This window comes from Phytophthora cinnamomi (assembly GCF_018691715.1).
Source record: "Phytophthora cinnamomi strain GKB4 chromosome Unknown Contig84, whole genome shotgun sequence".
Classification (NCBI taxonomy): domain Eukaryota; phylum Oomycota; class Peronosporomycetes; order Peronosporales; family Peronosporaceae; genus Phytophthora; species Phytophthora cinnamomi.
In genome coordinates, this window is record NW_027151017.1 from 65826 (window position 1) to 126773 (window position 60948).

Genomic DNA, 60948 nt, shown 5'->3' on the forward strand with positions numbered 1-60948 from the left:
GCCTGCGATAGCACATCAAATTCGCAGTTCGAAGAACTGTCGTTTGGGGCATGTCATCAAGTAACATTGGTGCAACATTCTCATACTCCAGGGATGTCATCGATGCAACACCAGCCATCTCCGGAATACAGGACGGTTAAACATCAACAGCGCCTGCAGTCGTCCGGAGATCTACGACTACTTCGGCATTCGACAACTCGTGGTCCATGAGGAACGTGCTGTTCTCGTCGCTGCAGGGAGAGTGCGCCTTCATGATGCCGCCGCCGCACCGGCTGCGCCGCCCGCTCACTACGGTCACCCGGCCGGTTTCTTCATCTGGCTCATCGACGAGCCCGTGAACACCTACGTCTCGCGTCGTTTCTCGTTCGGCGTTATCGATTTTATCTCCCTTTACTCCTAGTGGCCCAAGTGGCTGCTAATTATTATCTGTTACTCTACCACTACCCGCCAGCCCTCGAAAAAAATATTATTGAATTGCAATTACTGTACTTTTTGTACGGAAATATGTATTATTGGACCCCAAGGTCTCTAGTACAATTATTACTGAGACAGTAAAATCAGTCAATTGGATTCTCATACAAAACATAAGTATAATACATTTTGCAATAGAAAAATAATTACAATAAATATGTATTACTGAACATGTAATTATTGAAGTTATTATTATGGAATTTGAAACTTTGCAATTCAATACTATACTGTATTTTCCGAGGTCTGCTACCCGCCTGTTCAGTAGCTGTGGCCCCTACTCACACGTTATTAGTATTGTTCAGCTGTTACCATCGGCACAGCTGTCATTGTGCTCATGGTATGCTTTTCGATAACAGGTTTTCAGGTCAACAGATATGCAGTGCTGATTCTCTGTCTATATGCAACAAATAAATAGTGTTTGCAACAGGCGAGCAGTGACTGTGGAGGCCCAACAGACGAGCAGGGGTAGAACAACAGATAATAATTATTTTCCGGTCCAAGCCTCCAACATCAGGATTGCAAGAAGAAAAACGGTTATGCGCTCTATCCGCTGCCGTTTTGCAATCTTTTAATACCAATTAATCTATTCCTTTTCAGTCTATACGTCGTTTGTTTCAACCTTCGAACTGCGCCTCCCCCCCGGGTCCACCACCCGGGTCCCCGAATTTGGGTTGTCACAACAAAGTGCTGTACCAGCACACTAAAGGATGAACATCATTAAACGAAATTATTCCATCATCTCGTAGATTTAACAAATCCCCTCACTCCGCTGGTCTTGGAGGGCTGATTAGGGCGATTGACTAGCACTATCGAGGTTACAACGATCTATATTAGCCTTTAATAAAAAATCCAAGTGTAAATTGTAGGGCTGAATGGGATGGCCGGGTACTACCGGATCGAGGGTTTTGGCTCATTGGTAGTTTTAAGGACTTGAACGCATGCTACACTACATACTCCACCTTTAGAGCGTGTTGTGTCGACTAGAAAGTTTGTTCAGATCAACCGAAGAGCTTCAATAGAGGGGAGGGGCGAGGTGGAGGACTACGTAAATAATTAAGCAGGGCAGGGTGTGTATGGGGCGACGTGGTTCCTATAATGCGTTCACAGTGATTTCAAATACGCGGTAACGTGTAACAGCAAGTGTTGGTCGTATCGCTGTAGCTATAGTTATAACAACAGCGCTTTTGCAACTACAGATCCAAGGCAAAGTATTTCGTAGCATTTATTACTACGTAGATGATATTTTAGTAAACCTGAGTGAATCGATGCCCACAGTCGCAACTAAATCGTTTGACACTCTAGCTTCTTGTTGCCGTTTGTTGTGTTGATCAGATCCGTTCGTGAATATAACCGTTGTCGATAAAGGGTAGCCGGCGTGCCATCATACTTGGCGCGAAATCCTGAGATCGCTACTGGTCGCGTAAACTGATTATTGCAACACTATTACATGTAATACAGGCGTCCCCGCCTAATTCGCCCCCGCGATCAGTAATGAAAGTACTGCGTTCCCGATTGTATGATAAACTTTTGTCAGGGTTTCATAAACAGTACGCAAAGCGAGCGATCCCCAGCCAATTATTACTATTAAACTATACTACTTCGGCTTCAACGTACCGCATAACAGAACTCATAGTTCGCAGATATATCATAGTTCGCACCTCGGACTGACCAATCACAAATCGGCGCCATTATAAATAATTCCTTAATTTTTACCTTTAACGGAAGGTTATAAATCATATTGCTTCAAAACCAGTTAATTACAGCGGGATCCCCCAATTCGGCTTCATAATTGGATTTCGCGCCAAGCCACCATCTCACTTCACAGCCCCCAGCCACCAAACGTGCCCGCTAGCATGCATTGTACCAGAAGAAAGCGCGCCACGGGCAATAGCTCAAAACCTAAACAAGTGAACCTAATTTTTGAGTGGTCTTTTTCTTGCAGGCGCGATCATACGATTTCGATGCGACTGGAGTGCGAATTATGAGTTCTGTTATACGGTATATCAGAGATGGCGGTGTAGCAGAACAAACGAATGACTACAGTATTGTTGGTTCAATCTGACCTCAGCTCGCCATTGCTTTTGCACTCAGCTACGCACGCAAAACACTCATTGACGCACTCGTTTCTATCTTCCACTTAGCAACTCGACACCGCAATGGAGAATTCCACAATATCGCTGTTTCCGATATTGTGGAAACTTACATCATATTGCCGCCACCAGAAGAGAAGTTTCCTTCCGAACCGAAAGCACTGGCCGCTGTCAATCGCTGGCCATGAGACCATAACTTCAATATGATCAAACGCCGCGCGTTCTACACCGATGAGACGAAGACGACTTATAGAAACGTGATTTGGATTGCGACCGCACTGGTAGGCCAAACCAAAAAGAATCTCTCGATAAAGATGATAGTGTTCGGCCAATGCAAAATGGTGTGCAAAATGGAGCTGGTTGTCAGGGCAGTGTCAATTGAAGACCCAAAAGGCCTGTGAGACATTGTCCACATTCGAAATGGTAGTCAGCCCCACAACCTCGCTGAGTGTATGGACATTCGCGTACATGCGCACGGGTCGTCGCAAGTGAAACGCACGAACGTGCTAGCGTTTCGGTGCAGCCCCTGGTGGAAGCTCAGACTGCTGCCGGTGTAGCACTAGAACAACGCTACTCCAAGCAGATCCCCACTCGTAGGTGGCCCCGAAGGATATCACCAACACCAGAAACACCGTGAGACGTCTGGAGATGGCTACTTAAACCGCGATAGATGCACTGTTGTTGAACTATCTAACAAAGGGTCCATCTATCGCTACGACATCAGGCCCGAGACTCAAGAGCTCCGTTATTTGTTCTGGGCTCACCCAGGTATTGTATCGACACCACAACGATATCCTTTTAGTAGCTAGTACCGGGCTATAGGGCGACCTCCATACTAGCCAGAATACGTTGTTGACGAGTCTTCGTAGCCATACCTATACCCTCCGGTGAGTAATCTTGGTGAGGCTCCTGCTCAGCCCCACCTGGTAAACGAGGAGACTTCCGGGAGCACTGAGGATCCACGCTAGCCTTAGCTGTACGCAGAGAGCGACGCAGCTCGCTAAGAGCCGGTGATGACTCACGCGACATCACTCGAGACTTACGCTACGCTTCTATGCAAAATGTCTTGTTTAAAAACGCGACTATGTCTACGTTATGTGGTTACCGAAGAGCTATCAAGGATCCTTATCGTGTAAAACGCTTGGTGCTTCCGCCAGAGTATGGAAGCCGGAGAAATACTGTTGCCCGCTTCCAGCGACTCTGATTCGGCTTCATTTTCATTGGCTTGCTCGGTGCCGTTGAGCAGCGTTGCCCCCGGGGGGGCGTAAATTGACTGCAATTGTCGCCAACCCCAGGCTTGTGTGCACACGCGTGAATACAAGCTGCGACTATGTGACAGCATGCATCACTTTCTCCAAAGCACAAGCAAGTGCAAGCTTTGCGTTTGGTGTCCACGGCCCGTCCGTTCTCCGGTATGCTCTCAAGCCACTTGCGTTCGCGTTGATGAACTTCGTAACTTGTTTCACCGTCTTCCCTTCTGTAGCCGTTAGTTACAGGATTCTCTGCTTCACACGATACACTTCTGCATCTACAGTTCCGATACAGGACAAGCACTCCACGAAGAGGCAACCTCGCTCGCTCAATAGACGGTAGAGTTGCATCAACCTATCCGATGCGCTCGTAAGGTTGCAAAACCGGGGCTCTCGGTTCAAAAATGCGAGCCGCGCCATGTTTAAACTTTTGATCAATTCATCTGGGGATTGACCACCCGGGTATTCTAGGTTCAGGCGTCGGTGATATCGCTTCAACGGATTGTTGGTTGCTGCGCATCCCCACGGTGTGTGATAGGCCTGCCATTTCGCATAGCGCCGAGATTCTATAACACATGATCTGTGAGCTTCCGCACAGCCAGTTCGGGCGTGAACCCTCTCCGTTTGGTCAGAACGCGATCTTTGAATATAGGGAAGTCCTGCTCTGCTTTCGTAGTATCCCTCAAACACCAAGTCGTTTCCTCGTGAGATACACGATATGTTGCTGCGTATTCCATACATTCTGCGTCACATGAAACCAGCACATAAGAACCACCGAATGTGGTATCTCGCTCGCACAAGCATTGAATTGAGCTTTACCGACATCCATAATGACAAATGCAGGCGTAAACGGAGCTGCGAAGGCTTCCACATATACTCGTTTTATATACCGTAAACACCGATCAATGCCAAGCTTCTGCTTTTGAGACATAGAAAGTACGCAAACGGAACAAAGTGGCTGCTTTGATTAGAGCATCCAATCACCCACACCGAATAATCACGGATAACCATGTTGTGCGTACTATCCAAGTGCATTATTATCGCTGTGCAATCGCTGCGGCTTTGCTCGGCAACGTAAGTACCAACAAGCCGAAGGCATGCTAACTCGGAATGGGAAAGCCTCGGAGCCATCGTCCAAGCGCGAGACGATTCCATATCTTCTGCAAAAACGAGAATCAGGCTGTGTGTCACAAAAATAATCATATTATCGTCATCTAGAGCCTGAATATTTTGCTGTTCATAGACATACCCATCACAAATCCCAATCATAGGGGTCAATGACTTCTTTGGATTGTTGCGACACCAGTACTTCACAAAGTCAATCACTTGCTGATCGAATGGCGCAGATCCTCTGAGTGTATTGTCAACCGCCATAGCAGTGATAACAGCAAAAAGGCGCGCTGCTGTTGTCTCCACACCAGTACTTAGCTGATCAACGATGAAAGCCTTCATCTCGGGAGCCAATATACGCTGAATGTGGCTGGATGATCCGTCAATGCCCCCCCCCCCCCCCCAGTGTGATGTTTACTGGGAAATATCGCATGTTCCTGAAGATGGGCAAGCCTGAACTAATACCGACATGGACAGTCCCCATCGTTGTCGTCGCTGGAGTCGTCATCATCGGAGCGCGTAGGGTGGCAAAAATGCGCGACGCGACCGGCATGTCGTTGACTGCGCTCGCATAAGGTGCACATACATAGTTTCCTTGTAATTTCGGTCAAATAGATGATCTATTGTGCAGGTGGCAGGGTTGCATTTTTTGCGTTGTGGATGGGGGGAGGTCTCGGAAGAAGCCTATCGCTCCTGCTGCAGTTGATCGCCGAATCTGCGTCCATCGTGGTCTGTTACGGGTTTCAACTTCGTCTGCGCTGTCGAAGTCAGACGCAAGCAGTTCGCAGACGTTGACGTTAATGTCATCCGCAGTGTCCTCCATGGCAAACGCAAAACTGCAAATAAACTCTAGTTGTAGTGCTCCGCTGGTCTCGTCCTATTGATAGCACTTCACACATCACTGGTGTTTGTACCATTTTTAAAAGTAGTGCCTTGTTTATTTTCTAGGGTGATTCCTTCACGTATGTCAGAATCTCCTACTCCACCTTTCGCTGCCGGTGCACCTTTTTCGGATGTAACGAACGCTTATCTTGCGTGCAGAATCACTCCACTCTCCCCTGTCGTGGCGACGCATGCGATGACATGTGAGCTGGCGCTTCGGTGGGTACCGCGAACGGTGAGGACCCAAGATGCACCCGACGTGCGTGAGATCAGTAGGCTGCGATCTCAATAAATGAGGGCGCGTCCTTCGTGACGGAGACGTTGAGACAGCGCCTGTACTAGGAGAAGTTTGTTCACTGGCACCAGTGGGCGAGGGCTAGTTTGTGGTCATGGACAACATCTCACAGCTGCGACTACAAATACGGTACGACTGAATTATACCGTGTGAGGCAGCTCCAAACAATAAGATGTTTACGAACCTAAGTCCGAATCGCTATTTAACAGGTGGATTCGATAGATACACGTCTTGTGAATATTTTAAGATAAGAAAACAGCAAAATGTAAAAAAAAGCAAAACCGTGGAGTGACATTGATCTGAAAATAACTGCCTCCATCTCCGGCCCCCGAAACCCTCGATTTTTATTTTGGCCGTATAACCCCAATATTTTTCAATTTTTACGTATTATATAATGTTGGAAAGCCCGTGTTAGAATCAATCGAACACGAGTGTTTTATCACTTTCTACCAGTGGTTTTACCTTTCAGGTGTTTATGGTTATGTACAAATTTTGGTCAATTTCAAACGCGATTATCTCGAAAACACCATATGGTCAGTAAGCATCGTTTTGTATGACGCTGTCATAATTTATTCCCAACACATTCCCGGCGTCGTAACGTACTTACACACAAGTGTGGTGCACCATGTATGGATGAATATCGTGTTTTGACCGACAGTATACTTCCATTGACTATAGGCTCAAATTAGCCAATTATAGCACAGTGATGGATTTTCAACGAATCCGTTGACACGAGTGTTCATTTTTAGCCAATTAAAATTGTTACGGTTAGGGTAAATGGACGGCCGACACGTGGCCGACGCATAATGTCGGCAACAACAGCGAGATATTTTGCCGCAACTATAAAAACCAAGTCATTCGCGTATTTGCAGTATATCAAGCCCCCAGTTGCCACTTGACTTGAGGAAATGAGCCTCCAAGACCTTGCTCCTGAGAATACAAAGCGAGCCCAAGCTACTGCAATCAACACCTTCAATGTATTTCTCGCATCGGAGAATACGAATTTGGACTTCGTACGTACAACGCTACTCGCGGACACGACAGGATCGGTCTTTGTCAAGCTACTGGATCGGTTCGCAACGTACCTCGCGTTTGCCCAAGGGCGAGGTGGCGAAGTGAGAAGTCGAAACACCGTGATGAGCTACTACCGCAACGTGAAGAACTGGCTGCTGGACGAATTCCCTCGGCATCGGCATGCTATCGACCAGAGGCTTCTGAAAATGGGCCGGATTTTGGAGCGTTACTGTCTCAAGCGGCAGCAAGGCGGGATGGCGAGCAAGGCTACGCCCTGTACGAAGAAGGACTTGCGCATCTTAATTTATGGACTATACTACGATGCAAGCTCCGCGCAAGAGTACCAGGACGCCGCGCTTGTAGCGTCATGTGGTATGCGTTTGGGCGGGCGTCAGATCTTGCGTTTGTTCAGAAGTGCAACATGTCGGTGTCGGTGGGAAACGTGCTCTTTATCTGCTTGATTCGTGCCAAAACGTCAGAAGAACAAGGGCTTTCGCTGTACCACGACAAGAATTCCTTCATCACGTGCCCCCTTCACGCGATCGGCATGGCGTTGGCGATGCAGTCGTGTCCTATTCCCTCGCTTCTCGACCTTGAGCATCTATCTGGTGGCGAAGCTGACGACACACCACTAAATTTAGATGACACCCCACTGATGGAAGCACTGATGGCTTGCGAGGATCAAGTCGAGGCGTTAAAGACGTCGTCACAGACATCGACAAAGAAATCAAAGTCAGCCCCGTTGAAAAAGCAAGGTTACGTGAATCGCGTCGTGAAAGCAGCAAGCGAACGTCAACAGAAAGCTGGTATATCAGAAGGACTTTCGTAGCATTCCTTTCATCGAGGTGGTGCTCAATACGCTAACGCCGACTCGACCTTGAGTGCACAGTGGATATTTGACCGCGGTAACTGGAACATGGCAGCGACAAATAAGGCTTTCGCTACGTTTCAACACAACAAGTGAGGACACCAAAGTCTCTAAGGTTCTCAGTGATTGGAAATCAAACGATAAACCCACCATACCTTCTCTCTCTGAATTCGACACGGCGACAACGGCAAGAATTCGCAGACTTGCAAAACTTCTCTTTGCGTTCAGTATGGAGAACGTTCCTTGGATATTGACGTGCGAGTAGCTGACGTTCTTGTGGCGTCATTGATCCAACACTTTCCTGAAGTCAACGACAGATACCCGATGAGTCCATACGCGTCACGGATGCGGTCATGCTTGTTCTCTCTTCACATTGTGATGTCAGAACTGTTAGCTTGGGGCGTGGAGTTGAATCATCAGGTCAGCAAGCCCTGTGATGAGAAAGAAAAACCAGTATCGCGTGAGTATCAGTTGATAAAGCATCAGAATGCTGTGATTGCGCAACTTATAGATGCAAGCAAAGCTCAGACCGCCCGCATCGCTCAGCTGGAGAAGCAAGTCTTGCGCGTAAGTAGGAGTGCTGCTAGCTGTGAAACTGCATCCAACGAAGACATGAACAAAGTTCCCCCATCACCAGTGGATTTCGCCGGAAGTTCTTCTGTCAAGAAACGCTTACCGTCGAAGACAGCATCCGCTATTTGGTTCGAGTGGTATACAAAGACTCCACGACTCTGGGAACGATGCAGTGATCGTCAGTACAAGTCTCAGTCCAAGCAGATTGTTGCGTTCATGAAGCTGTTCTTAACTTACGGCTTTAGTCTCAATCCTGCCGGCGCGAACTATTCAGCGGCTGTGAAGAAATCGGGGGACTTAGCGCAAACAAACATGAACAATTTTCTGCGTGAGCTAGGCATCAAGCGCAAGCTGGGATCAGGTCTACTGAAGCAACTACGTGTACTTCATCGAGATAACAAGCTCACGGATTTTATTGCACAGTACCGGGCACGTTTGAGTGTTGGACAAATCAGAGATCCAGCACCAGAATCTACAAAGGAATATTTTTAGCCAAAATATAACCAACGCTTGAGACTGTGCAAATTCAACATGGTCTCTGTTTAGCACCTCATATTATAAATAGAAAACCTTTGTTCGTTACATCAAGAGCAATGCAGAGCAACAAACGTTTCCTCACTTACCAACAAGATGGCAACCCCGTACAGCAGAACTCGATTTAATGTCGCTGCACAGAGATTCATAAGTCAGCACTTCCCAAGAACTCGGGTGTCCAATGAAGCCTTACGATACCTGCGCGCAGATCTGCGCGCACAGCACAACCCGAATCTGGAGGCCTTCTTGTCGCAAGCCCTGCCAGCCCTGACGTTGACTGCGGGGCGCCGCGTAGAAGGGCGTCACGTCCGAGACTGGCGTCACAACCAGCGGTTAGACGTCGCCGCAGACGCTGTAGCTGACGCTCCTGCCGAAGTCCCTGTGGCTACCGCTTCTGCCGAAGTCCCTGTGGTCACCGCTCCTGCCGAAGCCCCTGTAAATGCCGCTGCTGCTACCGTCGAGGTGGACCCTGCTGCTGCTGGCGCCGAACGTCCTGCTACTGGTGGAGAGACTGCCGCTGTTGGTGCTGAAGACCCTGACAGCGATGACGATGACGTCATCTTGTTGCATCCGCCACACAGGCACCTCGTGACGACAGCGACAGTGAGACGGAGTGGGCTCCGACGACGGCTTTCGCAACACCAGCCGTGACACCCGCTCCAAGGTTCGCAGTACGCGAGATAACCAACTCGTACGTTGGAACGAGCAGCGGGTGTACGTCGCAGACTGGGAGCAAACCGAGGAGCCGGAGAGCAATCTTCCTCCTGCAATGGTCTCGGCCTTCAACCGTCGACGGCTTGAAGAGATCCGCCGTGTCTTCATTGAAGATGAAGCCGATCATGGTCGCGAACGCCCCCGACGTGCACACTCGAGACGCACTCGTCGTCCACTTCGTCGCCTTCGCCGAGCTGCAGACAACTAAGCACACAATACAGCATTTTCCCATTTCAATTTTGTGTATTACCCGTAAGAACCGTCGTTGTACAGCAAGGTTAAGCTGTGTACACAGCACACCAAGCCTACGCAGTGAGAAACGACTTCGCACAGCGAGGTTGAGCTGTGTACACAGCACACCAAGCCTACGCGGTCTTTATCCCGTTCTTCTACAATCTACACATCTGAAAAAAAACAGTGTCAGTAACTCATACATAGCGTAGTGAAATTGAAAAGCAAGCCATACCTTTGTGTCTCGCAATCAACGTCTCCGCATGTCTCCCTTCTGCCTTGCGCTCCCCCGCTCGCGTCGTGTTGTCACCGCTGGTGGCGAGGGGACCCCCCTCCCCTCGCCCGCGGACGCCCAAGCACGCGCGCGCCGCCCCCGCACGTCTGCGGCCTTGCGCTGTTCCGCTCCTTTTGCTTTTTGGCTGGTGCGAAGTCGGATTCACGGGCAACGACCGTCCTCAATTCTTGTCGAGGTTTTGTCTAATAAAAATATTGTATTGTAGCCAATCATGTGCGTGTCGGCCGTGTCGGCCGGTGTCAGCCCGCGCACGCTATGGCAATGCATAATTTACCACTACCATCATTTTGGTAACCCACGTTAACGTAGGATATCATTTATGCCTCCACCCTGCCGAACATTTTGTAATAAACACTGTGTAACAAACTAAACGGTGATGATAATAGAAAACCGCGGATTTATAAGCACCTTGCATTTTAAACTTGTATTGTTTCAGCACATACTTTTTTGTGGACCATGTATTTGGACCTTCGAATTAATCTCCAGTGTTCCTCACGGTTCACAGGTATCCGGCTGGAGGTAAAACTGCCCAATCAGAAGATACTTGTAACATACCTGCACTGCCTCTTTTGGTAGGTTTTACCCTCAGCGTCTAATACCGAAGGTTCCCGACGGTGCTTACAGATATCAGCTGATTGGCCAAATTACTTGTTTCACGAGCCCTTTATTTTGCTGATGGCGGGACGCTGCAGCGTTGCGGTCATTTGCCACTCCCACATTTTGTCCAGCGGGTGAGGCACGTCGGGAGCAGGCTGTGGACGGACTACGAAGTGTTGTACAGCTCGCCTGAGCTGGGCTCGCCAGAGCCGAAGTCCGCGGCATGGTCTGGATGTAGATGCAGATCATAAGATAGCTGAGCTCGCTTGCCAGTCGTTCTAAACTCCGATTGTAATACACGCCAGGAGGGCACAGCTGTCACCGTACAGCAGTTCGACTTTACTAATGCCCGTGTCCTCCTGCCTGGCTTTCTACCCGGGCAATTCCTCTGGGTATGTGTTAACGCAACTCCACTGCTACGACAATTCTCAACAGGTTGTAAGCCCAACGCGGGCACAGGGCACTGGTGACAAAGAACCTTGACAAGCCATGCAAGCAGGCGAGGTGTTGGTCCAAGCTATTACAACCACAATGGCCATTGCGTTTGCAGAATAGCCCGCTCAGGTCGCCGAGAGGAGGAAGCCAGTGACCCTCCGCTGGTTCTGTTCCCTTATATCGCAGGTCACCAAGAAATCTGACGACGGAGCTCGCAGCCTTAACGCCCGTGCATTTGGAACTCCCAGCCTTGGCACCCGCACATTCGGAGCTCGCAGCCTCCGCGCTCGCAGCTTTCGCGCCCACTCACTCTGGGGTGCGGCCTCTGTGCACACAGACGCTGCGATGCCGTACGGCACCAGCCACAACGTGCCGCTGGAGCCCCGCACATCTGTACGCAGTGCCTACGATGGCGGTGCCGCTAAACTCACGGCACGACCTCCCGCCCAAGATATGATGGGGCACTGGCACGTAAGCCAGAGTCACCTCGCCCCCTCCAAGTTTGATGGAAAGGTGGGGGGCTGGATCCGGTGGTAGACGAGATGCAAATCATCTCCCATTGGTAGGGGCTCCTGTAGCTGGTGCAAGGGCGAGAGTCATTGATGACGAGCGCGAATACCAGTTGCCCGAGTATAAAAACTGCTTCAAGACTCGGCAGCGCAAGGCACATGTGGAGATTGTGCCGTCGCTGTATGGCGACCTCTTCAAGAGTGACATCGAGAGCGCTGACCCTGCGCGCGTGTAGGCTGCGCTGTTGCGTACCTACGACAGAACCCAAGGGGCGAACACAGTATACCTAATGCAGAAGATGTACGCTCGCTGCCATCGGCAGGGCGAGGGGGTGACTGAATGTGTTAACGACCTGCAACGAATGCGTAAAAAAATGATCGAATGGACATTTCTCTAGCTGAAGGTGATATGGCAAACACCACTCCGTCTAATGCTGTTGGAGTGTACCCTTCCATCGCTAATGATCACACGTAGCGTGTGTCTCGCATTCGTGGGGATTACGACAACGACCAGCTGGTGCACGACACTGTCAATCCGCTACTTGTTGCTGAGAGGACTTCACGAGGCCAGCAACTTCGTGACACTCGTAAGTACGGCCGTGGATTTCAACTACAGGTTGATCGCATGGCTTGGCAGAGCTCGAGTAGCAGTGGGTCACAGCAGGGCAACTAATCACCAGGATGATGGTAATAGCAAACGATGCCACCATGGTAATTGTGGTGGTGGCCGTGGTAGAAAGAGGCCCTGAACGGATGATGACGCGTGCAAGCGGCGCAAAGAGATTGAAGATAAGAAACGCAACTCCGAGGGCAATGTGTGCCACCAGCATAGTCACTAGCGGAAGGAGTTCCCTGGGCAGGTGTCAACGAGATTCACACGACGACTGGTGATGTGCTCCGTCATATATACGGTGGTAGCCAGCAGCCAGTCAGTCAGGATACGCAGACGGAGCATTCTCGAGTGGTCATCGAAGAGACTGAGTCTGTCCAAGTGAACGTGCAACACCCGCAACGTGACGTGAGAGAATAGCTACTCTACAGTCTACACTCAGCATGAACTTGCTGCATTGGTGGGGTTCAATTCAAAACGATATTCACCGATGGCCGACGGATGATGGAGCTGGTATTTGTGAGCAGAACGGAGTTTTGTTGCGCACTACGAGTAGTTTCGCCACCGTGACACATGGCACGACCAATTAACATGGCATCATGCATGACACTTTTATGGCGCGAGTAACCTACAGTCACACGCCACGGTTGCGTCAGGCGTTGTCACAACCTCCTCGCGAATCGCCATCCTCCACAGCGCTAAACGTCCTCGTTCATCTCCTCAGCCGGGGGCGACGAGCCTACCACTGGGACCACGACCGGATGCTCGCGTTCCCGATCACTCTGCTGAATTACACTAACAATGGCACCATCGGCCGCATGTGGCACGATTGAAGGCGCTAGCGCCTCGGAGCATTAAAAGTGCCATTAACGAGCCGGAATGAGCGCAAATTCCGCCACTTAGCCTCGTCCTCCGTCATTATTATCAACAAGCCTCTGTATCTTCATCGTAAGAAACACAACCTCATCCGTGTTGACTTGGATCGGCATGTCCTCATCGTTACTTGAGCCTACACTCAACACAACGGACTCGCGGTAGCCGCGGAGGTCCCTACCAACAACGCCCAGGAAAAATACGCTATCGTATTTCCTGCATGAAGCTCCCCCGGAGGTAGTTTAACCAGGCTGACGCCCGTCGTGACTGCAGTGCAGCTTCTGGGCGATCCAGTGGACACCGGAGGCCTAGATGAGGGAGGAATGAGCACTTCACGGTACGCTACAAACAACGTTAACATTCTGGACACCTTCAGAAGACCTCAGCGCTCTGGCTGCTGTGCGCGGATGTGCTGCGAATTCTGCATTGTCAATACAGAAAATGCTGTACCGTCAATGTTTTTGTGCGATGCTTCACTGTGTTGTTCAGGTCTGCAGGTGTGATACTACCGCTTTCTTGCCCCTAGCTTCTTGGCATCTTGGATAACGTGTATATGCCAGATAACGCGTCCTGGTGTCCACGATAATGAACTAAACGAGCATGTAGGAACGAATATGGCAATGAACGTTGAAGTTATTAATGTTAAGACAGATGAAGATGGAGAGGCATCCAGTACTACGAGTGTTGCTAAATCGCAGGGAGGCTATGTCCGTGATAATAGTGACGTAGGACAGGAAGGTGGAGAGAGAGAGGAAATACCAGTCAAGCCTCCTACGGACTCGAACTTAGCAGCAATGGACACACATCTCAAATATATTCCTACTCGCTGGGAGCGTGCCAAGATACGCCATCAGCCCAAGAAGCGAGCGGGGTCTTGGCATCTTGCACAGTCTTGCAAGCGATGCAACCAGAGGAAGTGCGGAATTAGGCGGAGCGGCATGCAGATGCATATATACCATGCAGAGTCATTGGTGGCGAAGTAAATGAGGGAAATACTGCGCTGGCCCGGGATTAACGTACGTCACAGCGCTTGCATGTCCGTTGACCGGAAATTGTCGAGACCAGCGTACCTGCTGATCCCGTTGAGGCTGAACTACCCTGGTTAGACACCGTGATCTACAAGGAAAAGTGCGAAGTGCCTGAGAATATTGTGTTCGAAGATATTGGAGATGGAAATCCGTGCAATTGTGTAGGTGACTACTTCGTGGATACATGCCCCAACGCAGCTCTTTCTATTTTCTGCACTCCCGATTGCTGTCCACGAAAGGTCGCTTGCAGCAATGCGCCTCGAACGCATAACACTGTGAAGCTCTACGACACGGATCATGTCGGCGTCGTGTCTTCATCAGTACGTTTTTAGATGCTGGCGATGTCATTGGCGAGTATACCGTACGTTGTGTGCATACTCAGTGCTCATGAAAGGACGACCCACAGAGGCGATGAAGCAGAACAAGGTGGTCACCCTGTCATCCGAACCACCACTCCCACGTTTGCGCTTCTTCGTGCTCACCAAAATCTATTGTCCTTGACGATCCAAGTGGTCACACGACTGGATTGCGAACAGCACATGGATACAAAATCCGAACGCATAGAAGCCATTGTATCTACACCAACTCTGGTACATACCCACTACCCACCCGCCGCATGGTTGTCCTTCCACTTCCATGCGAGCGTAGTTGACTCCCATTTGAGCTGTCACCGCAATGCCACGTTCAGAGCGCTTGGTTAGCGCGACTATGATTCGTTTAGTGAGAAGTGAGTACACCTGCATGCTTCCAGTACCCTGATTATCGATCGGAGTGCCTTCGCTCGCCCCTAAAAGATTATGTCGCACTAGATCGGATACACGTCGAACGAGAGTCGCCGTCGGAACGACGTCGAAGAGGAGCGATTGCGGGTTCGACAACTGATCTCGCAGTAATACAGTAGTTCTTTCAGCAAAGTGCCCAGTTTGAGTCGACATCTCAAAATGTAGTAGCGCGTTGAACGCCTCCGCCTGATTATTAGTGGGTGCAAACCCTCCCGGAGTTAGGTAAAATTTCCATGCGCTGAACGGACCAGTGAGCCACTGCGACCACATATACTACGCAAAAGAATTTAGACCAGGGTAGTCCAACCACTTGGCGACAACGGCGATCTCGCATCCAAAGATACGAGCTTCGCTGCGCGTAAATTGTAAGTCGTACATGTCGTGGAGGATAGAAGCCGCGACACCCGATGGAAATCCTCTAATTGCTTTGTGGGCGTTCTTCATGACTTGGAAGAAGCACATAAGTGCTATGAACCCATTGTTCCCTCCAAATATGGCGTGGAGATCGTTTTCTAGGCCTTATCGGTGTCTCCATCGTCAAGGGAACCTCAGGTTCCTTACCGGAGATTCAAAAGTACAGGCGCTTCCGTGCCATTAACGCACACTGGACAACAGGCTGCGTCTCGTGAGAAATGAAGAATAGAACCACAACATGGAATCCACACGATCGACCTGACACTCCTACTACCAGTACTAGGTACTCGTGATAGTTTAGTTTGTAAGTTGCATCCACATGTAGGATAAAACGCTCTGGAGGAAGTATCAGCCTCACGACGATCGCATTCGACGTCAGTCCGACGATGAAAGGACGTTCATCCGAGCCGTTATCCACCACCGGCTCGTCATAGCAGTCTAAATCCCATGCAAATGTGAAGGGCTGCGTCATTGTTTCCCCGTCAGTGTACGTATGCGCATGAATCCATTCTCTCACGTCCTCCACCCGGTAGTTGTTCACCAGATACGTGCGCGCGTGGTAGTTCACAAAGTTCTAGATGGTACTGAATGTTGGAGGTGAGGTCTTCTAGAGGTGTGCCAAATCTAAGTGACATCGCATGACGAATCCGCATTGGGTGGAAATGGTGTTCCGCTAAATCGCGACATAATGCATTTTTTTGTTGCCGCCGGTTTTCTTCATTTTTCGGGAGGATGCCTCCGTCGTGTGCGTCGTCGGGGGGGGGGGGGGGGACTCTGCTGTGTGCTCCCTACCGTAGATAGGGATTTCGTCGTTATTAAGGTATGTGACTGTCTTCCCTCGCCAAGAGCAAGCGAACTCGCTCACAGACGCACAAGAATGCGAAGCTACACTCCATCAGCCGGTAACGCATTTGATGCGGCTCGATATCCGAGCAGGTCGTATAGGCCATCTTGTTTCACCTGGTTATCTCAAACGACTTCATTCCGTCGACCACCACGCCCATGCGGACTCCGCCGACGCGATAGCAATTACCTTGAGTTAAGTACCCATCCTACAGATAAATGATGTCATGTATAGGGTTTCATCAAATGGGCGGACGCCGGAGGCCTCGGGTTTGGGGGGTACATTAAGACTGAAGATAATTTGAGTAACATCTGGGTAGGTTACACCTAGCCCCTATATGAAAAAGGAAGGAAGTTTTCAAGGACAAGAGGTTTCCAATATACAGCTTCAGGGCCCAGCATACAGCTTGTTGGTTCGTAACATACCCACACAGAAATACTCTACACCAGATGATCCGTGTGTAATAGTGCATAAAGTAGGTGGAACGAAGCAAAGCGTAATTCTGCCGGTCATTGTTTCTCTATGTGCCTTTTGTACGTTGCGTTATGCTACCCGACTAACTTGCATCAGACGATAGATAGAGTCTATCCTATCGAGGCTCTCGCGGAATATTCTTTCTCGAGGTCACCATACATCAAAACAACAGGTTCTCTCTACAGCTTTAGCACGCACTACGCATTTGCACACAGACCCCAAGATCTGCACAGGCGCGAACATGCTCGTCTGGAGAGGCAACTTGCCAGAACCTACTGCTCTATGTCACTGTCAAAATTGCAAGATAACTTATTCGCACAACGGGTATGTTGATTTGGCTTCTGCCGTCGCCTCTAAAGTGCAGAATGAAGAGACACATTGTATGCATGTCGGGTAGCGTGGTGATACCGAGGATGTTGGCCTAGTTTATGTGCGGTTGGACTCATGTATTGGTACAGGGTTCAATGGAGAGATGAGCCTGATGGGTACCGGTGGGCGGACTCATGACTGTCTGGAAAGCGATTACTGGAGGGTGGCTTTGATAAGGCCTGTGCGGTCGTGTGCATGTGGAAAGCCAGTGAGTACGAGTCGTTTTATGACTTTTTGTCGTATCAATGGTCACGTGTACAATATCGGTGCCTCACCACCGGCAAAAAGAAAATGTACTGTTGTTGCGGTGGAAACCGCTGTTGGATTTCTCGTTAATTCATGGCGAGCGCCTCCTGGATGCTTTGAAGCTTTTGCGCAGTACTGCGTTCAGCGAGGTCGGTCTTTATCATCCGAAGGTCTAACCAATGATGCGTTTCGTTTCTACATTAAGTATCTAAATGATCAGTGTGGTGGTACGAGCATGTCAGATCAGCATCCGTGTATTCGATGACAACTTGTTTGGGGGGGGATTATGGGAGTCATCTTTTCGCGGTGCTTCGCGCTATATCTCTCGTAGTATGAACAGTATTTTCTGCCGCTGTCGCCTTCGTCTTAGCTTTCGACTTGGTTATCTTAGCACCAACATGCATTACGGTAAGAATCAGAGGTATTGGGATTTTTTAAACTCGTCTCCTTTCACTTATTACTCAGTCCCGTGGTTCCTATTACCACCCTGTATTGTAGTCAAGGCTGTATACGCTTTCATTCTAAACTTTCGGTGAATCGGCTTAAATTATCCAGTATCACTCACTGTGCAGGCTAACAACGCAGTAACGTTCTTTGCTGCGACGGAGGGAAACGACTACGCACGAGGGTACGAGGGCGAGTGTCATAGCCTATCGGAATCGGAGCGGCGTGCGCGTGCTACAACACTCTTGTGTGGGCGGGGTGAAGCACATATTGGAAGGCTTGGCGCGGCATTGGCACGCATACGCCGAAATGCTTGCCACACCGGATTCCAGCTTCCCCGATGAGACGTTTGGGATCTTGGACGAACGTGGGGTTATCCAGGTCAACGAAAGCAGAAGTCAGGCACGACTGGGGCCAAGGTGAAGCGAGCTTAGGTGTCCTGCCCCACCAAATCAAAACGTGTTCGGTACAGCGACCTGGTGACTGGGTCGGCAATTCCGCCTCAACCTGTACTGCATCCCCTCAGCTGCAAACGCGATCCGCCGATATGGAGTCTGCCCGGAACAGATACTACAAAGTACTAGGTAAATAGCAAGTTCTTCGTAGTCACCCAGCCTCAATAGTGGAAGTATGGTTGGCATCATCGAAGCTGCCGTGGCTGGTGCTCAGAACACCGTCGCCTTAGCCAGGGTCAATGACAATCCCAAGGCCGTGGTGGAGGCATTTTCCGCCGCGGCACTCCGGTTGGACGGCGTGTTTGGGGCTCCTCATTACTGATAGCTGTGGACGTAGCGGCATCTTTCCATTTGGTTTGCTTCGAGTTTTGGCCAGACTGCTTCCCTTTCCCGTTCTTCGGTTTGGTTTCCTTACGGTTGGAGCTGGAACATTTTGTCTTGGGCACAGCTATACCCTGTTTTTCCATTTTACCAGTGGACCCCGTACGCTGCTGGTAATGTTAGCTTTTCGAAGGACCGCCACAACATGCCAGCATTTTAGAAAAGAAGGCACAAGTACACCGCTTGCGTCTGGTGTCGACTAACCACCTCTCGAAAGGCATTTCAATGCGTAGCGACCGTGATGTGGATTGTTCAAAATGATCTTTCCCGTTGCTGATCATTTCGTTTTCTTCTTTTCCATCTGGGTTGGGTCTAGATCGTAGTATGTCCTGGGTATCGCTGGCTTCCGAACTATCCGACAATCTGACGTATGGTAGTCTCGCGTGAATGTCAACGCTAGATGCAAAGTCAATCGGTTGCTCGGTCTCCTTCCCTGGTATATATTAGTACGGGGAACCGCATTGGCTGTCTCCAGGAGAAATTCATTTTCGTCTTCATCTTGTTATATCAGTGTATGTGCGTAGAAGTTCGAGGACTCGAACTTGGTTTTCATCTGTTGTCCTGGTGATTACAACTCGCGAGGCTTCGATCATAGCTGCCGCTGCCTTGACCAACTCGGGTGCCGGTATCGGATTATATTCCTCAGGAGCAGGCTTGACTAGACTCGTAGTTTCGATGAAGCTTCCGTTTTTTTCGAACAAACGACAACAAAACTGCGCAAGCGCTCTGTGTATTCATGTTCCGTGCGTTGGCTCACCGCTTTACACCAACTTGGTATGAACGTGCTCGATCCGTGAAGGCGCATGCTATGACGGGATAACCAAGGTCGCTTAGTTTAAACGTGGCATCCGCATGGGACTGCCTCAAACTACCAGAGTTGCAGAACCGTAGGCATCTATCGATTATTGCAATGAAAATTACTCCGATGATGAAAGGAATGTCATCATCTCCTGATCCAATGTATACGAAGCCATTTACTTGGGCCCAAACAAAGATCCGGAATCCTGCTAATATTCTGGTTTGTAGTGGCGAACGCGAGCCATGCCTTGATTGAAGGCTTGGTGTCTTTTGAACGCCGGTGGACGTTTAGCGAGTGTTGTATTGGGACAGCTCTGGTCAGCCGCCTTTAGATGGCTTGGTGGTTGCTTGCTTCTTGAGACGAGCGAGGATAATACGGGGGGTCCCAATCTCGTCATGTACTGCGATAAGTTCTTTCATCGGTTGAGTCACAACTGGCCGATGCTCCACATCGCAGGTAGAACCCGCGGGCATGGGTCCGACCTTTTACTCTCGTCTGCCACTTGTCCTGAGTTGTGCGGTGGAACACCTTCCAGATGACGCCACATTTCCAAACTCGCGACAAGTGCTACTCAAGCATGGAAGACGTCTCTCTTTCATGGTGTGTTGACCAGCACAAGCACGGCAGCGGTCAAAGTTGACTTTGTGAAAAAACCCTGTTCAGCACATCCACTCATCCCGATGGTCGTTGAATTCATCGGTGGAATTGTGCACAACAAGCTAATGTCAAGTAGACACGGCCTCGCCTGAACGAAAACCGTTGTACGCAGCCGCTCTTTTGGTAATTTGGCCAACAGAAATGACCAGGCATTTATTTATGCCAGACGACCATTATATTGGTCCATCATAAATATAGCATGTCCTTGGTTTGGCTGCGACTTTATGATATTTATATGAGACCGCAGCAAACAAAAAGATGCTTAGCCACCATTTGGGGTTTTCGAGATAATCATGTTTAGCGTTGACCAATCAAAATTCCTACATAACCCGGGCATAAAAAACCAAAGCTAAGAGCACTCGTAGAAAGAAAAAACAACTCTAATTCGATTGCTTTTTACATTACCTTTCTGGCAATAAACAATAAGTTAAAATTGAAAAAATATTGAGGTCACACGACCTACATAAAACCCGGTCCGGAACTGGAGATTTTTTTTCGACCTATGTAACCCTTTAACATTTTCTAACGATCAATAGCTTAAAGACGCAGCTCTTTCGATTCATGCGGTTAAATCGCGATTCGTACTTTGGTTCTTAATTAAGCAATTTTTTGCTTGACGCGGTCTCAATGAATATTATAGTATTCACTTCCCATATGTGTATGTTTGTGCCGACAAATCTGTATATTTTGACACCAGCGCCGTTTTCAAGTCCGATCCGCCAAAAAGCACAAGACCGGCTCACTCATTACACGGGGGAGGCGCTGCCGGTTGTCAATAACGTAAAACCACCCTGGCCCACCAAGACGAGAGCGCAATGGCACGGCCAAGTCAATATTGTACAAGATCGTGGTGATACACGTCGCCCTTTGCGTCGACTTTTCATCTGTTGCGCCGCTGCTTATGAGAGCCCTGCACTGAGCTAAGGCACTTATTCTTCTTGATCAGCGATTGGCATGATAGGTCGGGTACAAATTGTGTTGGAATTCACGATGTTGCCTTTCGAGCTAGCGATATGAGTCACGGTTCAAAATTGAAGCAAGTCCAGCGTTGCACATGTTGAAGCTGCGGCGATTGGTCCACAGGCCACGCCAAGAGTCGCACCGAATGAATCAGGCTGCTTCAAACGCACCGCCGAGTTGAGCCATCTTAGCATCACCAGCGCCAGCGACGTCGACCTTCAGCCTGCAGCCTGCAGTACATGCACGGCCACAATCAGCGGGAGCGTTTACCCTACTAGCAAAATGCTCAGTCATGACGCTCTTCCAGCGCGCTCGTGATGACATCACATGGATACACCCGTCTCTGCTCCCATAGGCAGAAAACCCCCTCAAAACACCACCATTGGTCCAAAACACCCAACGTTCATGTGCGACACACCACTTCTCTCATCGACCCCAAACGGCGCGGTGCCCATCACCAACCTCACATAATAGCACATCAGCTGGCAGAGAGACAACCAAGACAAGACAAGAGAACCTACGCCCCTTTAAAGGAGAAGAAAGACCCATTCCCAATAGAGAAAGAGAGATACCACTACCCCGACTGGACACATGGCTCCGTCCGGCTCCTCCACACGTCGTCCGCCGCCCTCGTCGCTCCCTGGGCCGGAGCCGCCCGCGTCTTTCGCCCGGGAACGAGCCGTCGGCCTCCACTTCAGCACCGCCAAGCCGTCCCCAAAGCAGAGCAAAAGCAGCAATAGCAGCAGCAGCAGCAGCAATAGAGGCAATACTATGAAGCGACGCAAGCTCGAGGCCTTCCGCGCCACGCAGCTGGTGCTGTGGCGGCGGCGCTACTTCGAGGGCATTTTGCGCTGGGAGGCGGCGCTGCGGCTGCTGTTCGTGGCGCTGCCCAAGCTCGTCTTCCGCCGCGTGGAGAGCGCGCGCACCGTCGTGGCCTTCTTCTTCGTGTACGTGATGCTGCAGGCGCTGGCCATCCTCTGGGGCTTCCTCTTCAACGTGGGCGCCGTGCTGGGCGAGAACATGAGCACCATCATCACCATGCCCTTCGTGCAGGCGCTGTGCGTGCTCGTGGTCTACGCGTCCGTCATGGGCATCGTGCTGTCCTTCGGCCGCGCCACGTGGATCCTCACGTGGCAGTCGCTGCAGAACTTCCCGCTCATCCGCCGCATCATCGCGTGCGAGTGCCGCCCCCAGGCGGTGATCCTCACGGTTGCAATGCCCATGCTCATCATCCTGCCCAGCCTCATCGTGGTGCCGTCGCACTGCAGCAGCGCGGCGTTGCAGGGGTCCTCGTCGCTGGTGCAGGCCATGTGCGAGGAGTCCTACCTCAAGCTGCTGACGGACAAGCACCCGGTGTTCCAGCGCGCGTTGCGCATCTCGACGGCAATTGCCATCTGCCAGTTTATTCAGCTGTGTCTGGAGATTTTGCCAAGGTGGCGCTCGGCGCTGGCGGGACTCAGCACGGTGAAAACGTTCCTGTTGGGTGGGTGGCTGCTCGGGATGAACTTCTTGGGTGGACTCTGGACGGTTGAGTGGAGCGCGAGACACTTCAACCTCAAGATCACGCCGCTGAGCGACCTCACGAACTACCAGTGGGAGATTTTCGGGATGACGTTGCTCGTAGGGTGGATTCTGTGGTTCCTTGCGATTACGTGCTTCACGTTTCCCAATGTCAAGGAGTGCGATTCGAACAAGAAGGCGCTGTCGGGATTCTTTGAGCGGCTCAAGTTTACGTTCGTCATCGGGCAGGGCATCGTCTTCTTCCGGGCTTGTCTGCACCCGAATATGGGGTTCGTGCACGCTCAGCTGGAGCTTACCATTATTAACCTGCTCCTGCCGTCGATCTACGTGGTATCGCTCATTTGTCTACGTATGGTGAGTCTTTTGAGCGTGCGTGCGGTGCTGATTGATGGCCCGCTAGCGCTAGGCTTGGCTGGTGTTATCTCCGTTGGCTCCAAGATGACGGAGAAACCCCACGTCTTCGTCGTGGTGGGTCTGTTCCTGTTCGACCGCTTTTTGCGATCTGAGGCTGCTTCATCCTTAAGCGAAATGGGCCAGACTCTTCAGCAAATGCTCCAGGAAACGTCGACTGACAAGAGACATCCACTTTTGGGCCACCGCACGGCGAAGAAATTTGTCTACCTCGCAGTCGCCATCTTGCTATTATTTGTTGGAGCTCTCTCGGGATTCAGCATTCTTTCCGTTCTTCAGAAAAGCGCGAAGTGGTTTCCGGACGCGACATCGGTGGAGTACGAAGACAACTCCATCCATATCCACCACACGGGTGTTGTCAAGCTACACCTCGGGCTTGCAAACAAGACCAATCCTGCGATAGTAGTGGACGACCCGCTTTACGCAAGTTGCTCAAACCGCTGGAATGGACTCAGTCTGATCGACCTGGCTTTCTTCGCAGAAGCTGCCTACTTTGACCCGTTGTCAAATGACACAGCTGAGTTCATTTCGACCATCTTCGACAATGAGCTTGGGGATGTCCACGTTCACTTGCCCGCGTTGAATACGAAGACAGGTTCTAAGCTCGATTTTTTCGAGGCGTATATCCCGAAACTCAACACAAGCGTCATTTCAGTGCGCGGCACAGATATATGGAGGTTCACAGATTTCGTGGAGGACGTGAAGATGTTTTTCGAGCCCGTGGTATTCTCGGTGTTATCATCCATTTTCCCGACGATCCGCATTTGGCCAGACGTCACATTCTCCACCCTGATCGAGTTGTATAGCGAAATGATCGGGCTTTTTGGTTTGCAACACGAGTCGTGGTATTACCACGAGTTGCTGGACTACGTCACATCACTCACTGACCGAAAGGTGGTGCTCACGGGCCACTCGATGGGTGGCGGAATTGCGCGTTTGGTTGGCTCCATCGTCGGAACGACCTCGGTGACTTTTTCCCCTCCAGGGTTCGTACAAAGTTACAGCAAACTGGTCCACCACATTGGAGGAACATCGATGAAGGTCGACCGAGCAAGTCTACACCACCGAAGCTTTGCAGTCGTCCCCGAATATGACCCGATCACGATGATTGACGCTCAGGCTGGAATGACTCAAAAGATTTCATGTGATACCCCGCACTTGTCGATGCAGTTGTCCTGCCATATGCTCGAAGGAACGCTCTGCAACTTAGTGGAGCACTGCGGCTCTGCTCGGCACCGGATTTCGTCATGCCTATTCGAGCACAACATCGCCGGGGCCACAGAAGACATGCTTCCGAGAGTGCTCGCGACGATATCCAAGCCGGAGATTTACGTTTCGTTCGCGGTGTCGGTATCGATCGCGCTGTCCATGGTGCTCCGTCGCCATCATCGCAAGATGCGCACGCCTTTATCGTCGCCATCTCATCGCAGCAGGAAGAAAAGCAGATCTCCAGGCCGCTTCCCTCACAGCTCCAACGGCAACCTACGGCCACCTCATCCGTCACTGTACGTCCGGCGCAACTCCATTATTTAGTTTAGTTAGATAGATTCACGCGGCATGTTCGTTACGATCTGCTTCTGTTGCCAACAAATAAATTCAGTAGAGTAAGGAAACTTAGCTTTTTTGCCTTCATTAGTCTTCTTGTGCCTTTCCAAGAGTGAGAATGAGGTGTAGGTGACCAGAACTTGAACACGAAGTACCAGTAGTAGGTTGTGACCGAATCATTACTTGAACGAAACGAAGCTGCGCCTGAACAAGTAGCACATATCGCAGAAGATCTCAGCTCTCACATGCATTTGACGAAGAGCCGACGCAAATTGCGTCGGCTTCACGCAATGGTTGATCCTGAATCAGGATTCCTGGTGGCCACGAGGAGGCTCGAGATAGATCGGCTGCGCTTGCTGCGCTCTCCTCTCGATGTGGGAATGCATCTCGACGAGATAATCATCGACGCCCTTGACTACCGGCAACGCCGCTTACATTGCATCCTGCAGGAAATAACTGTTTTGTAGGGCAATCATCGTTTCCACAACGCGAGCGAGCTGCGTTAGTGTATTTGGCGCCAGCAGCATATTACTACAGCGACCTCCTGTCATCTGCGCGAGTTCGGTGACGACATCGTCAATAAATGAGCCGGCAATCAACTGCGGCGGTCGCGTTCGCAGCCACGTGGAAGCTTGAGCTGGGTTTAAAACGTCCGCGGGTCGCGGCAAAAACATTTTTTGCCATCATAACGAGGTCGCGTTGTCCTCTTGCCCGTCCATGAGACTGCCCGGGTAACCGACGTCGATCTGCTCTACCACGCTGATTGCAGCAAGGAACTGCAAGGATGGCGATCAAGCACCAGCGCAATTTGTCGTGGACGGAAGCATGGATACCAAGCAACACCCAAGTTCCGATCTCAGTAAATTAATCTGGGTGCGGCACAGCACCCAGGCTACTCTGCCAATTGATCAGAGTTCTCATTTGACGTTATCACTTCGAAGCAGCAGTTTCTGAAGTATATTTTGTAATTCTTCCGACTTGAACCTGTCAATCCCAAACATTGACTCGAAAGTTTAGTCTAGTCCTATCACAACAAAGCGATCTCAACCGACTCCAAGAATAAACTAGGTTCCAATGCCGTCCTTCGATACAAGAGTACCCGACGCAATCCCAGTGGTAAACTATCGGACCCTTGTGTATCGTCAACTGTTGTACGAGCTCACAGTTTTTGTTGTTGTCGGTAGCTCAACGAGTACGTGTCATCGATCCAGATCGATCCAAGTATCCTTATGGACTGGAACCTGTTCGCGTTTGTCGCTGCCGCAAACACCTTCTGGCGCCAGCGTGGTTGCGAACACGACCACCACAAATGACTGCTACGACATTCGTCGACGATATTGTCGCCGAGCTCGAGCTGCAAGCAGGAGGTCGCTGTGGGCGTGTACTGTTGGCGCCAAATCGACTTGACCAGTATCTCAATGTTGGAATAACGATGGTATGCCTGCAAAATAACAATTTCCTGCAGAATGCTGTGGAGATAGCACTACCGGTAGTCAATGGCGTCGAACGCCACCTTGTCAAAACACATTACCTCACCCAGGCGAGAGTGCAACGATCGCACCCGAATAATCTCTTCACGACTTATCGCGATGGACACGCATTGCGTCGGCTTTTCAGTCGACTACTTGCCGGGGCTGGGAACTTAGCACTGACGAATCGGGAACAAAACTGGCAGAATAAGCATATGTGTGTGCAGTTCCGTAGGCATAAATATTCTTGGTACATTAGCTTCTTCTCCCGTTGCCAACAAATAAATCTGGGAGAGTAGTTGGAAGGTGACTTCGTTCGCGTGCTTGGTGGTGCCGTTCTTTTAACTTTAATTTAACCTGGTGCACTCGCGTAGGTGGAACTTTGGCCGTTTGAGCACGTTCTTCCCCAAGAAACACACCGGTAAATGCTGGAGTAATGCTGCTCTCTTGGTGGCGTTGCCGACGCTCCTCCCGTTGCAGCCGTTGCTTTTGAAGACGCTCCCTCTCAATAGCTTTAAGTTCGGAGCGGATCTTCTCGGCATGGTTGAGGCGGTTTTCAGTCACATGTTCGTCGCTTAAAAATGAGGGGACTGGCTGGCTGAGTGCAGGAAGAGCACTTTGGACTCGGGTGGCTTTGACCAGCGTCCCCCTTGCAAAGCTTCGGGTGGAGCTTGCTCTGTCGAAGTACTTGGGGACAGCGTTTTCATGTTCCAACTGATTGGGCACCAATGCACGTTCATCCATAGTGGGCTGTTTGTGTGGCACTATGCCAACTGAAACTAGTCCAGGTAATGAGGGAAGCTCGATTCTGTCTCGATTAGTTCGTAATTGAGCCACTCGCTGGTTTCTGCGTGAGCTTGACCCCTTGCTGCTAGTGTCTCCTGTAACGTGACCCTGAGAGTATCGCTGCTGAAGTCCCAACACGGCGAAAGATGCGTCCAGCACAGGCATTGCATCGGAAATCTCTTGTTTCTGCTTGCTTGACTGCTCTGTTTTACGGGTCTTGTACTTTTGTTGAAGGTACAATAAACCCGGCAACAGCGCTTGATCACATCCAGGGTACGGGCATGCGTACATTTGCGCCAAAATCGACCTAGCGAGGCAGCTTTCGTGGAAAACATGCTATGCATTCACAGCGATGATATTAGACACCAGCAACACGCGCGACTATAGTGACCGAGCAAGAACTACTAACCCCACACAATGTCGAATGTAGAGAGGCCTTTATCCTGAGACTTTGAGCACACAACGAGCATGTTGATCCAGATTCGCCAAAAGTTTTAGCGTTTTCAGCATTCGCCTTGGTTCCTGAAACAACTTTCACCAAGTAGTCTTGAATGGGGCGCTTGTCTCCTTGATCTAGTTGCAACAATATGTCGTAGTCATTCGTTGAGAGTTCTCGGTTTTCCAGGTCCCGAATTATATCCGAACTGATAGCTGTGCGAGGTTGATTTCCACGTGAAGCAGGAACCCAGGGATCTGGAACATTGTTCTTCATCACGAAAGCATGACTCGAGTGGGCGTTAGACTTGAAGCAGCGCGCACACAAGTCCACATTCTTGCACTGTACGCAGCGATATCGTTCGCATCGAATAGGTTTTATCTTGCATTTCCTGCACGATGCTCCTTTATGAACGTTCGGAGCCCTGTTTGCTGCGTCAATCTCCTTTCGCAGCGAAGACAGCGCTGTGTCTCCCCAGTCTTGACGACACAGCGGACATATAATGTTCTCTTTCGACTGTCTCCGACTTTCACCGAAGACCTTCATACACTCGATGTGAAAGTTGTTGCCGCAACTACAGCCGAAACAGTTAGCACAAGTTGGAAAAGAATGCAACGCACACTCACCCTTTGCGGCAGAAAGTGAGTGGCTGATTGTCGTCCATGTCTTCCTGACAGATAGCGCACACCTCTCCTTCCACCAGTTCGTGTCTCTCCACATCTATATCTTCAGGCTGCTCGGTCTTAGCCGCAGCCTCTTCCTTCCTCCTCTTCATGAACGGCTTCGGCGCCGGCCTCGACTGCTCTCTGTATCCTCCACGAAGGAGCGTCTCAATCTGCAGCACCAGCAACAAGACAAAAGAAATGACCCAACCTCGCCCTCAAACGTGCAGTGTAGTATAAACTCTTCCCCACCTCCGAATCAATCAGCGACTTCTGCCACACGACGGGCGTCGTCGCTGGTACACGCAGCACCTTGAGCATGACGAACAGGATGTGGATGCATATGTCGGCGGTGCCGCAGCTGCAGCTCTGCAGCGACCCGATCAGCACCTTGTGCTTCTTGTTACAGTTCTGCTCCTGGATCTACAGCATCCCAGTAGTTACAACACTACGCGCACACGCAACTGATCTACATCTAGGTAGTACAACGCACCACGTAGGACGTGGGGCCCGTGGTCTGCACCAGGTACATGGTCGTGCTCAGCGTCTGCTGGATGCTTGCCGCCACCTCCTCCGACACCTTCGTCCGGTATGGCACCAGTCGGCTCATCGCACTGCTTTTCTCGCACCAAAAATGGACGTGGTCACTCCACTTCAACTTGTACCCTACCTGCTCCTAATAACGAGCCCTCGCCCGAATAGTGGACCCCCATCAACCTATACCCCAACCTACAACTGTAGGTTGGGGGCTATTTGTAGGTGGGCGATTGCCAAGTGGCGTCATTTCACAAGCCAGCACCACATCACATCAAGCAGGCAGAGGAGCCGATCGACGAGCATGAACGACCCGCTGGAATGGTACTACGAGATCCCCGTGGTGTCGCGGCTGTACCTGACAGGCTCGTTCCTGACGACCACGGCCTGCGCGCTGGACCTGGTGTCGCCCTTCTCGCTCTATTTCAACTTTAACCTCATCTTCTTCAAGGGACAAGTGCGTGGGCAGCGGTGCTGGCGTTGCAATGGGCCGTGGGGCGGTGACACTGACGCGGTTGTGCTTGCACACCGTTTTGCACTACTCGTACCGCTGCAGGTGTGGCGGCTCGTGACCAACTTCATGTTCTTCGGCCTCTTCAGCCTCGACTTCCTCTTCCACATGTACTTCGTGTACGTAGCTGCTCGTGGACTTGCAGCGCTGCAGGCTGCGTTAACACCATGGTGGGGCTCTAGTAACGGTGGATTTGTTGGTGTGAACAGCGTCCGCTACTGCAGATTACTGGAGGAGGGGTCCTTCCGCGGTCGGACAGCGGACTTCGTGTACATGTTGCTGCTGGGCGCGGTGGTGATGATCGTACGTCCACGTGGTTTGTGGGGACGAGGACTGTGCGGGAGAGTGCTGATGTGTTTATTGCTGGTGGTTGATGCAGTTGGTGGCGCCGTTCGTGAACATCCACTTTCTGGGCTCGTCGCTGACGTTCATGATGGTGTACCTCTGGGGGCGACGCAACGAGCACGTGCGGATGAGCTTCCTGGGGTTGTTCCCCTTCACGGCGCCGTATTTGCCGTGGGTGCTCTTCTCGTTCTCAATTCTGCTGGGAAACAGCGCCACGACGGACCTGATTGGCATCATTGTAGGACACATCTACTACTTTCTTGAAGGTGCGGTTTACTTAGTCGATCGTTAAACGAAGAGCTGCTAACCTTTCGCGTTGGATATGCAGATGTGTACCCTACGATTGCAAGCATCCGAGGGTGGAAGACTCAACGGCCGCTTGCTACTCCCCGTATCATGTACGTGCTGTGATTGCCATGACCTTTTAGCGAGCTGTGCTGACGTTACTGTTTGTGGCTCCTTCCGCAGTCGATACCTGCTCGATCCGCGCCCTGCGGTTGTCGATGGCGAGCAGGTGATCAACGACTTCGGCGCAGATGGCAATGACCACCCTCACATGGAGTAAAAATGTGTATTGAGCAAAACTGAAAACCAATTGAAGATAGGGTGGGCCGCAAGCCTTTCATCGAATCGACAATACCAACCGCAGCTTAATCCATGCTGCTAAGAAACCGTGATGGCAATGCAAAAAAACCTTTTCTGTCATTATAAGCTGATAATTAGATGACCCGTGTGGCCTGTGCCATGCAGACCACAGCCGAATATGTACTCTCGTACCAGGCTACGACCTTGATGGTGTACGAGCATCGTCTTGCTTCTTTCGCAAAACGAAGCAGTAGCTGGAGGGGCATGGCGAGGCATAGATATACTGCAGGATGCAGTCGATGATGTAAGGAAGCAGGCATTTCGCTCTGCCCGCTTTGCTTACCATGCCTCGTTGACCGCCATGAGCGGAATCTGCGAATTCCTCCGCGACTCAGGCACCTGCATCATCATGAGCAGCGAATGCCGTTCATTCTCCTCGAAATCATCCTCAGGGAGCTGCCCTCGAGGGGTCGAGTTGGCGCTGGTGTCCGGCGACTTCTTCTGGGTAGCAACAGCAGCAGCAGCCGCAGTCGCCGGCGTGTTGTTGGAGACTGCGCGTCTCAGCAACGTGGGCATGCCCATAACGAAGCGGGAGGCGCTGTTGATCGCCGACTTGTGGGCCTGCGCTGCAGCCTCCGGCGACGTCGCTTCCATGTCGCCATCACCCTCCGTCTCGCTGCTGCTCGAGGTGTCATTGTTACTCAGCTCGGACTTGTCCTCCGCCGAGTCCTTGGGCCCGTCCACGTGTGCGGACTCGTGCGTTTTGTCCTCCTTGGACCCGGTCCGGATGCGCATCATGGACGGGATGCTGAACATCTTGCTGCCGTGCTGCTTGGGGGCTTCCTGCTTGGCGGCGGATTCGGTACTGGACGAGTCCGACCGCGACGGAATCGTCGGAGCTCGGCCGACGTTCGCCTTGTTGTCGTCGTTGGCGTTGGCGTTGGCGCTGTTGGTCGTCGCCGATCGCTTCAACGCCGTGGGCAACTTGGTGACGGTCGACAGGTTGGATTTGATCTTGGAGGCGGCCGAAGCCGCCGCCGCGGACGACGCCGTGGCCGAGCGGCGCAGCAACGGCGACGAGAACATGCGTCTCTTGGTCTTGCCCATGGTCTCCGCTGTCGCCTGGTTCTGTCGGAAGGTCGCACCGGCGTCTGCTGCACGCAGCGTCAAGTGCTCAAGCTGCTGCTGGCCGTGCTGGAGCTGGAGCGGGAGCGGGAGCGGCTCGCCTGGTTCGTCGCTTCCTGGAGAGTGAAGCGGGTCCAGCAGTGCCGGGCGAGTCGTTTTCGACGCTGGCATGGTTGGTGGTCTCTCTGGTCGATTCCACGAGGCCACAGCTCGCTATTACACCGCGCTTTGAACTGCCGGTCTCTGCACGTGCCCTTCCTGCTCTTCTTCCTCGGTTTTTCCCGGCCGCGCGCGCCACAAATCGGTTGCGAGGCGCGTTGGGCGACGGAGACCCTTTTGCAGAATGACGAGGGCCGTCGGCAAAGGCGACGGAAGGGAGGAAGGAAGGACGGAAGGAAGACAAAGGCGCGTGGAGCCGACAGGGAGGAACCCACACCAGTGTGGAGAACTCCGGATTGTGTGAACCGCCTCGCCTTTCCCGACCCATTGCAAACGCCGCGGCGCTGCCATGATGGACAAGAGCCCAGCTCGCAGCTTGACCTCGACCCTACTGCGAGTCTCGGCTGGCTCCGGAACAAGCTGCTCCGGCAGACTTTGCCTCGCAGCGCCGCACTTGCAGCCCCGCCATCCATACCGTGTGCTCCAGCACCAGCAGGAGGCGAAAGAAGTGTGCACATGTATAGTGCCCGGCTCTCGCCTGCGAACAGCAGTGCACGCGCAACGGGATGGCACAAGTTATTGATCGTGCAGTATGGTTTGCTGTAGCTTCACGACAGCATGATACATGTAATACATGCTGTAGTTGAAGTGCCCTGTAGACGAGCGGCAACTGCCGCCGATTTTCGTGTAGACACCATGTGACGCGTTGGCAACGCCATCGCCCGAACGCTCTCAAGCAGAACGTTCACAACGCTGCACACCATCTGCCTACATCACGGGTTCCAGTGTCCGGGTGGGCGCTGGCAATCATCTCTGCTTGGGTTTCCGGCTCGCTGTCGTAGTGATTACCATCCTGACGCGAATGTGATCCGGTGTCTGGATGTCTGTCGAGTGACACCGGCCGATCGATGCGAGTCAAAAGTTGCGGAACTCGTGCCGAGATGCGTCGTTGTCGAGCGGCGGGGTCTCCTCGCTCGAACTTGGGTAGTCGTCGAAGTTGGACGTGTCTCCAGGGCAGGTCAAAGTCGGGATGTGCGGCGCAATAACTTGACGGAGCGGGACAGAGTCCCAGTCCACGTTCTCGAACCACGCATGCTCCTTGATAGCACCGACCTCGCTCAGCCGTTTGGCAGGGTCGCTTTGCAGCATGCTCCGAAGCAAGTCTTTCAACGGGCTCTGTATGTACCGCGGCCAGAAGATCTTGCCCGAGAGGATGCGGTTGTACAGCTCGAAATGAGACTCGTTGCGCCGTGACGTGAACGGTGGCGAACCGCTCACCATTTCGAACACCACGCAGGCAAACGCCCACCAGTCCACAATTCTCGAGTAGTTGCGGGCTTTGTTCGATAGCGTGAGTTGCTCTGGCGCCAAATACTGAGGTGTCCCCACACTGGTCGTGGTCCGGTCGCTTGGATTGCGAATCGCCTTGGCAAAGCCGAAATCCACCACTTTGATGTGTCCACCAGCGTCCAGCAAGATATTCTCGGGCTTGAGATCTCGAAACATGAAGCCATTTGTATGACACGCATCAATGAATACGACGAGTTCTGTAGCGTAAAACTTGGCCTCGTCGTTGGATAGGCGCCCGACGTTGCGTAGACGATGGAAAAGCTCGCCACCTGGCGCATACTCCATCAGGAAGTGAACGTGCGATGAAGTGGACAAACTGCCGAAGAACCGAACGGCGAACGGATGCTGAATTGCCGTCATGTGTTCCATCGCGTCGCGCTCGGCTTCAAGTTGTGGGACCATCTTTTTTACGATCACATCCTTCTTTTTGATCGACTTGAGGATGTAGTAAAGACTTGACCGCTTGTGTCGAACGAGGCGCACCTTTCCCAGCATACCCGTGCCCACAATATTCTGCATCTCGAAGTAGTTCTCCACGCTGAATGGTTTTGGTGGCATTTCCAACTTCAAACCGATCCAGGACACCACCTCGTCCCCTACCTTGTCACCCTGTGCGTCAGTAGTCTCGCCATATCTGTAACTCGAGTTTGGGGCTGGATCACCGAGGACCGACACTGCGCCGCCCATCTGCAAAGCACGCTTGACGAGGTTGCCCTCATCTACAGTGTCGGACAGCTTGGAGCGGGAACCGTTTCACAGGGGCAGACCTAGTGCTCAAAATACATGTACAACGCGAAGAATAGAAAGCATCACCACGGTTACAACAAGCTCCATTCGTTAACTTACGCGGGTATGTAGAATGGCAGTACACTGGAATTGAACTCGGCACGGGTATTGAAGACGAGCACTTCACTGGTCTATGCGGCAGTTTTGTCTATCGGGAATGGGTGGGCTTCCGTGTTGAAGACGATCTCATCCAACGCCAACATCGAGTCGTCCGAAAAGAGCAGGAATAGATACTTGAGCGTCTCAGCGATGAAGAAGCTCTCCATTTCGTTGCGGAAACCAACATGAATCGGCCCCTTAGCCACATTGCCGATGCTGGCATACCCGCCGCGCTCTAACCGGCAGTTCTTCTCAAACGCCCTCATGATGGCACGGCCATACTCACGGTATTTCTCGTCTTTCGTCACGCGGTACAACACCATCAAGCTTTCCACCGTCTCAGGACGAAGCAAGTTGAAGGCATCAGTAGCACTGACGGCAAGGTCTTCCTCAACGTTTTCCTTCATGTTGAAGTACATGATTTCGGGGGCGAGCTTCGATTCCATTTGCGCGTACATTTGGTAACAAGTCTCCATGAGCTGTTTCGCGAGGGTGAGGTGCTCTTCCGGCATGCCGTTCTGATATCCGAGCGCCAACATACCCGGCACAAAACACACCAAGTGGTCCATCTTGGGCTCAAACTTGCCATAGACGAGCTCACCAATAAACACGAGACCGTTGGGCTTTGAGGTGCCCAAGAGCTTGTCCATGATTCCGTCCACCGCTGTCATGTACTGCGTTTTGAACTTATCGTCTTTCTTGCCCGAAAGAAGCCACTACAACATACAGCTTAAGTTAGATCCTCTCCCTCCAACTTTGAACACTTGTATCCATACCTGCTTCAACAGATACTCGTAGTAGCTGTCACCATTAGCACCCAACGTAATCTTTGACGTGGCAATCTTTCCGCTTTGTTGGTTCAGTTGCACCGGCAAGAGTCCGTTCGTGTACTTCTCCTCCACTTGCTGCGCCAACTACATGTATCAATACAATTTTAGACGAAACGTGGTCAGTAACGATCCTAGTGCCACCAATACTAGCTCACGTACCGAGTCGGAAATGCGGTCCACTTGCTCCTGGTACTTCGAGATTCCCGTGAGCCGGGCGAGATACTTGAACTCCATCTGCAGCGTGCCAACCTCTGCCAACGACGGGGCAGCTCGTGTCCCCTTCGTCTATACACCACGAAAAAAAAAAACCATCAGAATCGCACCTCTTGACCATACCACCCTCCCATGATCCACATACCACAATGTCAAAGTCCTTGGCGGGCATGCCGTGGTCGTAGACCTCGAACGCAGGCGAAAGAGCCGTGCCCAGCTTGTTCGCGATGGTCAGCAGGTGCACGTGTCCCGACATGTAGTAGGACGACAGCAGTCCCCCCATGAGGCGGATGGTCGTCTCGAAGAAGCTGATGAAGCCACTGAGGAAGATCCGCTGCTCCATGTTGTTGGCCACCCACTCGCTGGCGCGGTCGAACTCGTCGAACATGCCCACGAGGTAGAGCGTGTCCAGCGCGTCCACGAGCGTGAGCGCCATGTCGTGGTCCGGCAGCCCCGTGCCCTTGTACGTCTTGACGTTGAGCGAGTCGTGGCCGTACGCGTAGGTGGCGTAGCCCTTCCAGGCCCACTGCACCATGTCGGCCACCTGCTTCTGGTCCTCGTTGTGCCTCGTCGGGTCGTACGGCGCGCGCCGACGCTGCTCCTCGTCGTGGGTCGGGTCGCTGGCCGGCGGCTCGAACGCGAACGCGTCCACGGGCGGCGCCGGCGCGGGCGTGTCGGCCGCGTGCTCGATGCGGCGCAGGTGGTTCATCCACCCGTTATTAGGGGTGTTCATTGCAGCCTGCCGGTCCACGACGCTGGAGCTCCAGAGCACCCACTGCACGACCATCCCCACGCACAGCAGCCCCAGCAGCAGACGCAGCACCACAGCCATGGACAGCGAGCGGGACGTGGACACGCCGCTGCGAGCGCTCCCACCGCGGCTGAAGCTCTTGGCGGGCAGCTGGGACGCGGCCAGCGGCCCCAGCGGCGGCTCGCGGATGTTGCTGAGACGACGGGCACGCGGCTCCATGCTCGGCGGGTTATTGAACGTGTGTGAAGGGGAGGGGTTGATGTCACTGAGGAGGGGGGATGAGGCATTGAAGAGGGGGAGGGATTTTGGCCAATGGAGACGGCACTTTTGAATTGGTAGGGAAGGGATGGATGGATGGAACGGAGAGCTGGGCACATGACGAGGAACAACTTGTTTATGCGTGTCAATTGAGAGCGAGCTTTGGGTCTGCTGGGCGGAGCGAGGAGGCGGAGCGGGTGGTGGATGCTCGCTTTGACTCGTTGCTCGGCTTGGTGGACTCGGCGAGCCCGTTGAGAACACAACGAGTGAGCGGCCCGGGTCTAGCGACCAGGGTCCCGATGCCCAATGGTAGCAGGCGTATCCATTCCGTGAGACTGAGAGTGGTTGCAGCCGATCAAGAGTGTTTCATCACGAGGATGAAGAAGCACAGCGTGATGAGCGACAGCAACAGGAAGATGCAGCGCTCCGGCCTCGTGTTGCGCTGGTACTTCTCGGCGCGATCGAGCTGGTTCAGCCCGGAGCGCATCCTCTCGACCACCTAGAGCAGTAGGAAAGCGGTCGAAGAACAGATTGTTAGCGTGGTGTGAGTGGAATGAGCAGGCGGGTCAGCTGTGGCGCTACCTGCTCCATGTTGTAGTCGATCCGGTCTATGAGCGTGCCCTGGTCGATCACCATCTCCGCGACTTCTTTGAACATGGTCGCTAGCGTTGCGACAGACTTGGCAATGCGCTGGATTTCGATGTCTCGAGCCCGGATGTCGTACTCAGTGTGGTCCATTGTCTGCGCGGTTGCCGTATTGCCGAAGCGAAAACTTTCGCCTGCTCTCGCCGCTCCCTTCTCCATCTCGTCGACGTCGAAAATCTCGCTCCCGAACTTCTGGAGCTGAAGTCGCTGAAGATACTCACGCTGCCGTGCCCGGAACTGGATGGATATCTCTTGCAAGCGACCGGCAATAGCACGCTGCGTATTCAATCGCACCAGCCGATCCGCAGGCGACGGACTTGGCTCCCCACCGACAAAAGTTCTCGTGATCTTCTTGAGCGAGCGATCCGCCTTATGAAACAACGCGGTGATCTCCTCGGTCAGACAATTGATCTCTCGCTCTTGCTGGATCTCCGAGTCGTCGAACCGGATCATGAGTCTTCGAGTATGCAGAAGTTGCAAATACTCCACTGGACGGCACAAGCAACGAACAAGACGACAATAGCGTCGCAAAGCTGTGAGTTAGCGATCTACAATGGAAGAAACCGACCCGAGCACGATCAAGAAAGACCTCGTACACTTGGCATGCAGCAGGCGGATTGATTCGTCTGCGCTGTCCGCAAAGCGCGTCCACTCGGGCTTATACGTCCCCATGCTCTCCTTCAGGGAATTCGCGCGCGTCCTGCAGCAGCGCCTTCTCCATCGCATGCGACTTGGCCCTCTGCAACTCAACACCACCAGTAGCATCAGCACACTTATTCGGAAGGCGCATCACCCATCCCCGCGCCGCCACCTGCTTGGACAGGAACAGCGCGCCCAGCAGCGGCGAGTTGTCCAGCCTCGGCCTCATCCGGAAGCGCAAGTTGCGCTTGCGCAGGTTCGCCCGCCGCTCCTGGAAGCGGCTCGTGAGGTCTCGATACGCCATTCTCACCACTATCCTACCGGTCGGCCATCACCACAAGCAGAAGATACCGTGGATCTTGAAGCGTCGCGCGCGCACTTCATTGGCTGTTCTTTCCACCAATCCGCGCCCGGAAAATCCGAAAGTTCAACGTCAAGGTGTCCATTGGCACGAAGGACCTTCACTCTTCCTCTTCCGCATTATTTGCGCGGATGCCCGCGGACACGGCGGACGCCCAAGGCGGCGTGGGCTCCGCGCCGCCGACGCTGCGCTGGAGCAAGCTGGAGACGGTGGCGCGGCGCAACGGCGAGGCTCCGACGCGTCGCTCGGGCCACTCGCTGTCCATCGTGGGCTCCAGCGGCTACCTCTTCGGCGGCTGCGACTACGCCGAGCCGCCGGGCCCCACCAACGACCTGTTCGCGCTCAAGATCAACGCCAACGCCCCCAGCGAGTGGGAGCGCCTGCGCTCGCCGCTGGGCGGCGCGTGGCCCCCTCCCAGGTGGAAGCACTCGGCCACGGTCGTGGACAACAAGATCTACGTCTTCGGCGGCTTCCACAGCAGCTCCACGCGGTTCAACGACCTGTGGGTCTTCAACCCCATCACGCTGGACTGGAGCCAGCCGGGGGCGGCCGTCGCCGTGAACTCGCCTCTTAATAGTAATAACACCAACACCATCCATCGTGCCAGTGTGGCCAAGACGGTGGCCCTGACACTGCCAGCACCCAGGGGGGCGCACACGGCGGTGGCTATTCGACGGAGTATCTACGTGTTTGGGGGCTACGGAGGCACGGGCTACGGCAGGAGAGACTTCGACGACTTGTACATGCTGCGCACGGACGACCTGAGCTGGACGAAAGTCACGTGCAAGGGCAAACCACCGGAGAAACGAGCAGGACACCAGGCGTGCGCCGTGGATGACTTGATGCTAGTGTGTGGAGGCTGGAATAGCGTCGCGCAGTTTAACGACTTGCATATTTTTGACTCGACCGTGAACTCGTGGACGCTCGTGGAAGGCACGCACATGGCCACGACGCTGCCGAGGTGGAACCACGCGTGCTGCGCCGTGCTGGCCATTCCACACGCCAAGGTTTTCGTGTTCGGCGGTGTGGTCGGAGAGGCGAATAACTACAACGCACAGGGGAGCTACATGAATGACTTGAGCGTGCTTGACACGGGTGAAATGAGCTGGACCATCCCGGAGATTGAGGGCACGCCACCCTGCGGACGAAGTGACACGACACTTGCCTACGATGATAAAGGCAGCCGACTGATTGTATTTGGTGGTTGGGCCAATGTATGGCTCAATGACATGTTTTATCTTGATGTTAGCTGCGTGGTGGGCCCGCCGTACGGTATTACGGGGATCTTCCCGGACTTTGGACCGATCACAGGCGGCACGGCTTTGGTGATCGAAGGCATTGACTTTGTCAACAAACCAGTGACAATCAGATTTTCGTGTCGGAAAGGATCCGTCGATGTTCCAGGTGAATACGTCAACGATCACATGCTAAATGTTGTTGCACCGGATTTCACAGCATTCCCGGCAGGCGATGTCCAAGTTCGAGTGGCATTGCAGGGTGACTCATTCACGACAACTTTTCAGACCTACAGCTATTTTTCTGTTACACATGCACCGCTATGCTTTGCGTACGGCCCTGGTGTACTTTCAGGAGGTGCCAGCGGCGAACCTACGTGTTTTATCATCCAGGCTAGAGATGCTCAACGTAACTTACGAACACGTGGTGGCGATGAATTCATCATTGAAGTGTCTGTTGATGAGTCGGATCCAATATTCCTGCCGAGTTTGCAGATACAGGACCTTCTAAATGGTAAGTATCTAGTGAGTTACACAGTACCGAGCCCGGGTGAATACCATGTTAAAATTGAGTTCCAGGGTACGTTCGGTGGCAATGCTGGCCCAATTCGTGGATCACCTTACAGTGCGACATTCGATGATATCGTCACCCGAGAGATGAATTTAATGACAGGGAAGCTTGTTCTAGACCAGGTTTTGCACGACCTACAAGGACTTCAGCAATCGACGCGGGAGTGCAATATTGGCCTCGAACAACCGCTGTCGGATCCAACATGGACGCCTGAACAGGTCACGGCTGCGTTGATTGGCTTGAAAGAACACGTATTCATGGTCGAGAAACGTGGAGAACAGATATCGTTATCGATTGAAGAACTTCGTGCAGAAATTGCCTTTCTAAAAGATGCGGGCATTCTGGTAACGAAGGAGCTTGATATTTTGATGTCCATTGAAATGGCGTGGGCGGAGGTCTTGAAGAAGGTTCCAGCTGCAAGCAATCGGATTGCCCCGTTAATTGCTACACAGAGTTTGAAATTCCGCGATGAGGTTGCCGTCTACCTGGAGGAGCTGCATACAAAAGAAGCACAGCTCAAATTGAAGGGCTTCTGGATTTTCGCTATTGGTGTGAATGCGGCGGTGGCATTGATCTCGGAAGAACAGGCAAGCGCTGAAAAGGATCAAATCGAATTTCAGAAAAAGAGACATATCGCTGAGATATTAGAATGCGAAGATCTGATGGAGCCGTGTGCATCCGTACTGACAGCTATTCAGCGAATACTAACGCATTGCCAACAAATGTGGGAAGCAATATCGGACGTGACGAGGAAAATTGATCTGTCGAGAGATATCCCGTGGAGCATGATTGATGGTATAGTATTGGAGGAGGAAGCAAAGGCATTTCTAGCGCTTGTTAAAGCCACCCACAAGGATATTCGAGACTGCGATGCATTCAAGAAGTTTGAACGACTTGTAAAAGACTTTCTCAGCACATGTCCGCTGTTTCAAGCGTTACGGCACCCATCCATGCGCAGGCGGCATTGGCAGGATCTTATCGCGGTTACTGGAAAAGACTTTGAATGTCCCGAAGACAATCCGTCCATGAAATTTGCTGACATTTTAGCTTTAAACTTGCACGAATTTCAGCGCGATGTAGAGGAAATAACGGATCGTGCTCAAAAAGAAGCCAAACAAGAATCCGTACTACAAGAGTTAGAAACACGATGGTCTAGCATTTGCCTAACCATGACACTCTACAAAGAAACAGCGGTACCGTTGCTTGCTATGACAGAGGATGATGTGGAAATGCTGGAATCGGACCAATTGCTAGTACAAGGAATGGCATCAGGAAGGAACAGCTTTTTCCAAGAGCAAACCCAGCTGTGGAAGTCGAAACTTATGCTTGTGTCAGAAACCGTTGGAGCACTGCTCGATATTCAGCGTTCGTGGTCGTACCTTGAGCCACTCTTCATGCAATCAGAGGAAGTGAAACGCGAACTTCCGGACGAAGCGACGAGGTTTGAAGACGTTGACGAGCTCGTTCGACAAACGTTACAGCAGATGTGGGAACAAGAACCACCTGGAAATGTCTTGCTTGCCTGTCAGCTTCCAGGTCTGCTTGCACTGCTCAATGATCTCCGTGCACGACTTGAAAAGTGTCAGCAAGCGCTGAAAGAGTATCTGGATTCGAAGCGCCGCTTATTCCCACGTTTTTATTTCATCTCCGAGGCCGATCTGCTCGACATTTTGTCAAATGGTAGTAGTCCACAAAAAATTATGGTTCATTTGGAGAAGGTGTTTTTAGCTACACATACACTGGTTTTGGAAAAAGAAACTGCTGGGGCAGCAAGCTCGATGTTGGCTACGCATTTCATATCTAATGATTCTGGAAAAGAGACTATTTCTTTTGAGAACAAGGTACAACTGGACGGAAAAGTAGAGCTGTATATGCAGACGATACTGGAGGCAATGCAGCGCACACTAAAAGAGCATGTAACGCGCTCAATCAACCGATTTCCTGAGCAAAATCGCGTAGATTGGTTGTTACAAAAAGTCCCATCGATTAATGAAGGTGCCGTTTCTAACGACAATATGGATGCAGCTCAGATTGCCTTACTGGTCGCTGGAATCGAATACGCAAGAAGTGTTGAACATGCTTTTGAGTTGCTTTCAAAGGGTCATGCGACTGCGATGAAAGAACTTCTCGAGAAGGTTGTGATCCAGCTCAACGATCTCATTAAGCTTACCCAAACTAATTTGCCAAAAGCGGATCGCCAGCGGACTATGTGCATGATCACAATGGATGCACACTCACGAGACATCGTACAGAAACTTCTCTATGAAGAAATTACAGCACCTAGCTCGTTTCTCTGGCAGTCGCAACTGAAACAACGATGTTCAGGCCAACTAAACAAAACATATTTGGAGATCTGCGACGCAACTTTCGATTACGGGTTTGAATACTTGGGGAATGGTCCGAGGCTCGTTATCACGCCGTTAACTGACAGAATTTATGTCACCGCTACTCAGGCGCTTCACATCCAGATGGGTTGCGCTCCTGCCGGACCCGCAGGAACAGGCAAAACAGAAACGACAAAAGACTTGGCCAATATGGTAGGCAAGATATGCTATGTGTTCAACTGCTCGCCCGAGATGGACTACAAAAATCTGGGAAACATTTTCAAGGGGTTGGCGAGTGCAGGAGCTTGGGGGTGTTTTGATGAGTTTAATCGACTTGCACCTGAGGTATTGTCGGTCTGTTCGGTCCAATTTAAAGCGGTGTGCGATGGAATTCGAAGTGAAAGCAGTCACGTGGTCGTAGAGGGTGACTCGGTCACGCTTGATCCCACGTGTGGCACATTCATCACCATGAATCCTGGATACCTAGGTCGGTCAGAGCTCCCGGAAGGCTTAAAAGCTCTGTTTCGACCTATTACAGTGATGGCACCTGATCTCGTGTTGATTTGTGAAAATATGCTCATGGCGGAAGGTTTCAGAGAGGCAAAGATGCTCGCCGCAAAATTCTTCAGTTTGTATTCTCTACTCCGAGAGCTTCTCTCCAAACAGGATCACTACGATTGGGGTCTGCGAGCTGTCAAAAGCGTGCTAGTCGTTGCTGGATCGTTCAAGCGAGCAGAACCCAAGTTGTCTGAACAGGAAATTTTGATGCGATCGCTCCGCGACTTCAATTTGCCAAAAATTGTCAAGCAAGATCTTCTGATTTTCAATGGCCTGCTCAGTGACCTTTTCCCCAATATGAATCTGCCGCGCAAAATTGACGTGTCGATGGAAAAGTATGTTCATGTGGCGTGTGACGATCGGGGACTGTGGCCTCATGAACAGTTCCGTCTGAAAGTTATACAGCTTGAAGAGTTGCTTGCAATCCGACACTGTGTTTTTGTGATGGGGCCACCAGGAAGTGGAAAGACAGAATGCTGCGAGACATTGATTACTGCTAGAAAGAAAAAAGGTGAGGATTATGCTACAAAAGTGGTTGATCTCAACCCCAAGGCAGTTTCCACTGAAGATTTATATGGATACATGGTGCTCGGGACACGGGAGTGGAAGGATGGTCTGCTTTCTAAGATTATGCGTGATGTTGCTAGTACTTCAGTGACAGACCCCCCGTCCGAAATGGATTGTATTGGACGGAGATTTGGATGCCAACTGGATCGAGTCAATGAACTCTGTCATGGATGACAACAAAATGCTGACCCTTGCGTCAAATGAGCGCATTCCACTAAAGCCCAACATGCGGCTTCTATTTGAAATTCGCGACCTGAAGTATGCAACCCCTGCCACAGTATCACGCGCAGGTATCTTGTACATATCGGACGACGATGGATTTCAGTGGAGATCATTCTTAGCCAGCTGGGTGGCAACTAAAGGCACGTCTGTTCCACAGCGAACTGCTTTAGGAGAAGCAATGAACAAGTACATCGATCCAATTCTTGCATTCGTCAAGCAGTGCTGCAAGACAATCGTGCCGATGCAAGAGATAACCATGGTACACACGTATCTCTACTTTTTTAGACGCAGTACTTGATGTTGAAACCCTCCGCGATTCAAAGAAAGTGGATGTCATAAGTGGTTTCATATCGGTGTGGGCATTTGGAGCTGCCCTCACAATCACTGATGACGGGACGGACTACCGCAAACTGTTTAGTGAGTGGTGGCGCAGCGAGTTCAAGCATATAAAGTTTCCAGCTCGCGATACTGTTTTTGATTACTGGCTTGACCCAAATACGCTTTCGTTTGACACGTGGCGAGCATCACCATACTTTAAGGCCGTCCACTTCGATGGATCTGTTGCTATGTCGTCAGTCACCGTTCCTACCCCCGAGACGGCTTCCATTACAAGCTGGCTGAGTATAATGGTTCGTGAAGAGCGTCCTTTTATGCTTTGCGGCAACGCAGGAACTGGCAAAACGCAGTTAGTTCAAGGATTACTCAAGAATCTTGATGTTCGAGTCTCCCCAACTAAACCAGGTGTTAGTGCTCCGACCTCATCTTCAACAACGTCTCCAGCTGCAGCTACAAAAGGACCAGCAGCTAGTATGAACATCAACTTCAACTATTACACTAACGCGTACGCACTTCAAGCTATCCTGGAATCAAAGCTTTCAAAGCGCGTTGGTTCGACGTTCGGACCTACAGATGGAGACCAATTAATTTACTTTTTAGACGATCTCAATCTTCCTCAAGTAGACACATATGGAACGCAAAGTGCTATCGCTTTACTTCGTCAATACTTGGATTATGGTCATTGGTATGATCGTGCGAAGTTCTCCATAAAGCAAATCGTGAATGTGCAGTTTGTGAGTTGCATGAATCCAAACGCTGGCAGTTTCAGTATCAACCCACGCCTCCAGCGGCACTTCGTAACATTTGCGCTACCTCAGCTAAGCGCTGCTAGTCTGCAAGTAATTTACACAACCTTTCTCGAGGGCTATGTGGCTGATTTTGTTGAAGATATCCGAAAGATGTCTCAACCAATTATGAAAGCAGCTCTGAATCTCCACGTGCAGGTGTGTAGCGCTTTCCGTAAGACAGCAGCCAACTTCCATTATGAATTCAATATTCGGCATGTCGCGAATGTCTTCCAAGGACTGCTGATGGCGAAGCCACCAACGTTTGAAGATCCACTAAAATTCGCCCTTCTTTGGGTTCACGAAACCTCACGTGTTTACGGAGATCGCATGGTATCAACGCAGGATTTAGCAAAATTCACGGCGATCGTACAACAGCAAGCCCGCAAATGCTTTCCTGCGCTAAATTTTACTCGATACTTCGCCCCCATTTCGTCCAGTAACGAAAGTGCGAATGAATCAGCGTTACTCCAGACCGACCCAATTCTCTTTTGCCATTTTGCCAATGGTTTACGGACAAACGAGTATGATCAGGTTGTGTCGTATCAAGTGTTGCATGCCACTGTGGAAGAAGCGTTGGCGGAGCACAATGAGTTGAATACGAAAATGGACCTGGTGCTGTTCAAAGATGCACTCGAGCATATCGCTCGCATCGTCCGCATAATCTCGAATCCATCAGGCCACGCACTTCTCGTGGGTGTTGGCGGTAGCGGGCGCAAGTCGTTGGCTCGTTTGAGCGCATTTATATGTGGCTATGCGCTAGTGGAAATTGCGATTTCTCAAGCGTATTCACTCTTAGACTTCAAGTCTGATCTTCAAAACATGTTTATGAAGGCTGGAGTCAAAGGTGACAACGTAGTTTTCTTATTTGATGACAATCAGATAAAGAATGAGCGCATGCTCGTGTACTTGAATGATTTGCTGTCAAGCGGAAATATTCCTGATCTCTACAGCTCTGACGAGCAAACGAATTTGATCCAGCAATTCCAACCGAAGATGATGGCAGCGTTAGCAGCTAGTGCCGCATCGGACCCAACTGGTGATTCGAACGGCACGATTGGCCTCGGGTCCGAAGGGTCTGAGAAAGAACGCGCTTGGCGGTGGTTTGTTCAAGAAATTAAGCGAAATCTGCATGTCGTACTCTGTTTTTCACCAGCGACGCCCGACTTCCGAATGCGAGCTCGAAAATTCCCAGCACTAGTGAACTGTTCCCTGATTGACTGGTTCCAGCCGTGGCCGAAAGAAGCGCTGCGCTCTGTAGCTGCCCGCTTCCTAACGTTTGATAATGACCCTCAGCTGAATACGGCCGACAATGTTGCAATGGCCATACAAAATTTCATGCCATTTGCTTTCCAGAGTACTAACACTTTAGCCAAGGAGTTTCTTTCTAATGAAAAGCGCCACGTGTACTCAACTCCAAAGTCGTATTTGGAGTGTCTAACGTTGTACCGCCGCCTACTAGCTCAGAAACACTCGAGTCACCAAAAGGCTATGCAACGCCTTCAAACTGGACTCGAGAAAATGGAGTCGACTGGAGAGATCGTAGCAACAATGGAAGAAGAGTTGAAGCGCACCCTTGAAGAGGCTGAAAAAAAGAAAGTTATTGTGGAAGAACTCGCTGCTCGCCTCCAGAAAGACAAAGAGCTCGTTGAAAATGAGACTGACAGAGCTAATGTTGAACGCGAGAAGTGCGCAGTGATTCAAGCAGACGTCTCTATCAAAAAAGCTGATACGGAAGCGGACCTCGCTCAAGCACAACCGATGGTGGATGCTGCAATGGCTGCTTTGGATACGCTCAATAAAAAAGATCTTGGAAATTGCAAGACCATGGCTAAGCCTCCCGCAGGAGTCGGCGACATTTTTGGTGCTGTCGTGGTGTTATTCGCCGGTGTTAATCCAAACATTATCGTCCAGAAGAATGGTAAAGTAAAAGACAAAGATCGATCTTGGGAGGCCACGAAAAAGGCTTTGTTAGGCAACATCAACGCCCTGGTAGAGGAGCTAAAAGGTTTCAAGACACTTGTCGACAACCAGCAGGTTCCTGAAATCAATTGGAAGGAGATTCGGCCATTTTTGCAGCTCGAGCACTTTAATGTGGAAATTATCGAGAAGAAAAACTCGGCAGCCGCAGGACTCTGTGCGTGGGTGATTAATATCGTTGCGTACTACGATGCAATTATCGTAGTTGAGCCCAAGAAGCGTGCACTAGAAGAAGCTAACGAAAAATTACGGGTAGCAAATGAAAGGCTCGAGTTGGTGAATCAGAAGGTTGCGGCGCTGGAAGAGAAGCTGGCAACTTTGACCAACGAATTTGACAAAATAAACAAGGAGGTCCAAGACGCTATTGCTCTGCTGGAAAGAGGTCGCTTACGAATGGAGCTCGCCCGGAGGCTGGCTAAAGCGCTTGGCAGTGAGAGCGAACGATGGGCTCACGAACTCGAGCAGCTCCGTGTAAGTGCAGAGATGTTAGTGTGTGATGTCGTGATTGCAGCCAGTTTTGTCTCGTACGTTGGTGCATTCACGAAGCCTTTCCGTGATTTACTGATCAATGACAAGTGGTTACCGTTTCTTCGTAAATCGCTGACTGAGAAGCCATCCAAAGCCGATAAGGACAAACCTACATCAACAACGACTGTTATGTCTGAAGATGGCAACCCATTGCACATTCTGGCGACACAGTCTGAAATCGCTGAGTGGAACACCAGAGGGCTTCCAAGTGACCGCGTGTCGGTTGAAAATGGAGCTATCGTGCGAAATAGCACTCGCGCTCCACTACTAATTGATCCGCAGCTGCAAGGAATATATTGGTTACGAGAAATGGAGAAGTACGCGAGACGCGCTGCGCCCAGTTCACTTCAAGTAGTGCGCCAGGATCAACCCAACTTACCAAATCTACTGGAGACAGCTGTGGAACGCGGCCACTCTGTGATCGTCGAGAACATAGGCGAAAGGCTGGAAGTGTGTTTATGGCCAGTCATATCCCGATCCACGACTGTGCGTGGACATAAAACCATGCTGAAAATGGGGATAAAATGGTGGAGCTGCACCCCGATTTCCGTCTGTACCTTCACACAAAGCTGTCGAATCCTCACTATCCACCTGAACTGCAGGCAGAGACCACAATGGTCAATTTTGCAGTGACCCAACAGGGTCTAGAGGACCAACTATTGTCGCTTGTCGTACGCAAAGAGTGGCCGAAGATGGCAAAAGTGCGTACAGCACTCATCCATCAGCAGAACGAATTCAAAATCAGGATACAGACATTGGAGGACCGAATCTTGTCTAGTTTAGCGGATGCCGAAGGCGACGTGACGGAAAACGTACAGGTGATAACAGACCTAGAAACTACCAAAGCCACTTCTCAAGAGATTGCGAAGAAGGCTGCCAAGGCTACGGAGTATGAAGCTCAAATCAACGAGCTTAGCGCAAAGTACCAGTCTGTCGCGAGCCGAGGGGCTCTGCTTTTCTTCATCATGGATGGATTGCACCGCATGCATTCGTACTATGTGTACTCGTTGAATGCTTACGTGGTAATATTTCAGCGCGGTATCGACCTAGTTCAGCCAGAGAAAGATCCAGGAAGGCCACCTTCATCAGGCGGCGGTGGTTTGCTTGGTCGCTTAAAAGCGGCTGCGAAGAAAGTCATTATTTCGCAACGCTTCCAGTGGAATGCGGACTTGCTACTTGCCGATCGAGTTGTGGAAAGCAATAGCGAGCAGGATCTTGATGAGCTAATGAAAGAAACGGATCAGGAAGAAAAACCATCTTCTGCCCAGATCGAAGCACGCTGCACTCAACTCAAGACATCCATTACAGACGTGGTTTTCAATTACATACGCCGTGGTCTATTTGAAAAGGACAAATTAACATTAGCTACTCAGTTGTGCTTTTCCATTTTGCAAACGGAAAAGAAAATCGATGCGATTGATATTCGTCAGCTGGTAACCTGTGGAACTGCAAACGATATGGGATCTGGAATGGGACTGCTCAGTGAATGGATGTCGGAGACAGTTTGGCTCCGTGTGCGCAAACTCGAGGAAAATATCGCTAGCCTCCAGAAGCTTACCACATTTATGCGGTCCGACAGCGAAGAGTGGCGAGAGTGGTGTGACGCCGAGAAACCGGAATTAAAGCCTATGCCGGGCCAGTACAAGACCTCGATTACTCCAATTCAACTCCTGCATATCATCCGAGTTCTGCGCCCCGATCGAATGATATTTGCATTGCGCTCATACCTTGGCGATACGTTCGGGAAGCAAATGGTCCAACAACCACCATTTGACATGGAAGCCGCTTATCAAGAGACTAGTGCCTCGACCCCTATGTTTTTCGTGCTATTTCCCGGTGTGGATCCAACGTCGTGGGTCGAGACGCTGGGTAAGAAGTTTGATTTCATGTACGAGCGAGGAAATCTTATCAACATATCTATGGGCCAAGGTCAAGAAGAGTATGCTGACAACATTCTAATGAAGTTCTCACGCGAAGGCAACTGGGTAATTCTGCAGAATATTCACTTAATGCAGTCGTGGCTTCCCAGACTTGAGCGAACGCTGGAAGTCTATTCGGTGTCTGCGGACCAACGATTCCGCTGCTTCCTGTCATCTGAAGGACCTGCGTTAGCTTCGCTCAGTAATCTCCCGGAATCACTTCTTCAAAGTTGTATCAAGGTTGCTAACGAAGCCCCAACGGACCTGAAGAGCAATTTACGACGGGCGTGGGCGAACTTCTCTATGAAACAGCTCGAAGTCTGTGCTCAGCCTAACGAATACCAAGGGTGCTTATTTGCGCTATGCTTCTTCCATGCACTTGTCTTGGGACGACGGCGATTCGGCTGCCAAGGTTGGAGCCGCCCGTATAGTTTCAACACAGGCGACCTGTTGATTTGCTCCGACGTACTCCGGCGATATCTCGATACTGCAGTGACAAGCCGGTCAAAAGCCTTGCCATGGGACGATCTTCGATACATTTTCGGCGAGATCATGTATGGAGGTCACATAACTGATCACTGGGACCGAATTACCAACAACACGTATTTGAATGAAGTCTTTACGCAAGACATTTTAAAAGGAAAGGAGCTCACAGCAGGGTTCAAGTGTCCGGACCCGTTCACTTTCAGCTATTCCAAGTATGTTGACCACATTGAAACACGACTGCCAAGCGAGTCGCCTACAGTGTATGGATTGCATCCAAACGCAGAGGTGGGGTACCTTGTAGAAGCGTCCAGCGATCTATTCACTACGATTGCAAAGTTCCAGCCCACAGCGGGTCCACCAACACCTGGGGATGGCTTGGTTGCTAGATCTGTATCCTCGGCTGCAGCTTCAGGGATGTCAAAGAGAATACCCAGGTATACGCGGTTATTGAAGAGCTACTAGAAAAGCTTCCACCGGAGATTGATCTAGCAGACTTGCAAGCCAAAGCGGAACCGCTTCTTGCGACCGATCAGTCGCCTTACGTTGTGGTTGCCCTTCAAGAAGCGGCTCGTATGCACGCGCTACTACACGAGATCCAGTCCAGCTTGATAGAACTGACAAAGGGAATCCAAGGAACGTTAAATATGACGGAATCCATGGAGGACCTCATGGAGGCCCTCTCGATCAACCAAGTACCCGGCCGCAATGTTCTGCACATGTGCTCGTGGGAGCGATACGCATGGTGGTCCCGTAAATCGTTATCACTGTGGTTTGCAGACTTGCTGGACCGTATCCAATTTCTCTTGAACTGGACCAGTGAATTCAGGTTACCATATTCAATGTGGATATCCGGTCTGTTCAATCCAACTGCATTCCTTACCGCGATCAAACAATGCACGGCACGGACCCACGGTATTCCACTTGACTCCATGGCCATTGAAACTCATATGACACCTATCGCCGAAGCAGAGGGAGCGGAGTCATATCCTGAAATGGGGGCGTACATTCATGGTCTGTTCATGGAAGGCGCGCGGTGGGAGTTCCCGATGAAGGACGGTGAAAAAACGTCGCCGTTTTCGTACGAGATCGACTCCACTCCTTGTGGTGGCCATCTCGTGGATCCCATGCCAAAGGAACTGCTACCTGCGGCACCTGTAATCTACGCCCGAGCAGTTGTCATTGATAGCAAGTGGGAAGCCACTGCAGTGGGGCACTTTCGTCGAAACAAAGATGTGTTCGATTGTCCTGTGTACCAGACAACACTTCGAGGACCAACTTATGTGTTCCTTGCGACTCTCAATACCATCGATCCAAAGGCAAAGTGGATATTGGCAGGCGTGGCGCTTGTTATGCAGAGGGATTCCTAGCTCAATTTTAACGCAATGTATTTTGTTAGGAAACTTGAACAACTAGTTTCGCTCAGCCATTTCGAGTCAGGTAGTTAACCCGCGTTACGCCTGCTTGGGGTTGAACAGCTTCGGCATTTGCTGCCAGCACTTCCAGTAGTTTTCGTCGTTGTGGTCGCACTGGAGAGCATAGTCCGTGAGCTTAACCAGGTACGTCGACTCAAACATGAACGCAAGTCCGCCGTCGAACTTCTCTGGCTTGAGCTGCGCGTTCGAAGCAGCGAGGAACGTCGCAGCGTCAGGTCCGTGAGGCGTGTCGACACTGTGGAGAGAGGCGCCTCCAGGAGCAAAGCCGTCTTCACCTCCTTTCTTAGCATCGTAGGTGCCGTAGATCATTCCCATGTACTCGCTCATGCAATTGCGGTGGAAGTACGGAGGGCGGAATGTGTGCTCTTGAACCTACGCATGATAGGAGTGTTAGCAGATTCGTACGAACCAGAAAACACTAAACGAAGTCACGTACCATCCAACGAGGTGGGAAAATGACGAAGTCCGCGACAGCATTTCCAGCCTCCTCCGTCTGGCACGTGAGGACGCAGTAAATAGAGGGGTCCTAGTTGAGGCAAAGTAAGACTTAGGTTAGTACCAAAAAAAAGCAAACCCTCCACATTGCTATGACTCAGGAGCTGAGCAACTTACCGGGTGGTCATAGCTCACAGAGTTCATCGTGCAGAACTTGTCGAGGTTGTACTTGTACGGGACGTAATTTCCGTGCCACGCAACGACGTTGAACGGCGAGAAGGCCATCCGAGCGGAAAATACTTGGCCTCCAAACTGCACGGACACAAAAAGTGAGACTTGCGTTCCTAATCGCAAATTCAACAGCAATAGCAGCTTCAGCGCACCTTGTTCACCACCAGGTATTCGGCCTCACGATCTTCGTAGAAAGCGCTCGGATGCTCAAAGTCGCGCGGATTGGCGAGTCCGTTGGCTCCGATAGGTCCCAGATCGGGAAGGATGAAGTGGCGGTTGTACACCTCCAGAATGTAGCCGCGGGAAGGTCCGTCCAGCTCGACCGAGAAGCGAATACCGCGCTAAAATACCATACCACGTTAACCCTACACGTACGCACAATAAATTATCATCCCCACAAAATAATACCTGGATGACGCAGATCTCATGCGGTGACACCTTGAGCTTGCCGAATTCCGTCGTGATCTTCAGATCGCCAACCTGGGGGACTGAAATTGCACCAAAACCAAATCCAGAAACGTCAAGCTCAAAACATTTCACAGTTACAGATCAAATCACCCATAACATACCGATCAAAAAGTCGCCGTCCGAGTTGTAGAAGCACTTGTCCTTCATCGACGTGTTGGCGGCGTACATGTGGATGGCCATGCCCGCCTTCATGGTCGGGTCTCCCGCTCCACCTAAACAGCAACCACCAATGTCAGATTTTGGCAAAAAAACGACTACAAAAATGCGGCACCAACTACAATAATTGACCCACCGATCGTGCGCAGGCCGTCGATGAAGTCGACCTTCTCCGAGTCCGCCGGGAACGGCATGGGTTTCCAGCGCATCTGCTGCGGAGTGAGCTTCTCCTTGGCGAAGTCCGCCTTGACGAACGGGTGGTCCACCTCCTGGTACTTCTCGTGCACGACCGGCGGCAAAATACGGTACAGCCAGCTACCGGAGCACGAAAAGCCACGAATACCAAATCCTCAATTCCAATTCTGCCACTCAATAGTTTGACACTTGGGCACGCACCTGCGCTGGTTCTTGTGGCGCGGCATGGTGAACGCCGTGCCCGAGAGCTGCTCGGCGTACAGTCCGTACGCGCACTGCATCGGGGACAGAGAGGTTAGATATACCGGTGCGAATCTGATGGGGCACCATTGTGTCACAAACCTTTTGTGGGTTGTTCTGGCCCTTGGGCAGCGCATCGGGCAGCGCCTCCGAGCAGAAATCGTTGCCGAAGCCCGGCAGATACGACAGAGAGTCCCAGGTGGCGTCGGTCATGGAGCTTGCAGGAAGGTGCACGTGTCTCGGCGAGTGCTTTTCGGTAAATGAGCTCCTCGATGGAGTGTGCGCAGCTGGTACAGCTTGAGCTTAACACCATCAACAGTATACAAAACCCAAGTGTACGTGTCGAGGTTAGGGGGGATAAACTTCAATATTGGACGCTGTCAAATGCGAGACGCCGCTAGGTGGTCATACGTGCATTTAGACGCCTTGCCAAGCTAGCACTCGTGCAAACACCTTTCCCGAGCCAGGCGAGCCGCTCTGAGCACTCTTGGGCGAAGTACGTTGATCAGAGCAGCACCGTTCATGGGCTTACTTGAAAAATATATTTACATAGTCGGGATGTGGCTGTTCAAACATGGCTACACTTTGAGATTGACACTTTGGTTACCATTGATTTGCTAGTTTCGGCTGGAGTATCCTTTCGTCGAGTGTGTATCGTCGATACCGCTCCGCAGCGCGGTCTTCAACGAAGTTCCCGCTTCTCGCATCGAAGGAGCTAACCGTTTTCGCTGGAGATGCTTGAGGAGAAGGCACCACCACTTTTCGAGTCATCGCCTTGACCCCCGCGCACAAAATGCAGTTGGCAAGGGAGTGAAGAGCACACTTTGACTGGGATGAGGTCTCGGCTTGCGGAACAGGAGTCTGGTAGCTGGTAGGCTTGCCAGACGACGAAATCGCAGCACTGCTGTAGGCGAACGTCGAAGTCGCATTCGTTATTACCGTCGTTGCTGCTGCCGCGAGTTGTACTGCGCTAGCGGGCGTGTTGCTGGCGCTACTCTTCAGACAAATGAAGCATCGTAGCAGCTGATGCCGGTGGCACGGACCGTCTTGGGGCTTCCGATTCGCTTCGGTGGTCTTGAATGCGACAGTGACTGATGCCGGCTGACGGTGCAGAGCAGCCTCGGTTTGCCGCATACCCTCATTTACCGAGCACAGCATGCATCCTGCAAGCTTGTGCTTTTCACATGCCTCTTGGGCACGCGGTAGCGGGGTGTAATTGAAACTACCAACGCTAGCATTTTTGAACAGTGTCGCAGGCTCTTGTTTCGATGCGGCGGTACTGCAGCCACTTGCTGGATTCGGTGACCACGGCTCGTCGCGATTTTCCTTTTGTTCATGCTTTTGGGTCAAAAGTGCAGGGGTTGATTTGGACAGCACTGAGGATGCCCACTCGGGGCTAAAGCTCTTCGCGATGGCAGCTATATTAGAATACTTCCACGAATCCGCGAAATGTATTTCAGCCACGTCATTCCGATTTGGAGGGCAGGTAACAGGAGATACACACAATCCAGAGGCTTGGTGCCATGCTGCTTCGGATCTGCCTAGATCCGGCGATTCGTCGGCTTGATTACGCACCGTTGTTGTTTCCCACCTTTGTGTTGCATCAGTTGACAAGCTCCTGTCCAGCGACTGTGTTTCCACTGATTCCTCAAGTTGATTTGTTACATCGTACGACGGGTCAGTGAGCCGAGTCTGGTCATGCGCAACCTTGCTTATCGCTACGGACTTTTGGTGTTGCCCTTTACTTGACCCGAGAGCGTACCGTTCCAGCACTTGCTTGTATGTTCGAGCAGCGGTACCATTATCACTTCCAACCCGCGTCAGATTTGATCGTGACCGAGTTTTCTGCATAGTATTTTGCCTTGTCGCGGAAGAATTCGACACAGGAATCGTATTATGACGCTTCGATCCCTGAGCAGGCGTGCTGGTAGCAAGGTCCTTCAGCGGGTCGCAAATTTTCGAGTCAGCTTGCTGCTCCAGATCCTTCACGCGACTTTCAAGTGCCCGGATTTTCTTCACGTCTTCCTCTCTCCACCTCTGGAAGACGGCATTATCTCTCGACAACTTTTTGATTTCCTTGTCTTTTCCCTTTAGTTTTTCCTGGAAGTCTCGTTGCAATGCTTGGTGCTCCTTCAGCCGGGTTTCGTGCCGCCTTCGCTGTTCACTTTCTAATCGTTCTCGAAGCTTCACAATCTGTATTTTCGCCATCAGCAAGTCTGTCGAGCCATCTGTCACCTCGTTCAGTCGAATTGTCTGCATCACGGACCTCGCCCGATCTGCAAAGTGTAAGGTTCGAATCGTTTCGTCGCATGACTGCTGCGTTGCGTTCACAGTAGCTATCAGACAAGACTGCGTATTACCACCGAAAGAGTCCTGTAAAACACGGGTCAACGTTGAATCGCGATATGGGATATGCTTTCTCCCAGCTTCTGTAAGCGCCGCAATACAGTTTCCAAGAGCGGATAAACTCGTGTTGATATTCTTCAATTCTTGTGACTGTGCGTCTTCCATTTCCACGTCAGTATTCCATTTCTCGGAGCCCGCTAGGTCCACCAAGTTTAATCTTGCTCGTCGGAGAACCTGGCCATCACCATCAGGCGCTGCGCATTGTGTCGTAACGTGGAGCTGTACGATAGCATGGCTTCTGCTACTCGATAGATTCGACTCCGTCTCGCGCACGCACCGATTAGTGTGGCCTTGGTGAATTATCTGCATGGCATTTGAGAACGACTTTATACGCTCACTTGACAGACCTTGAACAGTGACGCTTGTCGTGCCCTCCAACGTGGGTTGCTCGCGAATTAGCAGGGGCTTTTGCCGCATGCGATCAGTGAGGAGATCAAAGAGACGGTCATTGTAGATCTGCAGGAAGCTGAGATGCAACTCGACTTGGCAGTTTTTCTCCTTCAAGGTGGCTGCTTGGTCGAGCAGATAGCTGAGTGTACGGGGAACGATCCCCCAAGACGATTTAACCATTCGAAATGAGTCGCTCTCGCCTTGGCTTGCAACTCCTTCGCCAGTGCCTTTGTCTCTAGGTGAACCCAAGTCACGCCCAAAAAGAGTGTGCGTTTTGCCGGTGCCAGTTTGTCCGTATGCAAAGACAGTGGCGTTGTACCCCTCCAAACACGCCTGCACGCTTGGTTCTATTGCAGCAAACACGTCTTCTTGTGTCGCAGCTTCCATGAACACTCGATCAAATGTGCATTCCGTGACCGTACTGATGCTCCCCTGCGCAGTTGATGCTTGCACACACAAGCTGGTTCCTTCGTTTTCGCCCACCGTGACTACAACCTTGCCTTCAGAATCGGAAGGCGGGCGAACACGGACAACAACCTGGATTCTTCGATGCAGACTGACATCCGTGTTTTCTTCACTCTGGGAAGTCCGCCTGTGTTCATCATCGGACATCGATCCGTTGCCAACATCGTCGACATTGCAGGGATGGTGCAGTGCCTCAGCGTCTTCTCGCCTGTCGGTATCGTCCTGCTCGGGCCTTTTCAAAGCAGCTACCGACTCAATGTCGAGTTCTGTGGTCGTCTGCTGGCAGTTGCTACCCACCTGACCTACTGCCCCGTCCTCCAGATCAACTGCTGAATCTTCATTATTAGAAGCATCTGACTGCGTGTCAGAAAACAACTCCCACTCATCGCAGTAGTGTGCGTCTTCTCTGCTGTCGATTGTCTCCGTCACTGAGGCTGCAGTAGATGGTGGAGAGCGGTCAAACACAGCCACTGACCTGCCTCCTGTGCCCGGCTGCATTTCTCCGGTGAGTTCTCCATCATCTGCCACCGCCTCCAGGACACTCGTATCACTCATGTTGCTACAGGAAGCACGAGCCTGCTATATGACATCACAAGCTCACTCAAGAACTTCAATACCCGCAAATACCACAATGTACTCTAAAAATATGCGACCGTGTTGGCCGGTTGCACTGTTATTACCACAAGCCTCGTACAGCAACTCATACTTAATCCTGCAAGCAGCAATTAATAACAACGGATGAGAATGGGAGATGCTTCTAGCTCATCGATGAGCACGTACCACCAGTTCAGGGAATTGCTCAGCGACGGCAAGTTCAAAATCACTAAGGTTTTTGGGCACGGCGAGGCTTGCCCATATCTTCTTTTGAGCATCCAGCTCATCGTCTTCTTCGCTTGCGTCTGCACCTTCATCTTCAGAAGCCTCTTCTTGATTGAAGCGCAAGGACTTCCGTCTAGAACTCCGTCGATAATTACGGTCACCGTTGCTCGATGCATCAGAATCGGCGCGTGTTCGACGGCGTTTGGGGCTTCTTTCGGGAGTAGTTGCAGCTTGGGATGCTGAGCGTTTAGCTGCACGTGTGGAGTGACTCCCTGCTGCAGCACGCGGACTGCTTCTGACGCGGTTTCGTGGGGACGGTGGCGCTGGCTTAGCGCGATGCGGTACGTCAGTTAACGTTTCTCCTGTAAGCTGATGATAAACCTCCTTCATCTCGGCGGATGGGCGCTTTTTCAGAATTATTTCTATCGATGTCTCCATGAGTGGCAACTTGCAGAGATTTAATAGACGCTTGTGCTGGCGGTCGCGCTGTCGAGACATTTCAAGCAGCATCCGCCCACGCTCAAGTGAGCGGCGCAAATCTTGCAGCTGACCCAATATTTCTTGGGTAATCCAGGACTGGCGGTTTACATCGAAAGCAGCATCCGCTGGCGGGTGGGCTTCACAATAAAACTTCCACTCTGTGCGATTAGATCGAGCGCAATACAGTTTTTTCTGTGCCGCGCAAATCGGATGGAATCGGCGGTGGCACTGAGCACAATTGGCAAGGAGTCCCTCTTTCTTATCGCACAATTCGCATCGAGCAGACATACCCTCAGGCTTAAGAGTTGGCGCGTACGAACACAGCATGTGATGCCTCTTGACCGTTTTAGTTTTCTGCCACTTGCTGCAGTACACGTGAATCCACCTGTTCGATGCCGTAGGAGTCGTCGCCACCCCATTGCTCTCCAGTGCGTATTGCTGCGCCTGCTGGTTGTTGCTCTCGGGGATTATTTGGTTTTGTTGCTGTCGCTGCATGTTCTGATGAGCTTGTAACCATAGTTGCTGGCCCCCACCAGGTACTGGCCGAATTGCAGTAGCAATTGACTTTGAATCGGGGAATGCCTGCGAAGTCAAATGGTTTGATGCAGCGGGTGGATCAACACAAGGCATCAAGTAATCCGTTGCCTTCGCGCACACGACACACGCGGGCGATTCCTTACCACCCGTTTGCGTACACCGTTCGCAGATCCAGTTGCTTCTGAATATCGAGGCGGATGAGCCAATGTCAGAAATGCAGCACTCTGGGTGGATGTAAACGTTGCAATACTGGCAGCGTATCATAAACTGCCTTCGATGGAGCATATTCACGTCTGTAAGCTCGCCAGCAATGGGTGCGCAATACTCGAAACACGCTGAGCAAACTGTCATGTCCGTCCAATCGATTGCATTTGGATCATCGTCGGTTGCAGTGATCTTGCTCTCGGCCGAGAGCACAGCTTGTACGATTGACCCAGACAACAAGGATGACTCGTCACCCACTTGTTTGTTTCCACAACTATAGTTATCCTTGTTTCGCATAACGAAGTAGGAATCAATCCGGAACCTCGTTCGACGACGTCGCTGGGCAATCTGCTCGGACGCTGGGTAATGATCCGGCAAATGACTTGAGCAGTACATCTGGAACTTTAATCCAGCCCCCCCACCAGCATACACGTACCTACCATCTCCAAGTGAAATTGTCATGGGCAGTCCGTCATACCAACCGCAAAGTGGGTGGAAAGACGTAGAGCATTTAGGGTGGCAACATTGAATGGTGCGCCCACAAGCTACTCTGCAGTGCACGCACAGGCTGCCCAGCTCTAAGGCAGGAACCTCGGGGTTTTCATCAGTTTTCGTACCAACATGCTGCCCGCCCGAGGCTTGTTTAATGCGCACGTCGATTTCTTCAGCAGAGTTTACGAACCGCACTTGATTCGTGGTCCCAACCAAACTAATGTCCGAAAGCTCAAACAAGTTGCCAATCCACACTTTCGGACACCACAGGGCACACACAACATGCACCCACTTTCCGTCAATGGTACGTTTGAAGGCACCGTCACTTAAAGAGCAAAGTTGGCAGAATACATCGGTTGCAGGGTCGAGTCCTTCCCGCGTAGCGCGACATCGGTCGCAAATAAATTCATTGCTGGGAACCTTGGCCATTCCGTAGCAGCGCTGGTGAACCGCTAGCTCGCAACGATCGCAGAATATAATTGGGTTCGTTTCAGGAGATTGACCGTCGAAACACACAACACAGGTACCATCGTCGATTGCGTCGTCCTCATCCTCCGTAGACCCCTCTTGCTCCTCATTTTCAGATGTCTTCTTGTCATCCTCTTCAGGTTTATCCCCACTTCTGTATCCAATCAATAAACTTGAGCATAATCGCTTCCAGGATGCGAACTCGTGATAGTACATGTCAGTTATTTGAGCTTTAAGCTGGAACTTGCTGTCTTCACTCTCCTTTCCTTGGAGTCTTTTGTACAATGTGCGAATACGATAGCGATTTTGCTCCGTCGTATCTTTCAGGTACTCCATGAGCAAGTTAATTGCTGGTGTCAGTTCATCAGTCAGCGCGGTATCAGCAGGAAGAGCCAAGACCGAGGACTCGTGAGCGATCGTTTCAGGGGTTTTCTCCACAGGAGTTTCCTTCACATGGTCACAGGCATCAAGAGAGATCAACAATTGGTCATCCTTCGCCAAGGGAACTTTCTTCGTCTGCATGTCGAACCCGACCAATGTGGACATAGCGTCGTGTTGGAAAATGCTAGCAAACGTCCCATTATTTGCAGCATGCTGATGCATCGTGGTTCCATTTTGGTAAACGCGCAGTGAATATTTACAATTCATTGCGGTGTCCTCTCCGTTCGTGAACTGCACGCGAATGTTAGCTTCTGAGCCTTCCGGAACGTACTTCGAGACAGAGTCGACGGGCGGTTCGGTACTGGGCTGTGTGCACTCAGGGTTATGGCAAATCTCAATCATCGGCTTAGCGAGCGGGTCGCTCAAACATCGACAGTGACTTGCTCGCATAAGGAAGTCGCACTTATGCGCGAATTTCTTAAGCGTGAGGGCCTGTTTTGGGTCTTCGGGGTTTCGTTCCAGTCGTAACGTGTCTCGACAGTGGATATCAGACGCTTGCAGCGGCCGCCGACGCGTAGCCTTCGCGATATCCTCCAGTTTCACGCCGCAGAGCCCCTTGGACAACTGTTCCATGCGCTTCTTCTCAAGCACGCTACTGCTGAAAAACTGGTTCTCCACCACCTTCCAAAAGTACGTCGAATCCATGGGGGCTCCGCTATTCTGTCCGGGCCACGAGGCAAACAGCACGTCCGTCAAGTCCGCTTGCTCGGTATCATCCAGAGCGCCGCCACCACCGCGCGGCGACGTCATGTTGTTCTTCCTCTTCATTGCATGTCTACTCTTGGGGCACGTGTTCTTCAGGTGGCCCATCATGTGCGTCTCGCGCACGGACTCGCCGCACTCCGGGCAGGCCCGCATGGGCGGCGCCTGCCTTTTGTCCCTGCTCTTCTTGGGGCTGCTCTTGCTGCGCGTCTTGCCGCCTCCCTTCTTGGCCGGGGACTTGGCCTGCTTGTACGCGATCTCGGCGGGCTTGACGCCGAGTCGGTCCAGCTCCTCCTTCCTCCTGAGCGAGTCCTGCCTGGCCAGCCAGCCCAGCAGGCACTGGGTCTCGTGGCTGTCCTTGTTGGGCGCGCTGGCCTTGTTGGCGCAGAAGCGGCACTTGAGCTCGGCCGACGGCGGGTGCTCCAGCAGGAACTGCTTGACCTGCGGCAGCTTGCGCCACGAGTTGTCCACCATCTCGTACCGCGTGGAGGACACGTCGGCCAGGTGCGTCTTGCAGTGGTACACCTGCTGGTTGTCCGTGTTGTAGCCCGTGAAGAGCAGGCTCGAGGGCGCGCGGAAGGCGCACAGCACGTGGAAGGCCTTGGCGCAGCGCCCGCTCACGCACTGGATGCAGCCGCCGCGCAGGCCGCACAGCAGGCAGCGCAGCGTGCTGCGGCTGCGGTCCAGCAGCGAGATGTCCACGGCCTCGTCCATGGCGCCCGCCAGGCTGTGGGACAGCTCCGGGATCCAGTTGATGCACAGCACGTGGCACCACACGTCGCGCTGGGCCGTGAGCCGCAGCGCGCCGCCCGCGACGGGGCACACGGCGCACTGCGGCGTCGGGAGCGGCGCGGCGCTCGCGCTCACGTGCTCGCAGGCCTGGCAGAGCCACGCGGACGACGCGTCGCCGCCCGCGAGGCTGCGGCCGTAGCACTTGACGTGCACGCGGATGAAGCAGCGCGCGCACTGCACCAGCAGCGTCCCCTGGTAGTCGTCCACCTCCATGCAGATGCAGCAGGGCTCGCGCGGCGCGGCGGCGGCGGTGGGGGGCATGGCGGTCGGCGCCCGAGACGCAGCGAGAGTGAAGGTCGGCCGGTTTCCTGCGCTCGGTCTCCTGGTCAAGGGCAATTCTTGGACCTGCGGGAACGGTGTGGACCACATCTGCAGATTGTTAAACAGCATAAAACGGCGTCGTGGAATGCGGGGAGGACTGGTATTTTAATACCGTGCGTTGAAGTGGTGTATTAAAATACACCACTTCAACGCTGGAAGGCTGGACGCCGGCGCTCATACCTCTCTGCTCGGACATGACCGAGGATACTACGACGACTAAGCAACGATACAGGACGCGGCGGAGACACCAGTGCTGATCACTATTATAGTTGTGAGTCCGTCGTTGTTCGAAGCGGTGGCGTGGGCTTGATGTGACGGTAACCGCAGAGCAGCCATGATGCATCGCAGGAGCAGATGCGAAACAGTGAGCGAATAGTCCACTTTGCAATCACACTTAGTAAGTCCAACATTATTGACACGCATTGGTCATCGGGATGCAGGAGATCCGAGCGGGGATGGAGATACATAGGTACCGATCTTGCAGACGCTGACTAGCATCCAAGTGCCCCAAAATACCAATTTAGGTTCTTCTCGGAT

At 51.7% G+C, this 60948-nt stretch overlaps 11 protein-coding genes across 11 annotated transcripts; 3 read left to right on the forward strand and 8 right to left on the reverse strand.

Annotated features, from left to right (window-relative positions):
* Nucleotides 1–21795: 21795 nt before the first annotated feature.
* Nucleotides 21796–24669, forward strand: IUM83_18366 (Transmembrane protein; the record flags this gene model as incomplete). The annotated part of the gene is made up of 1 exon (XM_067943361.1): nt 21796–24669. One exon carries the CDS (start codon nt 21796–21798, stop codon nt 24667–24669), a length of 2874 nt encoding a protein of 957 aa, XP_067784845.1.
* A 3325-nt stretch (nt 24670–27994) lies between these two features.
* Nucleotides 27995–28644, reverse strand: IUM83_18367 (E3 ubiquitin-protein ligase Zswim2; the record flags this gene model as incomplete). Its single annotated transcript, XM_067943362.1, has 3 exons — nt 27995–28207; nt 28287–28457; nt 28528–28644. 3 exons carry the CDS (start codon nt 28642–28644, stop codon nt 27995–27997), a joined length of 501 nt encoding a protein of 166 aa, XP_067784846.1.
* Nucleotides 28645–28872: 228 nt separating this feature from the next.
* IUM83_18368 (Der1-like family) lies at nt 28873–29989 on the forward strand (the record flags this gene model as incomplete). The annotated part of the gene is made up of 6 exons (XM_067943363.1): nt 28873–29025; nt 29125–29198; nt 29289–29382; nt 29459–29690; nt 29753–29822; nt 29893–29989. The coding sequence occupies 6 exons, from the start codon at nt 28873–28875 to the stop codon at nt 29987–29989; spliced, it is 720 nt and encodes a 239-aa protein (XP_067784855.1).
* Nucleotides 29990–30348: 359 nt separating this feature from the next.
* Nucleotides 30349–31305, reverse strand: IUM83_18369 (Mannosyl-oligosaccharide alpha-1,2-mannosidase; the record flags this gene model as incomplete). The annotated part of the gene is made up of 1 exon (XM_067943364.1): nt 30349–31305. One exon carries the CDS (start codon nt 31303–31305, stop codon nt 30349–30351), a length of 957 nt encoding a protein of 318 aa, XP_067784890.1.
* Nucleotides 31306–32208: 903 nt separating this feature from the next.
* Nucleotides 32209–33330, reverse strand: IUM83_18370 (AGC/PKA protein kinase; the record flags this gene model as incomplete). Its single annotated transcript, XM_067943365.1, has 1 exon — nt 32209–33330. The coding sequence occupies one exon, from the start codon at nt 33328–33330 to the stop codon at nt 32209–32211; it is 1122 nt and encodes a 373-aa protein (XP_067784839.1).
* Nucleotides 33331–33560: 230 nt separating this feature from the next.
* On the reverse strand, nt 33561–35541 carry IUM83_18371 (Mannosyl-oligosaccharide alpha-1,2-mannosidase; the record flags this gene model as incomplete). Its single annotated transcript, XM_067943366.1, has 4 exons — nt 33561–34244; nt 34305–34442; nt 34518–34643; nt 34717–35541. 4 exons carry the CDS (start codon nt 35539–35541, stop codon nt 33561–33563), a joined length of 1773 nt encoding a protein of 590 aa, XP_067784848.1.
* Nucleotides 35542–35935: 394 nt separating this feature from the next.
* IUM83_18372 (syntaxin-like protein) lies at nt 35936–36678 on the reverse strand (the record flags this gene model as incomplete). Its single annotated transcript, XM_067943367.1, has 2 exons — nt 35936–36079; nt 36163–36678. The coding sequence occupies 2 exons, from the start codon at nt 36676–36678 to the stop codon at nt 35936–35938; spliced, it is 660 nt and encodes a 219-aa protein (XP_067784840.1).
* Nucleotides 36679–36883: 205 nt separating this feature from the next.
* IUM83_18373 (syntaxin-like protein) lies at nt 36884–37168 on the reverse strand (the record flags this gene model as incomplete). The annotated part of the gene is made up of 1 exon (XM_067943368.1): nt 36884–37168. One exon carries the CDS (start codon nt 37166–37168, stop codon nt 36884–36886), a length of 285 nt encoding a protein of 94 aa, XP_067784849.1.
* Nucleotides 37169–37356: 188 nt separating this feature from the next.
* IUM83_18374 (dynein heavy chain) lies at nt 37357–46602 on the forward strand (the record flags this gene model as incomplete). Its single annotated transcript, XM_067943369.1, has 3 exons — nt 37357–38629; nt 45286–46327; nt 46503–46602. The coding sequence occupies 3 exons, from the start codon at nt 37357–37359 to the stop codon at nt 46600–46602; spliced, it is 2415 nt and encodes an 804-aa protein (XP_067784851.1).
* Nucleotides 46603–50187: 3585 nt separating this feature from the next.
* Nucleotides 50188–52107, reverse strand: IUM83_18375 (homogentisate 1,2-dioxygenase; the record flags this gene model as incomplete). The annotated part of the gene is made up of 9 exons (XM_067943370.1): nt 50188–50541; nt 50606–50695; nt 50782–50916; nt 50988–51176; nt 51244–51323; nt 51405–51515; nt 51596–51774; nt 51856–51929; nt 51997–52107. 9 exons carry the CDS (start codon nt 52105–52107, stop codon nt 50188–50190), a joined length of 1323 nt encoding a protein of 440 aa, XP_067784850.1.
* Nucleotides 52108–57740: 5633 nt separating this feature from the next.
* On the reverse strand, nt 57741–60351 carry IUM83_18376 (kinesin-like protein; the record flags this gene model as incomplete). Its single annotated transcript, XM_067943371.1, has 3 exons — nt 57741–57745; nt 57813–57941; nt 58215–60351. The coding sequence occupies 3 exons, from the start codon at nt 60349–60351 to the stop codon at nt 57741–57743; spliced, it is 2271 nt and encodes a 756-aa protein (XP_067784866.1).
* Between the last annotated feature and the right edge of the window lie 597 nt (nt 60352–60948).